The sequence below is a fragment of the Kryptolebias marmoratus genome, linkage group LG10 (assembly GCF_001649575.2).
Source record: "Kryptolebias marmoratus isolate JLee-2015 linkage group LG10, ASM164957v2, whole genome shotgun sequence".
Lineage (NCBI taxonomy): Eukaryota > Metazoa > Chordata > Actinopteri > Cyprinodontiformes > Rivulidae > Kryptolebias > Kryptolebias marmoratus.
The window spans coordinates 14,050,575-14,122,663 of NC_051439.1; the positions used below are offsets into that span (position 1 = coordinate 14,050,575).

At 40.8% G+C, this 72,089-nt stretch overlaps 1 protein-coding gene across 5 annotated transcripts; it reads left to right on the top strand.

Annotated features, from left to right (window-relative positions):
- Positions 1 to 4,531: 4,531 nt before the first annotated feature.
- esrrb (estrogen-related receptor beta) lies at positions 4,532 to 59,450 on the top strand. Of its 5 annotated transcripts, none has more exons than XM_025004619.2 (8): positions 4,532 to 4,701; positions 4,787 to 4,892; positions 34,627 to 35,036; positions 39,895 to 40,020; positions 46,653 to 46,763; positions 47,195 to 47,356; positions 55,368 to 55,637; positions 58,369 to 59,450. In XM_025004619.2, the coding sequence occupies exons 3-8, from the start codon at positions 34,640 to 34,642 to the stop codon at positions 58,611 to 58,613; spliced, it is 1,311 nt and encodes a 436-aa protein (XP_024860387.1). In that variant the 5' UTR covers positions 4,532 to 4,701; positions 4,787 to 4,892; positions 34,627 to 34,639; the 3' UTR covers positions 58,614 to 59,450. The 5 variants fall into 5 exon arrangements, with proteins under 5 accessions (XP_024860387.1, XP_017265617.1, XP_017265581.1 ...); XM_017410092.3 differs by lacking the exons at positions 4,532 to 4,701; positions 4,787 to 4,892 and adding exons at positions 22,175 to 22,635; positions 25,908 to 25,976; XM_017410101.3 differs by lacking the exons at positions 4,532 to 4,701; positions 4,787 to 4,892 and adding exons at positions 22,175 to 22,635; positions 25,908 to 25,976 and having other exon boundaries at positions 39,895 to 40,011.
- Positions 59,451 to 72,089: the final 12,639 nt, after the last annotated feature.

A 72,089-nucleotide genomic window follows, 5' to 3' on the forward strand; every position in this document is an offset into this window, starting at 1 on the left:
AGTTTCTCTCCATAGTCTCAATATTCATATCATAATGATGTTTTTTCTCAAAGTTTCTTTTTTCTTGTAGGAGTTGGTATTTTGGATATATCTCCAGAGTTAGCTGACCCACTCCTTGAACCCCAGGGAGCAAATTAACGGCATTGAGCTCTCTGCTTCCCGGTAACCTTTCCCCATCTTCCTGACTGACATTTGTGTTCTCCTTTGCCTTGGGCCTGGGCGTATGGCAGCCTGTGAGGGAATGCACAGAGACGCAGCGTATGTTAAACAACTGCCTGCATGTGTTAATGCTGGGTTGTGTCTGTGTGTAAAGAGAGAACGTGTAAATTTCTACGCTTGTGTTTGTGGGAATCCAGGCCAGCTGCTTCGTGATTTGGCTTCCTGAAACTGCTACAGTGGAGAAGCTGCACCCTCAGAAAAGGATGAAATTTACAGCTCTGACCAGGATATAACCACAAACACATTTATGATTAAAAGAGCTAATATATTGTTCTAGTTTCAGAAATCACTACCTTGTTATGAGTACACAGTTAAAATGGATAGAGATAATCATTTATCAAGAATTACTTCTATTCAATCATGTTTAGAGAATTATAACCAAACATCTACACCAGATACTGTAAATCTGGGAGACAGAGATGATTAATGGAAGAGAAAAATCAAACAATATGTTCTAAAGCATGAATCTGTTCTGGGTTTAAAGTGTATTTATAAAAATCTCTTTGATTTTTTTTTTTTTATATGGGACCCCATGATACACTAATGTCTAATTCTTTGTGTAAAATAAAGGAATGAACATTTAAAATACATAAATTGAAGCTTTCAAGTAACTGGATCTTTACTCATGGGGTCCAGGCAGGAAGTCTGAACAAGCTCCATGGGACCACCCTCCTGTAAGCCCACCACCTGCAGGAAGTAGCCCAGGCACCAGTACATTGTGTATTGAGAGATAGACGGAGATGCAGGCCTTGGTGGTCGACTCCTGGTTGCTTAAATTGACTTTAGGGACATGAAATATCACTTCACTTGTGGGAAAAAGAGCCCAAGCTTGTGCTAGAGGTTGAGAAACAGCAAACAGATATGGATGGGCTCACCTCAACCCACAGCATGGGCTCTAAAACTAGTTTCCTGGAAAGGAATTGGACTCTTTAACAATTCGAAGTTGTCCTGGATGAGAGGCAGAGACCAGGGGTGGATTTACTTCTAAGCCTTCAGTTCTGTCTAATAAACATTTGAGTTTAGTTTTCTACAATGGACAAGAGGGCGATCTCCCTTCAACTTTAGGTGGAAGAAAGGGTTCTGTGAACGCCCATGCTGGGAGCCCATGGGTGGAGTTCTGGTAGGTGCTCCATCTAGAAACTCAGTTGTCTTACTAGAAGGCTTCAACATGATGACAGAGTGACCTAAAGGGGTGTGATCTGGAGGAACAGCCAGCTTGATGAGAGTGGTGTTTTGTTGTTGGACTTTTGTTTGATTCATAGTTTGTCCAGAACAAAGACCATGTTTGAGCATAAGGCTGTTCATTAGTACACGCGGCACTTTTATCTGTTTTCTAATCATGTCATGGAATCAACAACCATAAGTCACAAATGGAATGGAGTGATAGGAAAGTAAAGGACCCTGATTCCCTTAAACCTTTTAAGAAAAAAACAAAACAAAACACTGACACCATATCTTCTGACAAAGTTTGCCCTTTCAAGCAAGGTGGGGTGATTTTTTAAAAACAGCAAGCATGCAATATTAACAATAACAACAATAATAATAATAATATCATGTTTTTAACCCAAGTCCTTGAATCATCACTGCTGTTAAAGAACGATAAAGCTGCACTTAAACCAGTGTAGCTGAAGTTTTGAGGAGGAAAGGGGACACGCTGGATTTGAGTTCCCAGACCAGTGTAAGTGGTGTGGGAAAAGAGGGATGGAAATACAGTCGGGTATATGAACCTTACAGTGGAGCTGTCATGCTGCTAATGGAGGAAGTGGAGCAGAGGGTCAGGAGTCCTCAGCACCTGTGTGGAAGATTAATGACCACAGAGCCACGGGAGGAAACGACAGACAGAATAAGAGAAACGCTGAAACAGGCCTGAGTTATCTGACTACCTTAAAGATTAAAGTTACTTGACCTTTGCTGAGTTTTTTCAATTTTAACTATACCATGGACAAACACTTGAAAATTATCAAAATATTTCTTTGTCTCGTTCTCTTCAGAAGATATCAGACTAAACTGCAACATGACCTGGGATCATCGCGCTACATTTTAAGTCTATTATGGAGCAGTGAGATTCGTATTCAGCTCAAGCTTTTGTCCCTTTAGGCCATGAAAGGTGCTCTAAGGCATTGATGACAGCAGAGACCTTTATGATTACCTCAGTAGCATGTAGCGCCACAGAAAAGAGATATCATCATTATCTCGACACAAAGGCGGCCCTCACATTGTTAAAACAATTTGCCGCCTGCTAATGTAAGCTGTCAGAGCGCCGCACAGGACTAGTTCCTAGAGTTAAGTTGTAGGCCTTTTTTCTCCCCCTTCCCTCGCCGCTCGCCTGGGGAATCACGACGGGTACGAAGCTCATTTCCTCATCAAACACAGGATGAGTGATTTGGAATATTTATGAGGCCCCCAATTTAAGTTAAACATTTAACAAAAAAGCATCCGATTAAAATGAGACAGCAGAAAGGGTTAAAATCCCTGTGGGCAGCCAAGGCAAAAAATTAAACATGGAATGCCGAGCTGAATTAAAGTAGCAGGTCTAAGACCGATTTCAGCTCAGAGGCATTAAGTATGGAGGCAGTTGTGATATGGTATATGTTGAAACAAGGTTTTTGTCGTAAGTGACAAGAATTTTAATTAGGAATAATGAGATAATGCTTTGATAAAGTGACTGAAAGATCATTTTTAATCATTTGCATGCTAATGTAAAAACTGCATATGTTTGAGAATGAAATAAATCTGCATTTATTTATTTATTTTTTATTAAATAAAATAAGTGTCTGAGAAGAAAACTTAGATATGTTACAGTGGTAATCCAATACCTCTCACCAAATCAGATCGTTACTATATGGATAAAAAAACAACAACATAAAAATGGTTGTTTAATACAGATAAATTATGACAGAGCCAAATGAAATCAATGAATACCGATATCACAGTCAGGATATCAGAGCTAGCAGCACTGCTTTGGTCAGAGGGCACATGTAACACGATGCCGTATTGATGTTATTGATAATCTATGGCTTCCTTTCATTCTTTCCCTCCTCTCGCCTGGTCTCTGTAAAGGAGCAGATCAGTCAGCGGCTGAGAAGGAGGGGGTCAACCAGCTCCTGGTCTTCTGCTCAGTGACTCTACATACTTCCTGTTTAATCACCGGTCCCTTGGGGATATTCCACCTTACATTTATCAAGCCCAGAAAAAAGTTCAGGAGTTCTTTATTCCTGTGAGATGAAGGACTTAAGTCAGGTGTATATATTTTTGTGTATCAGCAATATCTGCCTCTTAGAATAACCTTCATATATAATTCTGAATAAATATGCACAAATAGAGATTTCTGTATGCATGTTATTTAGAAAAAAAAAAACATTTACAGACAGATTTTTTAGCTTCTGGTGAATTCTACACAATATTTCTTTAAATTGCAGCTACATTTTCTACTCTGTCTCTAATCTAAATATTATATATGTATACACTAAAAACTACGTTTTTATTTTAATCTTCATCATTTTCACCTAAAATTCTGTGTATATGTGTAGGAACGGTGCAAACAGCAGAATATGTTTGCTAGCTGTGAAATATTCTCATTAATGTAGGTAGGCCTGTTGTAGCTGAATGTTTTTTTAATGTGTGGTTTAATATTAGAAAAAGATTTTTTCAAACCCAAATCATGATTTTTTTCTAAACCTAATCAAACTATTCTGATGTCTAAAGGTATCCAAACAGTTTCTTCCCACAAACAAAACTATCATAAACACAAACTTCACTCCTCTGGCTGAAAGTTCAGCACCAGCACCTTCAGCCTCTCAATTTATGACTTTTTGTACAAATAAGGACATTAGAGAAAAATCATCAAGCTTAGAACAAAACAAATAACTGGGTATTTATTTTTATTATCAGGTTTTTTTTTGTTTTTCTGAAGAAAAGACAAACAAAAAAAAAATCTATATTTAGTCTGTTTTTGTCACAAATTAATCCTGTCTGACTTTAATCTGTATTTTTTAGGTCTTACATTATATTCACTAGTTTTAGTTTATTGTCAGGATCTGGGGGTTTGGGGGGTTTTTGTTTTGAGTTTATGGTTTCTTTAATTCTGTTATTTGGTTCCTTGTCTTAGTTCAGTTCTTGTTCTGTGTGTCTTTGTTTCGTGTCATCATTCACTTCTCCTCAGTCAGTCTCTTGTTTGCCATGCCCATCTTCACCTGATCCTAGTTGTAATCATCTCACCTGTGCCCACTTCACCTAATTACCCTCTGTTTTAAAACCCGGTCATCTCACTGCTGGTTCATTGTTGCTTCATGCGCTGTCTGGTTGTCCCTCTTGTCTTGTGTCTCAGGTTTGGATTTTGTTATGTTTAGTTTTGCTGCCACGTCAGCGGTTTGTTTCTTTATTTTACAAAAAAATAGTTTTCTTTTAAGTTCTGAAGCTGAATCTACACTCTGGGTTTGCGTCCTTCTCCACCCATCAGGACATTTATGCTGTGAAACACCTGTTAGTCTTCCAGCTCCTCTGCACAGTTTGATAACTCCTGTTCATACTTTACATCCAATAAGTTTTCTTAAATGTTCTTCTGCAGAGGACAAGTGCTGCTTATTGACATCATCATCGGCAGCCCTGAGGGAAGTGACTGATGCTTCAACCACAGAGACACCGCCTCAGGTCATCATATGCTGCTCTCAGAGGTTCCCAACAAAATCTGCATCTCTGAGTCCATCTGTTTGTCCGTTCATCCAAATTTTACTCTTTACAAATCAATAACTGTTTCTCTCAGGCCCAGATAAGAGTCAGTGAAAAAATTACATTTTTATAACTTACTAAAATTAAAGGCCATGCATTCCTTGAAGGACTGCGTATCGTCCGTCGCCTTTCATGAGTTTTAGGCCAAAAATCATTTTATTATAAGAAATAAAAAAAGTTATAGCTGTTATCACCAAACCTTGTACAATCACATGCGATCTTGTGAGATGTGTTAGCGCTCAGAGTATGTTGTTAACAACTCTCAGTTACTACCACAACAATCTTGAGCTAAATACCTATAAAATATAGAGGTATAGCCATTTTTATGCTGACTAATGTTAACTAACAGTGATCATCTTGACTTGGAGTGATTCCAAATGTTAATTTGTTTTAGATGTACTTCCAGTGATTACATTTGGAAAGTTTCATTAGGATCCATTTATTTGTTTGTGAGATATTTTGCTAAAACAGCAGACGAACACGCTCACAGACGTGGCCAAAAACATTATCGCCTTTTGCCTTAGGCGGCGGGCAATATAAAAAGTGTGCTAGCACTCAGTGACAATAATTGTGTGACATTTGGCATGAAAACTTAAGTGCAGTGTCTGGTTTATTATAATGTTCTTTGCTTGATGCAAATGGTTTTCCAGTGTTATCTTGTAGCCTGGTATGAGGGTCTTCCAAATGCAGCCCCCCCATTGAGGTGGAGTGATCTCATTTTCTCAGCAGAGAGACAAACCGCTAGCCTCCCTCTGATCCACCTGGCAGGAGGGGAGTTTGGACTGAGACAAGGCGGCCAGCCCAGTGACCTCTGGGTAGAATCTCTAGCTGTGCTGGGCAAGCAGTCAGTGTGGGCCAACGATGGGGCACGAACGACTGAGGCAGAAAGGGCTGCGATTAGCTGACATGGCTGCTGGGTTTTGCAAGCTGTCCTATTCTCAGGCGTGGGTGGGCAAAGGGGCTAAAACAGGAATGAATCTATTGATCCTGCTGCTGTTATGAGAATGACACACACAAGCTATTTTTACAAGAGGGGGAACACTGCTGGTGAAAGCAATCTGTTCATGACGTAGTTAAGCTCCCAAACTGTAGAAGGACTCAGTGGGCAGGACGAGTAGGCAGAGGTGATTCAAAAAGAAGAGTTTGACTTGAAGTCTTTGAGATTAGACAAACTATTTACTTGTCAATTTTCAGTACAGGTAGTATGTTGTTGTCAACAAAAACAACAATAATGTTTGGGGCCCGCCATAGAAAAGGATAAGAAGCAATGCTTTTCAGTGGCAGCACCTATATCCACTTCCAAATGGGTTTCTAAAATAAATATTCTTCCATCAACTACAATGCGGTGCAAAAGGAAGAATGCACCCAAAAAAAACCTACATCAAAATGAACAGCTTGGCCACGAGATGTGTGCTCTTACTTTTACTGGCATTTGAGGTTACCATGGTGACATAATTAGCCAAAAACAACCCCCAAATCAACTCCATGGCACTGCATGGAGAATGCTTTGAATCCAATTAAAACATTAGGCTCTTTGAAATGTCCTGTGAACCACTGGTTAGAAATTATTGAAACTCTTACAAAGTAATCACTGGAGATTCCTCTACGACTATTTAGTTATTTGAGTCCACCCAATTTAAAATAGCTGCCACAGTTTACTTGGCAAACATAAATATGCCAATAACTCAGTTATTTTTAGGGCTCCAGCTATACTCCCAATGCTAATAGTTTACTAAGTTCTACGTCAAAAATTAAAAATGGCTGCCACAGCTAATACAAAATGGCTATACCTCAGTCAGTTTTAGAGATATTGAGCTTCAGTTGGTGTGGTAGTAAATAATAGTGACCTCCAACACAATGTTAACAGCGAAATGCACCAAGTGGCATGAATTTTTCTAGTTCTGATTAATGTTCTAATGAAGTGTCAGATTGGGGTCCCAATCAAGGATTGATCAGGATTGGCGCAAGGCTAATTAGCAGCCTGAAAGCAACTATTTTCATTACATTGTGCAGCACATTTATTTTTCTTGTGACACCACTGTAAGTTCTCTGTATAACTGAATCAATGAGACACGGTTCAAATGACAAAGACAAGCATGCAGCAGGATGTGTATTTGAACCTATTCTTAATAATATGTTCAGTCAATGTCAGAAGAAGAAAAAGGGAAAACCCACTGCAAAAAGTTGCCTGAATTCCATGAACAGAGTGGGTGAAATTAGGGAATAAAACAGCTAAGTCAGTGCTACTCAGGCTCCACTCTGTCATTGTGCTGCCATGGATGAGGGCTGACAGTGATGAATATTGGCCAAAAGTTGGTATTCCACATGATGATTTTCGCTAATGAGAATTGATGAATGTGGGATGGAGGGACTTAGGATTGGGTGATGAGAGGAGGGACCACTCATTAGAAGCCAGTCATGCTAAGTTGAGCGGCTTTAAGGTGGGCAGGACTGTTGGCCTGAGCTATGCCACTCCAGCAGTTTTTAAATAAACATCAGCTGATATCATTGATCAATACTGCCTTACACAGAAGAGTGTCAAATGAGATGTATCCATGATAGGAAAAAAAAAATTTCCCCAGAGCAGAAACAGCATTTATGTAGTAATACTTACAAATAACAGTGCATTTATTGGTTACCTTTCAGTTTCACATGTTTTCATAGCAATTTCTGTATCCATATGACTAATGCTGTCATGACACCTGGGTGTGGGTCTCTGAAGCCCTGGCTGTAGCCATGTCAGTCTGAGAAGGAGAGCAGGGACGCTGGTATAGCAGATGGTAGCATGGGCTTTGAAAAACTATGGCCTTGAACAAGCCGGAGGCAGCCCCAAAGGCCAGCGCTCAGCTTGAGCTCCACATGTGGCCAGCCAGAAAGGACACGCAAGTAGATTATGGTTAATAGTAAACCAGACCGTTTATTATCACGTGCGTACTTTATGGAGCACGACGCTCCTGTGTGCATAAGGGGTTGTGGCTAAGAACAAGTTTAACTTTTAGATGCAGATAAAAATGCTAAATAATCACGTTGAGCCATTTGCAGGCTGTAACACTCTTTGATAAACACTGAGCAATACCTCAGGTGAGTTAATTGTTGTTGGGTTGATGGGAAAACGCATTAGTGGAAATGTTATTCTTTCAGTCATATGACTGACCAAAGAATTTGGAACTGCTCTGTTCAGCATTTTCCATCCCCCATGTTAATGTTGTCCAGGGCCGTTCAACATATCACTCCACTATGGTTAAGTACAGATGGAGAGATAGTCTTAATATCCACAAACTCTTTTCACAATAGCTGGCAGGTAACTGCATGATGAAAGATAAACAAGCTAACAGGATTAGCCTCAGAGATCATGTGAACAGAGGCACAGAGGACACCAAACACACAATGAATGGTCACTAAAACACAGTTAATTGATATAACATTTATTGTTGATCAGCTTTTACCAACCTGTCAAAATGAAGATGCATTATAAGATGTCGGTCTGAGTTGCAGATTGACTCATTCCATGAGTACATCTTGAAGTGATTTGTACAGATGCTGCTTTTGTTGTGTTTTGTTGTCTTTACCCACTTTGTCATTGGCAAATGCAAAGCAGGGATATCACAGGGCACATAACAAGATTTCCTCGTCTGCATTGAGTTTTTTTCCTCTAAAGTGAATTAGGATATCTCCTTTCATCACAAAGTAAAATAATGTATTCAATATGTGCATTCAAAACCCTTTAACCACTTTGTTCTGTACTGATAATTGGATTTTAACAGCAGGTTCCTTCAAACATTTAGCCATCACCATCTCCAATATTAGATTTTTCAAAAACTTGTATTCATGAACCCCCTCTCTTTTATCCCTTCTTGTTGAAATGACTGGTTTTTAATCAGCCAATGCACAAAAATGTCTGAATACTCTGGAGCCAATAAACTTGTCTGCCTCTACAGACACATCCTACTGAATGCATAGCCCATTAAAGAGATGGAAGATTATGGCCTAAATGAAGCCATTAGTTACGCAAGCTAATGATCATCTTATTCGTGTGTATAAATCTGATCCACTTTCCTTGCTCAAAGCAAATATTTCTTCCCTCAAATGATTTTGAGGGGATTGAGTAGAAACAACAGCAGCATCAACAACAAAAACAACAGCAGGACCTATAATGAAAGAAGTGGAGGCACAGGCACTCAGACGATTGCATCCATTACCCCTCTCCAAGTATTTGGACCCCTTCATAGGGATTACCCCTGGTTCCAGAGAGGTTGATTATTAGACGCTCGCAAAGGTTTCGTTTGAATCGCCCTAGTTAAACGAGAAATTGCAGGCTGAGGAGAGAGGCTAATAACAGTTATTAACCCCGTGCGGGCGTCGGTGTAAAAGAGCGCCACAATAATGAGGTGCACCACCAAGGTTTGAGGCGCAGCGCAGCTAGCACACCCCCGAGGAGAAGCTAACTTATTAAAATAATGAATTAGCCGACCAGATTACTGCAGCCTGCGGCAAAGGCAATTATCCCCCTCCAAATCCCTGGACAGAGCTCCCTAGCGCCACCATAAAACAAGTGCTCAGAAAGCAGGAGACCTCCGCTCCACACAAATGAATAGCCTGTTAATTAGGATCTCTCCCGCTGCGGGTAGCCTTCCCGCTGCCATAACAGAAAGCACTTACATGACAGGGAGAGGAGGAGGAGGGGGGAAAGTAATAGGAAGATACTGAATGTGTGTGATTGAAAAAGATGAAATATGTAAAGAGAGAAAGAGTGAGATTGCAAATAGCTTCAGTAAGAAATGCCTAAAATGACAGCGCAAAAGGTGGACAGAGTAATGCCATAAAAAGTGGCTTTGGAAACAATTGGTGGCTCAACTTTAAACCTTTGTGTGAGGTCTCTCTGGAAGCAAACATGGAGCAAATATTCAATCCCTGAACAGTCCGTGCTAAACATCTGAAAGATTTACCGAAGACCACAGCCGCAATGTCTCAGTAACTGTCAACAAATTCCAAATAGTTCCATCATTTATAAACAGTAGAGTTTTTAATGGGTTTAACCATTTCTTGATGTAGGGGTCATCAATCCTGGCAAGAAATAATAATAAAAAAAATACTAAGACAAGGACGGAAGTGATGTAGTGTAGTGGCTTCTTTTTTAGGCCAACTTAAAAAAGAACCCCCTGTACTTTGTGACATATATATACAGCCCCTAATGGTTATAAATACTTAAGCATCACACGGTTGGCATGTTGAACCAAATCTGGCCTCCGTCTGCTGTAACCTTCCAACTCCACATCAGTAGAAATCCCAAAGTTTTGAAGGCTGGACTCACCTTGTCCTGCATAACCACTTTCAGGAAGATGAGTGTTAAAGTGGAAAGTGTGCCACACTGTAGGTCCAGTCATTAAATCTGCAATGTGAGTGTCATTTAACATAAAAATTACGCCAGAAATTCATACACAGAGACAAAAGTTGTTTTTTCCCTCCACTTCGGGTAATGGTTAGCGTACCAATGTGTTTATGTTTTTAAGTTTATCATTCAGGGGTCATATTCATGTTTTAGGAGAACAATAAGATTTTTTTGTCAAAGTAAGTAATTTAAAAGTTATTAGATTTTGTTTTGTATTAAACAAATGTCTAATGTTAGTTTAATATCTCCAATAGTGTAAGTTTTAGTTGGAAATAATATAAAGCCACTAAGTTCATAGATACAGTATATTTGCAGACAACACATTACAGTCAACAGAAAAATGAAACATGTATTTACAGATATTAAAGCAAACACTTTAGTTTGGGATTTGCTCTCAAGAGAAAGATATGATTGTAACACAGACATGCTGGCCACGAAAGAAGACATTATGCTCGTGTACTGTATGACTATGCCTGCAAGGCTTGACATGAATGCAATTTCATGTAATTTGAATGCCTTTCATGAGGCAAGGACTCTTTTGAACTGTCTTAAAAAGCTCATCCACCACGGTAGCAGCCAGTGGCCCTGGGTACAGAGGAGTCATGTCGACAGGCCCAATTAATGATGGGGCGTCTGAGAGTGAATGAATGAGGAGCTTTGAGAGGATTCCTCCACCTTAAATCCCCCTGTGCTGCTGCTCCCAGACTGCCTGTGAAGAACAATCAAACGGCAGCAACCCCCTCCTATTTATCACTTTAAGACATTAGCCAGACATGGGCCTGAATATTAACCAGCTCCTCTTCCAGGAGAGTTCCACACCAAAGGCTGCGTGTGGCAACATACATTTTTAATCACAGGGGAAAACGAGGCCTGTCTTTCGCTCTCATCTATTACTGTGTGCTTAACTCTGGCTTTTTTTTTTTCTCTGGACATTTCAAATCAGGAAACAATCTACGATTGTAGTTTCTCTTTTCTTGTAGATTATGAGTTATGTTTTATTCTCTGTAACATTAGAAGAAATCATAATATTAGATAAATCCCAGTGACTCTTACTTTATTTGAAACGCAGAATCTAACTGGCAGTGACCATCTTGACAGAGTTCATTCCCTTGGATTGACTGTGTGTCTTCATGTCCAGGACAACTGGGCTGCAGAGGCAGTGGAGCGTGAACCAGGCTACTGGAGCTTAATTGGAGTCATGTTCTCCAGAGCCCAGAGCTGCTTCTATCCCCACAATGGCCTCCGCGGTACTGGGCCTGTGGAGGGAGCAGGACGGGTAGGGCACGGGTACCAGGCGTGCAGGGAGATGATCTGTTCACCCCTTCCTCTCCCTCTGGGTCCCCCTGCTGTGACACATGGCACCCCGGTAACAAGGTCGCTCCACTGTTATGGAACCACAGGGGGAGCTGGCCTTATTATCAGGAGGAAAGACAATCTTAAGAATCAAAAGGAGAATATGATCTCCCATCACATATTAGTCACACGAGATGACAAGGTTTCTTATATCCAGAAGCTTTCCTTCCAAGTTTGTCAAGGGTACGTTTTTAGTTAATAAAGTCAGTCACGATAAAAACTTCACTATAAATCATCTTATAAAATTTTCTGTTTTGTTTATGCCTTAACAAAATAGGAAAACCTACACAACAGCATGCATTTTGTCACAATACCCATAAAAAAAATCTAACTTTTAATGTCCATTCACTTGAGAGAATAAAACAAAGACGTATTAACTTAATAATGTAGTGTCCATTTTAAAGGTTATACTGCATAATGCAAAAATATTTCCAAGTGTTGCACTAAAGTTATTTACATTTTTGAAGAGTGCAGCGTTATATGCCGTGTCAGTATTTTGTTTTTATTGCGCTGTTATTGTACTGACACAGAACTGAAGAGAGAGGGAACAAGACAATATCAGCATCATCATGCATCACGATGCAAGAAGCTTCCATTTGTTTTAGTGCTCTGTGCATGAGCGCACTTGGAAACATAACATTTAAAATGCTTCAGTTTTTTTCTTTTCTCCTGCATTTTGTGTAAAACACTTAAACCACTGTGCAGCCAACCTCCAAAACTTTTTTTATTTTTACCCTGACCATACAGAACTGCTTTAAATGAATTTGGTGACATCGAATCCTAAAGATATACCGTAGGTTGTTTTGATTTCAAACAGATGGAGCTGCATACTTATAAGTGACTATCTGGGTTTCTTTTTTATAGAGATAGGGATCTGAAAATAAGGAGAAAGCAAATAAAAAACTAGGTAGAAATAAGAGCATGCTCATGATAAGGTTGGACATGACAGACCATTTGATTTGAGAGTATAAAAAGCTATTATGTATGACTAATATAAAATAAGTAATAAATCTTAGTGCCCTATGGTAGAGTGCATCCAGTGCATATAGGCACTACTAAGATTCAAGAATCTCCACAGAATCCCCATAATATAAATGAAAAAGGTTTTCCAACAATATAATTCCCCTGCCCATTTTCCTTTGTTTTGGTAGCCAATGTTTCATCATTGTTTAGTGAGGATATTAAAGATATTGGTTAAATAAGGTGCAGCATGCATGGACTGGCACAATAAAGCGAGCGTTTATCAATCTCAATCTCACACAGAGTGCATGGAAAGAAAACTGCGGAAGGTCATTTTCTGCCCAATGAAAGTTTTCCTTTAGAAATTTACCTCCCATTAAGAATCAAATTAAGCTCTGGACCATTGCTTTAAAGAATGCTCAACCCTTCAGAGTACTGCCGCTAAGACACTTCTCATTTCAAAGTTCTTTATATGGAGCGAGCACTGGGAGAGAGGAAGTGTGGATACAGTTTTCTTTTTTTTTTTTTTGCGTGAGTGCATATGTGCGCACACAAAACGTATTCGTTAAAGCAGTTATGGTAACATAAAGAACGAGAAGAAGGGAATGGTCACAGCTCTGCAGTCTCACTAAGTTTACAGAGCTTAAAACAATCCTGCAGACAACCAGGCAAAAATCGGACTTAGAGAAACAGATCGTCCTTCATTCATGTTGTTATGGTACCACCTTACAGTTTGATCCTGATGATATATTCAGGATGGCTATGCTGTTTTGGTTGATGTGTATTTTCTGTCTCACTGTTAGCTGTGATCAGTGTCTCTTCCTGAGTTGTATGTCTGTTGGTACTGGTACAGTGAAGGCTGTTTTTATGAACAGTTTTAAGGCTGGCTTCTCTCTGTGGGAAAGATTTATTTGCCTAAAGCATAATGCACATTTGACCTGGTCCTATGCTTGACTGAACCTTTTTGCTTCTGCTCACAGGACTAAGTTGTTATTTTGTTTTTTTGTTTTTTCTTTATTGCCTTTGTTTTCTTAATTATATTACAGTCAAGTAAACTGTTTGTTGTTAGGGTTGAGATTTTACAATTTCCTTACTTTTGTGTTTTTCATACATGTTTTTCTTGAGGTGGATCACAAGTCACCAAGTTTTCTTTTTTCCTTTTTCATGACGATAACATCTGCTGGATGAACATTAGCTCTGAAGTTTAACGTGGGGAAACCTTTGTACTAGCTCCAGCATTGTGTGTGTGTGTGTGGGGGTGGGGGGNAAGGGCATTGATAGGAAAGCAGATAACGCTGATCAATATGGAGTGCAGTTTTCTCCGCAGGCCTTCTTTCATATCTCCCTCTTGTTTGTGTTTTGAAGGGGTCGGGGGTAGGGTCTGCTAAAAGTGGTGGCGTGGGCGGGCTTCTGCCCCTTTATCAATCAGGATTTTAATTACACACGTCTAGGGCGACAGCTAGATTAGAAACCAATCGACGCTATCGGCCACAAAATCTAATTACTGTTTATTGACAGATAAGGGCAGGCCCCCTTCACTTTTTCAAATAAGATAAACCTCCCCCCTCGTACACAATGAACAGCAGCTCATACTGTCCATGAAAGATGCTATGATGAGTAAAACCCTCTGAAAATTCCTCTGCTCTTGGTTGTTACACAATACAAGGGCTTTATAAGGACTCCCTGTCACCCACCGCCGAAGGCAAAAGCGCAGTATTGTTTTTGTTAGTCATCCCCAACTCCGAGCACTTACTGACTGCTCAACATATGTTTTTAAAACTTTACTATTAACTATTTGAGTAAACTCTGTCTGTCTGTTAGCAAAATACCTCCTGAACCACAGGACCGATTTTAATGAAACTCTCAGAAAGTATTCACTGGGTGTACATCTACAACTGATTAACTTTTTGAGTCAGTCCGATTCTAGATGGCCTCCAAAGCCAACTAAGCTTTGGAAACACAGAAATCGCTCTATATTGCACTCACATTGCATATTGCATTATCCAGTAATGTCCACTTTAGTGGTCTATGCACAGTTATAATGTAAAACCCTATACATATACAAGAAAATGGCTTTTAAATAGCAATGCAGTAATCACTATGCATGAAAGGGTTAAAAATGTTTAATTTGGATAGAAGCAGAAGCGTTTTCTGTGCGGTTTGTTTGCAAATATTTTTCCCTCAATATCATTCAGATCTGTGTTTTTTAACTTTTATAAAACTCCCTATTTTGAAAGTTAGTAACAAAAAAAGAGATGTTCTAACATTGGCTACAAGATAACCTTTAACCCTGCAGAGTGAGTCCAGCCTCACTTCCTTGAACATCCTCCTCACTCTGAGCTCCAAACTGTCCCTCCACAACTTCATCCATATCAGACTTTGTCCAGCCTCGGTCTGCATGCGATGCGTTTCGCCTTTAAGCCGAGAACCTGCCTCAGGTAAATATGGAGTAAATGATTGGATTATTGTTCTTTCATTCGGCTGTGTAGTAATGGGTGGATTATAAACATTGCAGAGTATAGATTTCCTGTCAGATCCTATGAATCAGACATCCTTATCTCATTTCCAGACTGCCGCTCCACCCCAGCACAAACCATCTCCCAGCCTGGGAGTCTGAGAGAGCACAAGGGAGGTGGGGGGGGGGACCTAAAATACATCCATGCACACACAAATAAACACACTGACAAAGAGACAGAAACAGAAACACACACACATACAGGTTAGGCTGGGAGTGACAGAGACAGAGAGACTGTTGTCACCCAGTACAGCACAGGCACTCCAAAGTACATTTGAAGATTTTAAATCACACTTAGGTCCCCTGTCCATATTTGTTAAGCAAGTAAATCTAAGAGCTACAGTGTGCTGAATTCAAAAAGAGAGGAGAGCCATCAATGTAGAGAGCATGAGAGCGAGGGAGGACAGGGAGAAAGATGTCTCCTAAATGAAATTTAGGCAAGGGTGGGACAGGGGGGTGGCTGACAGCAGGTGGAGGGAGAGGGGCTCTGATTGGGTTTGAATTGAGAAGAAAAATGTTTGGGTTTGAACAATGTTGTGTTTTTGACCAGGGCTGGAGATGGATGCCTGGACATCACGTCAGTTGTTGTGTTTTGATACGTTTCACGTTTTTCTCCCTGTGCCTGCCTTCCTGCCTCTTCTCTGAGTGTCTTTTCAGTGGATTACCAACACTGTAATTGGGTTAGGGGAGCTGCGTGGAGCAGCAACTGCTGCACAAACATGCTTTTTGTTGGACTCCATCAGAGCGACCCGCACCACCGCAGCAACACAACAAAAAACAACAATCCAAAAGTGGTTTTCCAAGAATGGTGTATACACAGAGCTCTGTATGTAAATGTTGGCTCTGAATCTAAATCTAAAATTAAAAATACTGTAAAGCTTTAATTCTTTCTAGATTGAATCTGCTGATGGTTTAATGGCATTTCTTAAAATAACACACAAAAAACATCCCTCAAAATTCAGTTCAAATATGCCTAAGTGTGGATTTTTTGTGTTGTGAAAAATAATTGGGGAATGCTCTCTTTATTTGGAAGATTTTTTTTAAAGAAAATCCTCAACTTCAGCTACATTAAGGGACTTGGTTTCTGCACATTTATGACAGATTGACCATAAACAAGTAAAGTGAAGGAAGAAGCGAGCAACACTGAAGAACTGGACCCTAATTAATCCCAAATTCTGACAAACTGTTTTAGCAATAATTGTTCATCTCTAAAAGCGAGTGGACTTTTGTGACCAGATGCTCAGGTACTGTTGTAGTACAGTCTCTTTTCCTTCTTTTCATGTTTTAGTCTTTTTTTTAAATAAACATGGTCCTAAATAATCATCTTATAATCCCAAACTTTAATTTGTTTAGTCACAAACAAAACCCTTGGATAGTTTTATTTAGCTTTTGGCTAAATATTTCTTGCGTTTAGAGAATTTAACCGATAAGCGTTACACTGACCTTCAAGCTAAAGTTTTTGCCTTGCATCCAATCCAGCGGTCTGCTCGTTCAGCCGTCAAAGTTACAGCGAGAAAAAAACAGAAGAATCCACCATCAGTGCTTCTGGTTAAACTTGCACAAGGAAAAAACTTAAAAGATAAAACCTAAAATATTGTTTAAAAAAAAGACTAATAATACTAACTAATATCTTGAGTTAAAAAAGCAAACAAAAAAATCTTTAAAATACTTCATTTATCAATAAAAACTATTAAAAAGGTTGAAAAGCCTGATGTAAACATCACTCTGTAAAGGGCATGACAGGGTAAAATCTTCTCTTCAAACTCAGGGCTGCAATTTCTAGTTAAACATACAACTTAGAACAAGTAAAAATGTTTATATCGGTAAGTAAAGAGGGCAATCTGGAGATGAATATCCAGTTAAAATGATAAAACATTCTAATATGTGAGAAGCTGATAATTGATAAATTTAAGTTCAGCCTTAAAACCAAAACAGTTGCTGATTAATAAACAATAAATAATGTTTAAGTCGGAGAACAGCTTCATAAAGTCATTGTCACTTACTGTCTGTTTATCAGTGATACTGCAGAGACTTTCCAACTCCTGACTCCAACTTCTACCAGTAAATTTCTTACTATAGTCACTAATAATTCCTTGTGTGAATTCTTAAATTATTGCTCTGTCTGCGCGGACTGGTTGTGTGTTGCTGAGAGACACTCACTTTCTGGTTAATATGTGTGGAACTGAACAGGATAGCTGTGGTGCGGAGGCTCTGCCATTACATTTATAGATTTTTCTCTTTGATGGGATAATTTGGTCTTTATATCTCTCACAAATGAAGTGATCCTCGGTGCTCCGTGCACAGCTCAGCGTGCAGGGTCTCATTTTCAAATACAGTTAATTGCATTCGAAAGGAATCAATGATACTTTGGTGGTGACAATATCATTCTTTTAATGTCACTTAATTTCCTCGGTGAAATAATTACATCAATAGCCTGGAACCCATTTCTATCTTTCAGCATGAATTAATCTATTAAGGGCAATAATTACGCGTTTGTAATGGATAGGTTTTTGTATTCGAAGGAAAATGCAGTCAGGTCTCCATTGTCAGCCTGGATGTTGGCACTGTCCTGGCTGTCACTCAGGTTATGAATTACAGCATGGCGCTGGTGAGGGGAATAAATAAAAAAGTAAAATTAAATAAAGGTACCTCTGCTGCAGCTCCTCGGTGGCCCTGTTGTGCAATAGCCCTCCCTCTAGTGGAGATGATTAAGAGTTGTTTGCTGCTGTCAGCCAGCTCTGCTCCACAGCCAGCCAATGAAGAGAGGAGGAGAGAGCGAGGGAAAAGTTTTATAATCACAATAAAATCTCTTTTCATTAAAGGCCTAGCATTCGTTGAAGAATCACCTGCCGCCTTTCATGCCAGAGTTTCAGACTAAGATGATCGTACGATGAAAAGGGTCAGAGCAGAGTTATGAGCGTTGTGGTCAAACCTTGAAAATAACATTATATTCAATACTGCAATATCTCACGTAGTCTAGCATTATCTGTTAGTGCTTTGAGTATGTGTTAGGAATGACTATCAGCTACTACCACACCAAGTTTTAGCTCAATCCCTGTAAAATTAGCTGAGTTACAGCCATTTTTGTGTTTTCTAAGGTTAATTGCCTGTGGCTGCCATCTTCAATTGGTTTGACTCCAAAAGGTAATTAACTTCAGGTGTACATCAAAAGATTTATTTCTGAAGGTTTCATTAAAATCTGCCCAGTGGTTCATGAGATATTTTGCTAACAGACAGACTTGACTCCATCAGTTAATGCCAAGGATTTAAGCAGAAAAAATGTCGACACAATGTGATGCTCAAAGTACATGTTGGGGAGGATGCTCTGCTTGTACCACAACCAATCTGAGCTTAATATCTGCGAAATTAGCTGAGGTACAGCCATTTTCTTTTATTTTGTTTTCTAAGGTCAGTTGGTTGTGGCGGCCATCTTGAATTGGGTTGACTCCTAACAATAACCAGTTGTAGATGTATATTCATTTATTACTTACTGAAATTTTCATGAAACTCCATTCAGTAGACAGAGAGTTGATTCCTATAATTAATAGCAAAGTTTTAAAGGCATATCTCGCGTGATCAATTAGCGCTCAGAGCACAAGTTGGGAGTCAGCATCAACCACACCAAATTTTAGCTCGACATCTTTAAAACTGACTGAGTTGTAGCCATTTTTGTGTTTGGCAGTATTGTTTTCCTGTGGCGGCTCCACTGAATCTGTTTGACTCCAGGAGCGAATCAGCTGTAGCTGTTCATCTAATGGTTGCTGTCTGAAAGTCTCATAGAAATCCGCTCAGTGGCTGGTGAGATATTTTGCTAACAGACAGCCGAACACACGGACGCGAGGCAGATCCGGATTCCAAACTGCGCCCGTGTAAATATTTCAATCAGAAACCAAATCAAACCTGTCACTTGATCCAGTGACTGGGATCTCTGCAAGCAGACGCGACGCTTCTTATTGTCCTCTTATTTATTCATCAGCAGTGGAAACTGAAACTGCTGCTGCTGCTGCTGCTGTCACCTGCAGCTTTCCCAGGTGAAAGCCCACCCACCACAGCAGGTGACTTACAGCTCAAACACTCAGAGGCTCCGGACACGGGACGCAGAACGAGCTAATAAAACACGTGCAGGTATTTCTGTTCACGTACAATACAAGAAATGTCGGAGTGACAAGACACTCCGAAGTTTTCCGTGTCTCTCCGAGGGTGGTTTGTGGAGCCACAAACACGGGGGTAGGTGAGGGGGGTGTTTGGTTTACCGCAAGGCGCGCACCGGAGGAGGAGTTGACAGCGCGGCCGCGGTGTGCGACGCTTTTAAGCGGCGCGCGCAGCCACGCGCCGCCACTGTCACCACTTTCACCAGCACCTGGAGGGTGAGCTCCGCGCGCAGCCCGCTGTGTTTCCGGCCTTGGGGGGAGGGCGGGAGTGGGAGGAGGAGGAGGAGGGGGACGATGATGGGACATGACTTGTCCGAGTAAGGTACACGTTCGTCAACATCCGACGCACAATGTGGTTCTCCCCCCGTTTTCCGTCGCCGTGGTCCTCTCTGAACAGTTTGCGCGCGCGGTTTGGCACTAATTAAGACGTGCACGTGCCCCACTATTCCTCTGGAAACAGCGCCTGAATTATGGAGTCGGTTTCACCGTTTCAAGGTGAACTTAAAACTGACTGTTAAGGCCTGGCTGTTAATTTCAAGAGTAAATTCATAACAAAATTGTTAATATAATAATAATAACAAAAAAATATTCAGTTTTAAGGCTAAAATGAGATTTAAACTTTGCGTAAAACAAACTTGAAATTGAGAAGCGAATTTAGGACGCATTTTATTTAAGAGTTCAAGTTTCTCTTGTGCACTTTTGTCATCTGAAGTCTTTATGTGTATTTATTTCTCAAACTCATTCTTTATAAAAATATCTGCTTAAAACGAGTCCAATGACAAAATTAGATGCAGATTTTTAGTCATTTAAAGTTTTTTTTATTAAATTAACAACATTCAAACGTACATTTTTTTTACATGATTAGTGCCAAAAGCTGCTTTTTATCCAAAGTGCATTTATAACATGTTTTTAATTTCACCACTACATGTGGTGCACACAGGCAAACACAGACAAAATTAAAGTTTACGTGTTAAATAAATCCTAACAAAAACACCAACCGTTAAAGGCAACAAAATCACTTCGATATGCTTTTTATTGTCACATGATTAAGCGTTTCCCTGCTACAGGTTTGTTATTTATGTGTATCTGATGCTGTTCTGTCAACTCATCTGCCAGGCAGTGATTTTTATTTAGTTTTTTCCATAATAGAGTCGATAAAAAAACAGCAGCAGCAAAGCTTTCATAGCTCACCCAACTTGACAAAAGTCTGTCTGGAGTCTTTTTTTAGAAGTGAAACATTCAGAAATGGGAGGAAATCAATAGAACATCAGCTTGACTTTCTATTCTGTGAAGCATTTGGTGATACTCTGGGTTGTAATCATTTTTTTAAATAGTTATAAACAGGGCAGGGAGACTTTCTTTATAAACACGTGAAACACTGAGACCTATGAGCTGCGTTTGAGAAGGGTTTTAGTCGTCTTTAATGAATGAAACAGATATGTCATCAGTCTTGATAAGAGTTTCATTTATTTAGCCGCTGGTTTTGTTACAAACAGGGACCAGATGCTGCGTGATCTGTGCCAGCGTCCGGGCACCACTGCTGCGCATCAGTGGGCCTGCGATGATCAATAGGGACTGCGTGATGTTTTTGCATCGATTATAGAAACGTGAGCCGATGAATGGAACTTGATTCCTCTCCGGGGGTTCTGCTGTTCCTGTTCAGCAGAGAAAACCGAAGAGCAGCAGAGTGATGCAACACATCTTTTCTCTTTTTTCTTTTTTTTTTTTTTTTGCTCGACTCATCTGGTAGATCTCGACTCTTCCTCGCTCTCTCGCGTCTTTTTTTGCCGGAGAGGCCGAGAGGACCGTCGTCGAGGCACCTTGTGGGTTTCTGAGAAGTGGGCGAGCTGCCGTTTCTTCATGCTTGACTCGGCCAACTGTCAAGATGCCATGGTAAGCTCTGTTCTTATAATGTGGGGATACAGTAACACAGAGACCCTCGCTGACTGTGAAATGCTATCTGCATTCTCTGCATTCTTACGGGGCTCGATCAACATTGAAACACAGGCGGTTCTAAAGCTGGGGTTAGAGAAGACAGAACTGGATTTTCCGCTGCTTTAGAAGCCGAGGGGCTTCCAGAGGATGAGTTATAGCTTGAGATCATCACTCACAGGTGGTGATGGGTTCACAATGGTCCCTCACATGAAACACCCGCAAGTGGAGCTGAACGACACAGTTCAATAAGTGCATTTACCGTCCGTTGTGCCTGAAAGTTGTTGGATATTTTGCTGGAGCTTTCTGTTGTGTGGCTTCAGCTGGTGTCAGATTTGCTGTTATTGTCTTAGATGAACTTTTCAATGCATGACTGTGACAGGAACTTTGTTTATAGTGAACATATATGTGATGATTTTAAAGTTTTCTGTGGGTAAAAATATCGCTTTTTCGTTGCTGTTTTGTGTCACTGCATATTATTATTAAAACTTAAAAAAAGTTAAGTGAATCAGTACAAAAAGCTTGTTTTTTTATAAATTAGAAAAAATGTAGCAAAACAAAATGTTTAAACACATTGTTTTAGTAGTGAATGACAGCATACATCTGTCTTGCAAATGTTAAGTTTGCCTTTTCTTATAAATATCCCAATTTGTGTTTATGCATCCCTGTATTAAACTGAGATGGGAACTTGTGGCGTTTTCCTCGCCGCATCTGTGTTGTTCGTGTGAGAAGGTGTTTTGTCTCCATGTGTGTGAGCCAGGCGTAGCGGAGAGTGCGAGTGAGCGCTCGGATCCCTCCTCCCCGGTGCTCCGCCGGCCCCTCTGTCGCTTTAAGTCCTGCCCCTCGGAGCCAGCCAACAGCAGCTGTTCCATATTCATCAAGCCCTTGAGTCTTAAAGAGCCCTATCCCGAGCGTGGAAAGAGTCATTCCTCTCGCTCGCACTCTCATGCTCCCTCCATCTTCGCGCTCATCCCGGCTGCCGCCTGCGCTCCTCTGTCTCTCACCCCCTTTTACCTCTCTGTCTATCTGTCCCTCCCCCCCTCACCCTCCTTCCCTCTCTCTCTCTGTAACACACATTCACTTACACACACTCTCTCTTTCTCTCTCTCTCTCTCTCTCTCTCTCTCTCTCTCTCTCACACACACACACATACACATGCACACACACTCAATTCATCAGAGTCCGACATACCTGTGCAGGCTGGGGGGGAGCGGTGCTGGAGGGGCTTTTCGGCAGCGTTGTCTCTGAGGGTGCTGTGCCATCATTTGGGGAAGAAGCGGGTCTCAGTTGTTTTCTCTTTCCTCTTCCTCTCATTCCTGGAATGCTAAAACTGGACTGATGGACATTTCCGAACTTTGTCTTCCAGACCCTCTCAGCTATCATAACCAGTAGGTGCACCTTGTTTCTCTTTCCTCCTTTCCCTTTTTCTTTTTAACCCAGCTGTTTGTCCTGGAGTTTAGCTCTTTCACTTTTTCTTGATTTCCCTTTTTAAAGCTCTTGCCATGTTTCTTGAACCTAACAAGTCTAGGTGCTGAACTTTTCCCCGTTAACTCAGATTTCCTTTCTTTTCTTGCCTTGGCTTTTTCTCTCTCCCCCCCCCCGCTCCTCACTCCAACTCACTTCATGTACACTTTCTTTTTGGTTTGAGGAGTTGTAAGCCTTTAAGTCGACTTTTACCGAGCAGGTGCAGGCGCGCAGAAGTTATTCTGTAAGCACATCATGTATGCTGCTATTTATGAGCCTCATCCAGAGCATGCCTGATTGATTTACCTTGCACCTCTGCAAAGCAAAGTGTGTATCCCCCCCTCCAACCCCCCGTCCAGCTGGGTTAAAAGCTTGTTCGCTGATTGTTGTTGGAGCCGACCGCCCAAGCAGAATGAGAATAATATTGGGAGGAGATAAGATTAACGGGAATCCGTGGAATTGGAGGGGATGAATTACATGCTCTAATATACATTTGTAAGTAGACAAAGAGGACTGAAAGGACCCTGTAATCTCAGTGAGCCGTCAGGTCTGTCCCAGTCAGCGGCACGCCAGGCAAGCTGCCGGCTGAACAGCTTCTGGCTGCTGGGACACTCTGAGCTCTGAGAAAACTTTACATTTACTCCTGACTTACACTGAAATCAAAATCATTCACCTTTTTATTTGTGAGGGGGAAAAATCCTATACTGGAAACAGGTTTTTTTTTGTAAAGTATTTATAGTTTTAACAACGACGAAGTAAAGTTATTGCATGAAATGTTTTCATTTTATGTTAACATTTGTTCTGTTTTATTCTTATTCGTGTTACGAGACTTTTCAAAAACTTAGTGTTTTAAACAATTTGTATTTTAGGAAATTATTTAAAAATAAATCTAAATTACAGGCTGCATTTTGATCATAAATGTTTGTTCTTTTAAACAATATTTTCTTGTCAAAATACCTTATTTAAGCTTTTTAGGTTTCTTAATTATAAGTATTTTAGAAAGCTGATTGCTGATAGTGTAGTCTTTTATTTTTTTGGCTTTACTCCTTTGTCATTTTTTTCTTTTATAGATTACAGCTAATTCCAAAAGTCCTTATAAATGAGGTCAGTATTAAGGGCTTTTATGCAGCTGCATTAATTTTCCCCTAAAAAACAATTATATGTGTTCACTTTTTTCTTTTAAACACTTAAGGACTAAATCAAAGACATTTCCACAGCATGTCAGGTGTATTAAACCTAAATGTATTTTCCTTTTTGTTGTTTATATATTATTATATTATTGCAAATCCCTTCTTTTAAAACTACATGAAAGCATTATTTTACACCACTCAATAATTTATAATCATTTTAATATATGAGATCAAAGTTTGATTCCTTCTCAAACTTGCCTCTTACATAAAGTTTCACAGATTTATTTTATTTATTGCACTAAGTGAACGTAAAATAATAAATCTTCTTAATTTTACTTATGTTTCACTTTTTTTCTTTTGAATTCAGAAACCTGTTTATTACTTTGTGCTTAGTTTTAGGGTGAATAAATTATAATTCAGTATTCTTTTTTTAAAAATTATGACTTTTTCAGACAATTAATTATTCTCTTAAACAGTATTCATTTGCAAATTACATTGTTATTAAAGATTTAATTGTGCTGCTCTATTTTGTTTGTATGAAATGTTACAAATTATTAAATAATATTTAATAACTCTAAACAAGAACGTACATTTTAAGGTAAAGTGCGGTTATAGTTTTACCTCAGTTAATTAATTAGATGAAATAAAAGTCTTTCTCGATAAAAATGTTTAAGTAAGAATTAACTCTTTCAGAGCTGAGTTGAAATGTACAAATAAAACATTTACTTTAGCTTGTGAAAGCTTTAAAAAATGTGTTCATTGTAGTATTTATTTTTCTTACTTAAATCAAAAAGATGTCACACCTTTATCGTGCAAAAATAATTACCACATCAACTGTTTAGTAGTTGCAGTTGGCCGTTAATTTTGGGTAACACCGTGTTTCTTTTCTGCTGATCGTTCACTGAAATGTGCAAATTCTCTCTGCTTTCAGGAAATGATTTGTTCTCTTTGTAATTAGTACAAAATTATGATGGAATTTCTTTAGTGTGCGTTTAATTGACTCGAGGATGTCTCCACTGATTATTTCAAATGATAAACTTGCTGTTCTTGTTTATTTCGGTTTACAATAGAACTTAAACTCTGAGCTTATGGAAGTTTTTACCAAGTATTCAAACAGAAGTTTCTCTCCTTTTTTTATTCTCCACTTCCAGGTCCCTCATTACATTTCCTTGTTTATATTTTCGTTTCTACTACTTGAAGTCAAAATGTGACTGGATTAAAGCCGTGAGATGCTAAGTGTGTTTGAGTGTGAAGGGTCGTTGTGATCCTGTATTGTAGCGGCTGACCAGAAGTCAGTTACGGCTGCCGGTTGTGAGATCTTAACTACTTGCTCGAAAAACACACGAGATCTGAGCAGCAGTGAACTGAGATTTGATTTTTCTTGTATCTAAATGTTCCATCAACACCCACGCTTTCGTTAAACCCCGCCAGAGCCACTGCAACAAACTAACAAGGCGATCCAATTTCCCTTTGCAAAATAAGAGCTTTTTAATGTATTTTTTCGAGAGGCGGAAAGAAGTTAGCACACGGTGATGAATTAGATTTCAATTTATTTGACTCCATTCCCAGCTTGCTGCATTAGAGCCTGCAAACACCCATCTCTAGCAGTCCGTCCACTTGATTCTTATTAGGTTTCAGAAAACAAGGCGAGGGAATTGCATTAGTGTATCTTAAGTTAAAAGCTCTTTGCTCTTTGACCAAGTGTTTCGTTGTTATTGGGTTAATCAGATTTTTGCTGTCTTCATGGAGATGCTATCACAGGCTAGAGGCAGTGGTGAGTAACCAAAGCAGCCGCGCACAGACACTATCCAGATGGGATCAGCTTACGGTAATTTGGTTTCAGAATACATTACCAGAAGAGCCTCCTGGACGAGGATGGCCACCCCACTGTGAGCCAGGAGCTGGTGGCCTCTGCAGCTCAGCCAGTCCACCTGTCGCACTCCCACCCTCCTTATCGCTTAAAAGTTTTTGGGAGGGTTTTTTTAGACGTGTCATGTGAAGAGAACCTGTTCTGCTTGAGCCGAGATTGTTGTCCAATTCTAAATGCTTCTTCCTTGTATCAACAGGGCTTTGTTGTCCAATTCATTAGAGAGATTCCTGAGTCCAATGGCCACGCTGGAGCCCTCTCATTTCTGGTATTTAGTATCATTACTCTTACTGTAAATATGTCACTCAGCGCAGACTGAGCTGTGGGAGAATGTTGTCTCTCTCCAGGACAAAATAGGCATGCAGAGTTGATTGGCAGACAGAGGTTTTTCACTGTCCTTTAGCTTCAGAGATATTCAGTTTCATAGATGTTAGGCTTGTGTGCCATTTGGCTTACAAAACTCTGCTGCATCAAGCTTCTTAGCCCTTTGTTCATTTACTGGTTAAAACAGAAAAAAAAAAAAAAATCTAGTTGTTCTTGTCATATTGATTATTAGTTTTACATGTGATCGGTAGACTTTATTTTCCCCAGTCAACAGAATCTCCCAGTATTTGTGTTCAGTTTAGGAATATCTCAGTGTTGACATAACATGCCATCTCTTGAGATGTTATTATGTTTGCCCTTTACACCTCTTGATGATTATCTGCCATGCTTCTTTGCCTCCTTCACAACATCCACCTGCATGGAAACCACCAGCCATCACTCCACGTGCCCCTCCGGAGTTCTCGTCCATGGTAACCTTGGACATCTCCACCGCAGTGTGAGAATCTGTTTAAAAATAACCGGGTCCATTAGTCTAGAAGGATAATGCTAGCCTATGTGGGCTCTCATGCCCTTGTGGCAGCAGAGTGCTATCACTGACACGTTGCGTCAGCACTTCTTCCTGTTGCGCCGACGCTGAAGGGCTCCTCTTCGGTCCCTCACACATGCAAGTGTGCAGGTATTCAAACATTCATGCAGGAGGAGAGAAGTGGAGGAAAATAATGTATTAACAGTGGTGTTTGAGTATTACATAAGTAAAGTTTGATGGGTGTCTTCTCTAAAGGCGCCAAGTTTTGGGACAATTTCCAGATGCAGTAATTTCCACTTGGTTAGAAAATGTGATGTAAGGCGGGTAACTATATGGGTGTTTATCAGTGAAGGCTATTGGTATTGAGCGCTCAGTTGTTTGAAGGTTATGTTTCAGAGAGGTAATTGAAATGCAAAATAACATTAGGATCGATGGTTAGCTTTGTTTATTTATGAAATCAATATTGAAACCGTTCGTCAGAGAAGCAGCTCTGATTCTCGCTGACAGCTCCAGCGAGTCTTCTGTGCATAGCCTGAGCGAGCCTTGTAAATATTACAGCTTTTAGAGCTGTAATAGTTGTAATAATGTAATTGTCTTTTTTTTTGTGGTTATCACAAAAGTAGAATTCAACTGTTTCAGGTTCACATGTTTAAACGAAGAGTGTGTGGCTAAAACAAAATCTCTCAGGCAGGGCTTGGTCAGATGTTAACTTAAATGAAATTGTATGATGTTGTTCATATAATTGCCTGTGCTGGGCATGTTTGCTGTCTGTTGGGCATGTGATGGTTCATATCCCATGTTTGGGCAGGAGATGAACCTAAAATTATACATTAATTCACTGAGAGGCAGTCATTTTAACCTTTTTTTTTTTTTTCTTTTTCTGTTGTGCTTTAGACTGAAAGATGTTACACAACTGAAATATTTGTAGAGGAGCAACTGATTTGTTGTACGTCATAAAAAGTGAACTTTTCAGTCAGATTATTGTTTTATCATACTGGTATTACCATAATTGAATCTACCGGTAATAATTCACTGATTTCCCAGTGTAAGAGTGTGTGTTTGCTCCACCGTAAACTTCTGCGTGTGTGCTTCCCTCTTGGCGGCAAAACATGTTCACATTAAAATGTCTTCCTATGAAATCACCCCTACAGCACTAAGTGGAATCAAATGGTCACGTTGAGTGACTGGCTGTTGAACCTGCGACACGAGATGTTGTGAACTTCGCATTACATGTTTAGATTACGCTCACCGCCTCCTCCCAAAGGAGACGCATTAATTCAGGAAATATCCCCAAAGTTTAATTATTCCTGAATGGTGTGGTGGTGGACACTGGCGTATAAATCAGTTAGGCCCACCCGCCTTTTTATTACCGGCACTATTTATAGAGAATATGTGGCAGCTGGTAGAGATGAGCCTGTAAAAAGCTAGAGGCTATTGCTGTGACTCTGTCGACTGCTGCGGCGTGTGACAGTCATAACAATAGAGTTTTTTAGTAAGATTAATTCATTGTGGAGTTGCTTGGTATGTGTGCTTCAAGCAGCCTTTTAAAGTGTGAGAAATGAAGTTGCGATTTCAACTGGATGAAATGTTAAATCGTCATTTTAATCATTCCTGGGAGCCATGATTACACAGTGACTGTGAGCTTTTGCAAACATTGACACATCTGATTGTGTTTAAATCACCGCCTGATAAACCTGCAGATTTTGGCCCGTTAATTTTGCACGGTTTATTTGTGTGTGTGTGTGTGCTTGTGTTTGTGTTTGCCTTTTTTATGTTTATATCTTCTTCTATGGAAGAGGATAATTTATGGGGGGAGGACGGATCGGGTCTTTGTTTTAGGCAGGTAGAGTTTCTCCCCTAAACAAGGACGGCCTATCAGAAGAAGATTAATGAAGTAATTTCATGCATGGCTCTATGCCTCCTACCCCCTGTATGCACAGTGACTGTGTCTAAACCTGTGATTTACATCCGACTGTGTTAAATAGCCTTAACCTGCTGTAATAATATTTCTCTGTTTGTGACACACACTCCCACACACACGGAAACACACACACACAACACAGTCAATAATAACCCCGCCTTTCTGATAAAAATATTAACTCCTTTCTCAGATCTGTTTTCACAGTTTACATGAAAAACTAAATATGTCACTGACCCAACTTAACTTTCTGAAAGTCATGTTTTATAATCCTATATTGTTGCGCTGTATGATATTAAAAAAACATACATTTGTGATATTATGGGTGAATTTTCCAGGGATGATATCAGGTGTGATAAACCCCCATTTTTTTCACTCCTCTCTTTCTTTTCTGTCATTACGACACTTACAACACTTTCTGTGTTCTTTTAGCACCTCGGCCACTATCATCTAAACTGGCTGTGAGCATCAAGGGCAGCGAGAGTCCATCGGACTGGCCAAATATATTATTTGCAGTCAGAGCATACATGCATGGCATTTGGAATATAATAGCCCACGATTTATAGCAGTCCTTTGCGATACTGATATTGTGCCCATTGCAATAAAAATACATTTTCAGTATATTGTGCAGCCTTACTATATTTTCATATTTAACAGAGTACTTTTTGGAGAGTGTATGAAAGGTGTGCTATTTAATATTACACTGTTTCTATCGGGGTTACAGTTTTTGTTTTATTGATTCACACTGTTGACGTTTGGCGGCGAGTCACTCATGATCATGGCAGTATGATGATAAATCCCGATCAAAGATATTTATCATTTGATCTGTTTAAATAAAGAGTAATTTATGCAAAACGACAAAAAGAACGTAACGTGTTCTTTTGTTTTTCAGGTAAATTTTTTAAATTTCTGACAAAGTGATCTCTCGAAGGCTGAGGAACTTAGAGTTAAAAGTTCTCCAGAGAAGGAAGAATACACCAACAAAGTGTTTCAGTGTTTCAGGAGGATGTATTGAGATATTTATGGCAGTGCATCAGTAACACACAACTCCAGCTTGCGCCTGACGTCGTTAATCACTCTGGTTTTCATGTGACAAGCTTTGGAGGAAACTGTTTTTATTAGTCGTTTTTGTCAGTTGACTATAATTACTTTTTCTAGATTTCGAGGGCCATTGTAAATTTATGTTGTTAAATTATACCATGACTGTGCTGCATAATGGATATAATGAAAACTAATCTTTTTTAATGAAGAGGCAAAATTAGAAATTTGATCCCAAATGCACAGCATAGCAGGCTGGAATAATCCCTGAACTTCTTTTTTACATACCGTATGATGAACTGTCTAATTCTGCAGAGAGCTTGTCCTCTGGGGTCTGCATAGAAGATTGTTAACTCCTTGCTCTCCGTGCTTAGACAACGGACAGCTCTTCCAATAATCCCCACTGACAGTAGCTCTGTCATTAGCCACTTACTTCCTTCAACATCCTGAAATCAGCCCCTCTGAAGAACTAGATCTGCCCAGTGCGGCCCAGACAGTTTACGTCAGACGAACAGCAGTGCCTGTTTCACCAGAGGCCTTCTCTTTCCTCCCAGCAGCATCTCTTGAACAGGAAGGAGCGGGACAGGGATCAATAGATGTGATCTGCTTCTTGGCCAACTCTGTCTCGTGGTGCTGCCGGAGCATGGGGTTCATGTTGTCATAGTGGAGTGAGCTCATAGCTTTATAAAGACTACAATGACAGCGCTGTAAAGCAGCTAAATATAATCCTCTGCTGCAGCCTCAAAAAAAAACTTTACCCAGCTCGCAGAGCGGCATGGTCTTCTGAAGTGGTAACCCTGCACTAAGTCCCTAACCTGCCCTCTTATTGATCCAAGGACCCTCGTGTCCCACTGGAACGCTAAACACTGCTTTCTATTCTTTTATGTTTCCTCATACATCCCTCTCTTTCTGTTTTTCTGTCCCCTCGTCTTTTTTTTATTGTTGTTGTTTGCCTCTGTAGTTGTGCACATCATAAATCTTTGTCAGCTTCTCCTAAGGTGTCTGGCATATCTGTTAATAGAGAGGCCCCTCCCCTCTCTCTTCAGGCCCACCCCCCTCCTCTCAGTCATCTCTCTGCCGGAGCAGGACTAATGAATGAGAAACTCCAAAATTAGAGGCCTCTTTGTCATAGATTAGAATTGGTCCCTCTGGAGTGCCGGGTTTGCCTCTAACCTAACCACAGACGTCAACCAACCCTCCTCCACCATATTTCCATTTTTCATTTTCTGTCTTCAGCACAAACACACACTCAGACATGAGGTGATACACAACACACACACACGTCCCAAGAGTCTTCTGGCCTCTTATTCCCCTGATGGTTATTAACCTGGAACCAGTTACACAGAAAAAGGCTTTTTTCATATTTAGTGAAGTGTGTTTTGGAATCTCCACCAGGTTTACAACAACCTTTTCCCAGAGCTTCAGTCCTTTTTTTCTTAAATTTACACATTCCCATGCGAGAACACACACCGAGCGCCCCAGGTGGCATACAAGCTTCTGAATGTATTTCTGTGCAGATTTTGGTCTCCAATGTCCCCCAAGACATGAGTCCCTTGGCTGTGCGTGTCAGAGCGCTAAAAAGCAGCAGTGGCCCCTGGAGGAGAGGTCAGCATGGCAGCTGCTGGTGGGGAGGCTGAGCAGGGCTGAGAGAAGGTCTGTCAGGAGCTAATTGAGTTCGTCCTACCAGCGCTGACTCTGGGGCCAGTGGCTTATCAGGCCACATCGCCCGAGGGCCTCAAGACAGATTTGCCCCTACTGGGGCATCTGATATCACCATCGCCCTGCCTTCAGATGTCAACCCCCCACCATCACCCTTTTCCGCGTCACTTACACAGTCTGATCAGGTGGCAGGGATATGACATCTAGGATGAGGTGAGCAAATATTATAAAATTATGATTTTATTTTTGGTTGACACTATGACTAAGGCATTAGGAATTTACTCAGTTTTGGAAAACCATTTTTTGTTGTTGTTGTTTTTAACATAAGAACAAGTTTGCTGGAGTCACACTGTGTAGGATTTCTTTACACAGCTAAAGTGGGAGGGTAGCTCTAGCAGGAATACTTACAAATTGACTCAATTAGATCCTGACTGTGCCTACACCACTGTGACCTGATCAGAATTTCGTTTGCAGGTGAGAAAAAGTGTTGAGACGAGAAGAATAAGAGCTCCACAGTTCTCTTCATGAAAGTCGAGAAACAGTGAGTGCGAGACGAGCTGCCAGATCGTTAGGCCAGCTAATCCTGGTCACAGCAGCACCAGTGGAATGATATTAGGGATCTGAAATGCTGTTAGGAGGGCCAGGTGGAATCAGATTAAAACCAAACTGCGCAGTGTGCGTTTGCGAGCCCATAACCTACTACTCAGCATGAATTTTGATCGGTACAAAGGGAACAAAAGGAGGAGGAACAGAGAGAGAGGGGGAAAAAGAAAGGGGGAGATACTGTGTCTTAGAAGAGAGCTGTTCCTTTGGGCAGCCAGGCAGCAGAATTTGAAAAAGCTCTTACCTCGAGGAAGGAAGAAAGAACTATAGATTTTACAGCATCAAGTCTCAGATAGTTCAGCAAACCCTTTCCTGTCTGCTCTGTCTGTGTAACACACAAGCTAATTACTACCTGCCCTGCATACTGAATTATTTATTGGGACTATTGCTGCTGTCAAATAATTTAATGCTCATAATTCATTTTACCCGTACAGTTGTATTTATAGATTTAAATTGGACCTGTCCTACTAGAGATTACGAATATTTATAGAAATATTTTAGGCTATTTGATTAATACGCCAGGTTTAGGTGGTTAGTATTCCCACCGTATCATTAATCAATATAAGCAGGCTTGTTAAAAACATAAGCATAGTGGTGGTGCTAATGTGTCATAACAGAATGAGTTAAGGGGATTCTTGCCTGCACATTTATTATAAATGACCACATTGAGCTGGAGGGGAAACAGTTAAGACACTTATGCAATTATGCTAAGTGTCACCCTGAGGATGGCCTTTGAACTGAGGTTAAACTTACACTGAATTTGTGAAATAAAAGCTAAATGGAGCCATCTTGTGCTCCTTCGTTTTAATATATCGCCTTTAATAAGCCAAGTGCAGGTGGCCTATTGTGCAGGTGCACATATCCATCTGAAACATGGAGCATAAAGCAGATGAACACAGAGATGTGCGTTAATTTATACAGATGCAATCTGAATTCATTATAGGAGTGACTTTTACATATCTTAGAAAGAAGAGGAATCACTTTCTCTGTTACTGCAAGGACATTAAAGAATAAATGAAGTGTTAAATGTATTTTTTAAATTGGGAGTAACTAAAGAAAATGCAATGGGATCACATTTTCTCCAGCAGAAATGTGGTTGTGTATTCATTTTATACAGTGAAGATTGAAAGGAGAATTCCTGGACTGCTCATGCACAAGGGCTTATCCCACAAGGTCAACAGTTTTAACTGGGGACATTTTTTATTATTTATTTTAGCAGTTAACCTTTTTGTGAATTTCCAGAAGTGGTAGGCACCCAGAGCTGCGATGAATATACATGACAGTGGGGAGGGAAACCCAGGAATGAGATTTAATTTGACACGCTGACCCCCATCTCCACAGGCCCTGAAAGCCAGGGTGAGAAAATAAGGTTGACCCACTGACCCCTGGGTCTGAACCCCTCCGTCACCCATCCTCACAATTAAATCAGCCGGAGAGAGCAAGAAGATGTCCAGTCAACCAATAGGGGCCACTGCAGTTTCGTGCTGCCATTTCCTGTTTTGTTCTGAGGGGCTCTGAGACAGACAGCTTATGTAGTTAGAGCCCAGTGGAAACATTAACCTCTCCCAGTTCTGATGGTAAACTGGCTTTTCAAATATGTAAACATTAGCATTAGTTGGCAATATGCTAATGGAACTAAAGCACAACTTGGGTTGTCTAGCTGCCACTCCCTCAGAACCCCGGTATTTACATTTGCGTAAGCCATGCAAGGCTCAATTTTGCTAATGCAGGCAAGTGCAAGCAACCTTTTACCCTTTCTGTGGTGCCTAATGCAAACGGGTGTGTGTATACGTTAGTGTGTGACCTCGCCTTAACCCTAAGAGGTTACTGTGTCTACACAGCATCCCCAATACACTGAGTAATTCATTTCCTCTCCTTGTTCACCTCTTCAGTTCACTCTATCTGCACAATGAAACGGCGTTGGGTCCAGTCACCGCCGCCCCCACCCACTGTTCACTCAGTGCAATTTCAAGTTAAAGGTTATAGAGCAGGACTGAAATACATTTATATGGGCAAGGAAGGCTTCAGAGTGCATTTCGTGGCCGCATTCAAAAGGCTGCACTTTAGTCTGCACACGTTACAGCATTAGATTACATGTACTCCAAAATACAGTTATTAGACAGACAGTGAAAAAGTCAATATCTTGCCATCATGTTTCCTTTTGGTTGACTGCTGACTGAAGGAGACAAGCCAAGGTCCGCTGTGCTCTTTAAACTATTGAGATGCCCCCGTCTTGATTTGCTCTGTGTGTGTGTGTGTGTGTGCTTTTGTGTTAGGTTATTTCAGAGAGCTCGCTTTCTGTGCCCCTGTCTCCTATTCTTTTCCATTTTCCTCTCTTTCTGTCTGTGTGTTTGTATTGAACAGCGAGTGTGTGCAACTGTGTGTGTATTTGTTCTCTGAAGGACTTTAACAGCTGCCATAGTGTGTGGTTAATGAAGCACTTAGGATTCTGGTTTACTGGTTGATGTAAATTTTAGAACACGGTGATTAGAGCTGCACGGTATCCTGAAGATTTATTGTCATCACTTTATCAATGTATCAGTTTGTGTCATATCGATATTGCAAATGACTTCAATTTATCGCAGATCCAAACTGCACCCAAACCTTTTTCTCTATAAGCAAATTTTTATGAAACACGTCATTTTTGTTGCAAAACATTTGAAAATATTTTGAGCGTGTAAATGTTTTATAAAGAGTTTGTTAAAACATATATTCCAGTGGATTAGTAGTATTAACTCTAGAATTTTGTACACAGGTAGATAAGATTTATTACCTTCTGAAAATTTTTGCTAATCATCTTCACCTTCTTCTCCTTTTCTCATCACCCCTCCCCCCCAACTCGTTGCCCAGGCTGCTGAATAGAATGGCTGCTGATGAACGGCATCTACCCTCCAGCTGTGGGTCCTACATCAAGACAGAACCATCCAGTCCCTCCTCGGTCATCGACACGGTCAGCCACCACAGCCCCAGTGGCAACTCAGATGCCAGCGGCGGCTATGTCAACGCCATGAACAACCACTCGAACGGCCTGGACTCTCCACCCATGTTCACCCCCGGCGGGCTCGGTGCCGGCTCCTGCCGCAAGCGCTACGACGACTGCTCCAGCACCATCATGGAGGACTCATCCATTAAGTGCGAATACATGTTGAACTCCCTCCCCAAGAGGCTGTGCCTGGTCTGTGGAGATATAGCCTCGGGGTATCACTATGGGGTAGCTTCTTGTGAGGCCTGCAAAGCCTTTTTTAAAAGGACAATACAAGGTATTTTTTCTCCTCTCACCTACCCCCATCAAACACTCAGTACAAGTTGTTTCATCCCATGCTGCTGCATCACCACATACACCAACACCCTTCAAACATGAAACCTCTGGTCTCTCAGAAACACTGAAATCACTCTGAATCAGTCATGACAATTCATCAGATGTACATATATGTTTTTACCTCTGAGACCTGCAGTGTCCAAAAAACAACATAAAAATCATGCAAACTTTTATTTTTCAAACAGTTTTTTTTTACAGGGACAGAATATTTTCAACATGAGGGGAAAAAAATCAACATAAGATTATGATTATTATGTGGACGTTGTCATGTAGAGGGACGATTTGTCAGGAAGTGGGAGCTGTTTGCCCAGATGCAATTGCAGAGGGGGTTCAAAAACACTCTTTATTATGCTTGTCCTGTATATGCATGCATGTGTGTGCCTTGGAACTGATGTGGCTATTTGCAAGGCACAATGTATCGTAGCTCCTCATTATGGAGGCAATGAAAGACCCCCCACTGTGAAACTGTGCGCTCTGCTCCAGGTTAATCAGGAGGAGGAAGATATTGTTGAGAGTGTGGAAAAAAAAAATCTGCACAACAGGCACAGCTGCTTAGGACTAATCTCTGCTGGTTTAGAGATGCAATATGTGCACTGGAGAAAATAAATAAAATAGTTTTGAATCTAATTAAATGAGATGTTTGAAAAGAAAAATATGAATTTGTAGTTTAAGCACAGAGACTATTACATCTTTCATCAATTTTACTCAGTATTTTTTTTATCAGTAAATGATTGCAGGAATTACAGAGCAGGCTGCCTGTCTTGATACTTGGTGTTGATTTTGGACCTTACAGCCCTATCAGCTTTAGACAGTCTATGTACCTTTTGCAGGCAAACAAAAGCATTAGGCCAAATCCTCCTGTTTACCCATGCTGCCATCAGCAATCCTATCTATTGACAAAAGATGAACATTTTCTCTCAAGTAACATAACTGAGCTTTTGTCCCCTCAGTAAAAATACACTGACAGCAACACAATTGAACACTGGGAAAGAAAGAGACATCTTAAGTGGAGCAATGGCCCAAACAATTAAGAGCAAGGTACATGGAGGAAAAAAATTGAAAGCTCCTCTATTTTTCCCCCCGTTCACTTTGCATTGTCGATTCGAAATCCCTCTCTTTCTCTTCTTGGAGGGCTGCCTGTAATGGAGCTAATCTTCCGTCGTTTGTCCGAGCCACAGGAGTTTTGTCAATAACAATCAGCGTTTGGAAAGTGTAATTAAGGCCGAGGCTTTTCATTAGGAGGAAGGGAGGGGGCCGTCTCCAGGGATGGGCATGCCAATTAGAAACTCAGGCACGCGTCGCCGGGTAATTTCAGGGAAAGGAGGGGAAAAAAACCCAGGACTTCTTTAGATTGGAGAGGGACCCTGCTGCTCTTTCAGAAGAGAGGAGGAGAGGCTTAATGGCATAATAATCAGACAGGGGTCCCGAGCAGTGGAGGCAGGAGGACGGAGAGACTTTTTGGGGGAGGTGAAAGCCTTTCTGAAATGATAAAAGAAACACATGCAGGATTGCTCGAGGAAAACGCGAGCAGTAAATCGCACATCGTAGTGAGAGCCCTTGAAAGAATGAGAGGGTGCTGTTGATGAGAACTGATTAATTAAAGGAATAACGAGGCAGTCAAGGGTGGAGTGTGAGACGGCCCACTCTAATGAGAAGAAAACAAAGGAGCTGTCTTTCCCAGGCCTTTATCACATTTCTTCGATAACACTCAGGGCAAACATGATAAGTTAATGTTAAGCATGTACATGACAGTTTCTTCATCACCTTGTGCTCACCTTGTGATTCAACAACTTATTCTTTGTAGCAGATTTGTATGTTAAGATTTTAGTTTTTCCCATTTACAGTGCTTTCTCTTTGAATCTTTGAATCGCATCCACTTTTCTTTTAGACTCGGTTCTTTAGCTGATGGTGGAAGCCCCTTTCTTTTCAACAAATTCATCTCCTGTCACCTATTCATACAGTGAAAAGCCACTTGAACTTAAACATGGGGATAGTTGCATTAGTCAAGGCCAGGCCCAAATTAATGTCAACCTTTATCTCTATCCATCCCAGAAATACCCTTGTTCTCATCGCTCCCTTATCATCATCCATTCCAACATCTCACGTGCCCCACCAATCAAAAACATAAATGCTTTATTGAACTATGTTTTCTTCCCATTTTGAACCCAAGTGTAAAATTGCTTGAAAACCAACTGAACTCGGTGGCCCTCTTTTATGTGAAGTAATAGACCTTGACAGTAAGCCTGTAAAAGTCAGTTTAGATTTTGATGAGAAATACTTGCCATTTTACTGTAATTTACTTACAAGACCTGACTTTCCCCTCTGTGCCCTGGCATGGGTCCTGAAAAGCCATAAAATAGATTGAGACAGATACTTATCAAGAGAGAAAAAAGGAGGGAAATCTTTTTCTTCTCCCTTCACCTTGTAATGTTTCGGGTAACCATACCGTAGCCTCTCTGAAGACAGATAAACCTGAACACGACTTTTGGGTTGAAACGGTTCCAGTCAGTGTGCTTTATTTGTGAAGGTGAAACTTTCCTTGCTGTTCCTGTCACAGTAATTCTGGACATGTTTCTGGACATCATTTAGTATATATGCACTCATGGACTCCAACACTACTCAGGATGTTTTATGCTGCAGAAGAAAAGGAATAAAAACTAAACTGCATTCATACATTATAGCATTAATGTCTGCGTAAATATGGAAATATGAATAGCTGTTTAATTGTACCTTTGACATTTGTTTAATAGTTACCAGGATCACAATCTGCTGAGTTTTGGAGTCATCGCATGTTTTCAAACTCAGTGTGGTTTTCATATTTTGATCATAAAATTGACCCATATTTGCCTAAATCGCTGTTTGTTTTCTATTTCTTTTATTAGGTTAAATATAAATAGAGGTTCAGATGAGTAAGAGTGTGTTGTGATTTTAGGAGGTTGTGATGCAGGACCTCAGCGAGACAGTGTGTGTATACTGATACCAAAACACTCCCTGCTCTAAAAATAAACCGAACGCAGACACGAAGAATTGGTTAATCCACCCATTGCTCTGTAGTGAGCTTTGAGAAGCTTGATCCAACAGAACGTCCGATGAAGCTTGGTGGAACAGGTGGATACAGCAGTGTGGGAATCTTTTCTTTTTTTTTTTTTTCCTGGAAAGTGCAGCATCAAAGTGCCTTGGTTCACGAGCAGGTGTGGTTTCTAAAGGTGGAAGGAAAAGTAGGAAAAAAATAACCCTGACAGCAAAGCAACCTCACACTGTCGGGTCAGCGTATGTAAAAAAAAAATAAAAATGCTGCATTGCATGTACATATGTAGGGCACTCAAATGAATAAACAAACCCTCATTTAGTTTACATTTATTTAGTATTTTACATGACAATTGATGAGTGGTTAGTGTATCTGGACAAACAAAAAAAAAAAGACTGAAGCATTAAGTCCCTGCAGGACTGCACTGATTGCCTCCTTCCACCTTGTGGGAAATGAATTGGATTATTATGGTCTGCTCTGCTATGACAACAGAAAAAACAGACAGAGGAAAGGCAATCAGAGCTCATCAGCTGCCTCTTTCACACCTTTATTTACCCCAATCCCGAAGAGATGACGAGAATTAGCATAATGATTTCTAACCCAGATAAAAGGAGGAATTTCTAATTATTTATAACATCTTGGGACCCTCCTCTTGATCTGTCCAATAATGTTAACATAATTGCATAAGTTGTTAAAGGGTGTAGAAGGGCTGGTGGAGGAACACCAGTGGAATAATACACAACTAAATGTGGAGTGAGGGTCAGAGCTGTGAAGAAAACAAGATGTTGGGATGCAATCCTGATATATTTGTGAGTGATATTCACCACTACAAACAGAGGGGATGCTAGATACAAAGAGCACATTTTGCTATTAGAGTGAATTTCTGTTGCCTTCATGTACTTTAGTGGATGCACTTTTCAAATGATAATGATAAGGGCAGATTTGACCACGGTGCTGAAAAAAACACAAGAAGTTGAGACAAATATCAATGTCAAAAGCTTGGAAGCTAAAAGCCCAGTCAAGATGAGGACGGTTCAAATTCCTGGGCTTGAAGCAACTATTACACGGAAACCCTGCATTGAAACCTCCTGAATACAGTTATATGCAGGGAGTCGGGCAGAGACGAGACTCACATATCCTGCCTGCTCTATTCCTAATGCCAGAGCAGAGCAGGCTCTTTCATTGTGTAGCAATGAAACTCTTTTTCAAGACGCTGTGGTTGAATAATGCATAAGGCCTCTTTGCCTGTACACTATGTAAATAGTCAACAGTAGCAACAGTGGTAACAACAGGTTTGGGTCTGCAGGAGTATTATGTAAAGTGGTCCGTGGCGGCGTGTCTGGCTCTTTAGCCTGCTATTGAAGCAATGGCAGGCCTCTATGAGCGCAGGGGGACATGGCCAGCGCCGGGGCCTGGAGGGGACACGCACAGAATTAATGAGGCCAATTTAGTGTTGGACCACAGTGGCATATACTGAACAGTCCTGAAGGACCAGTGTAGCTTTACCCTAACCCCCCATCATTGCACTTTAACCCCACCTCTCCTCATGCTGTGGCTGGAAGATACTCACTGGAGGACATTTCATCCACTTGCATCTTTTTAATTGGCAAAAAAGTATTTATTATTAACTATTTTATTACTGCAGACACATTGGTCATACTTACATCACTAGCAACACCTGAAAGTCTAAAATATAGTTTCTTGATAGGAAAATGTTCACTCTTTTAAATCAGGTTTTTGGTGCTAATCGGTTCCTTCTTGTACTCCTCAGGTAACATAGAATACAGCTGTCCAGCCACAAATGAATGTGAGATCACAAAACGGAGACGCAAATCTTGTCAGGCTTGTCGCTTCATGAAATGCCTCAAAGTGGGGATGCTCAAAGAAGGTAAGAAGAGTAAGAACATTTTTTTTATTATTCTTCCACCCACGTAAACAACAATTCAACATCACATACTTTCTCTGAGGATAATTAGGTCCCAGATTGTTGCAGACATCAGTTCCACGGTGTTTTTCTTGTGCCTACAACTTGCTCTAAGATACTCCCCGTACCTACACAGCAGTAAATAATGTGCAGTTGAGCTGGGGACAGAAATATGCTGAATAGGTTGATCCAGCTGTCTGAGCAATAGAAATGTAACAGTATTCCAGCTGGAGAGGCTCACGCCGGGTCCCTCAGCACACACTCGCCACAGTCTCAGCTCTCCCTGACATATTGATCCACTAAATGTTTTCCAAAGCGATCTTCCTGTGGATGGTTTTTTAAAGTCATGCCAGCAGGGAATTCAGTGACAATTAAACATGCTTCAAATGGATTTGTCTGGCCAGGGTTTCTCTCTCACTAAATATTGCCACCAACAGAACCCCCAAGCGACGCTGAGTTTTTGATGCCTTTAGGGGTAGCATCTCTCTGCTTTTCTTTTAACCTACTGTGTTATGCAACCTCAGCTTTCTTAAATGTTTGGTAGAAAAAAGGCCAGGTGAAAATTTCATCAAACATATTAGGCTTTCATATAAAATAGCAGTGGTTTAGGAATCAACAATAAAATTATCTCAGAATTAAATCATTCACGTAAGAACTAGAACATTTCAGTCAACACATCAGAAATACCAGTAACTCAGCACAAACCAAAAAAGAAAACAGACACAGCATGTAGATTTTTATTACTTGAAAGCATGTTTAAGTTATAATTTGTTTTAGTATCCAAATTGGTAAAGCCATATTTTGCTGTAGAGTTTCATAGACGAGACTTAGCCTTTTTCTCTCTGTCAAAGAGACTGGCATGCTCACGTTACATCGATCCATCCCCTCTTAATGTACAGAAACACGAGCGGAAAGAAGTCTCTTTGGGTATGCTGCTTTCTCCTGAGCACTTTTTTTTCCCAACAATATTTAACACAATCCCAGACTCCTTTGGCAAGATTTATTTTTAAGGCACTTTAAAAAAAAAAACAGCTTCAAAATATAAACCTCTTTTCTGCTACAGAACTTTATAAAGATGAAATTGAAGTTATGAATTGCTCTGGATGAATATATGAGCTAATTCCTAATATATGTGAGGCTGATTTTGTTGAGTTAAAGTCACAACAAACTAGACTTGAGCCATGACAGCTTCTACTTGATTGTATAAAGATGTTCAACATGAATATAATTGTAAATACATAAAAGCACATTTGAAAAGTATGTTGATGTAGTTAAATTAATTCCTACTATATATATATATATATATATATATATATGCACAATAAGAGCATAATTAAGTTGAACATTGTGAACAAGATCAAGAAAGAGTAAAACAGACAAGAATATTATTGTAATATTTTAGTCATATCACCCAGCCTGATGACTTGTGTTTTTTAGGTGCTAATGATTGTTGTGTGGCTCAGACAGGGGTCATAAAGCAGAATTTCCTCTCAAATACTCAAATACAAATTTTTAGAAACTTCCTCTTTTAGATTATCTGTCTAACTCTGAGTCACCCCTTTCTTCCTCCCATTATTCTCCCGTTGGAGCTCAGGATTTATAGATGCACATATATGCAGTCACCACCTGAATCCAGAGTTGTAGCCTGTATGGATCCCCACACAGTAACAGAATCCTCTGGACTGCATGCAGCCAGATAAAGCCTCAGTGCCAGAAAGACAGAGTAATCGCATTACTATCTGATGAAAAATTTATGCCAATATATCATCCTGGAGAATAAGAGACTACCAAAAAAAAAAAAATGTGGTCGTGGCTATAAATGAATGACCAGTGTCAGGTCAAAGTTAAGAGTGTGAAAATATGCACACTTCAGCTAAGCTTTGAGTTCTAATGCACTCTTCTGTGAATTCAGCAAATTACCAAAATGAGAAGAACTCCTCTTTTAAATAGTGGTTATTGTCACAATGCAAAAGCTAGTGCCTTTGTTCGATTTAAGTCTTACGCAACTGTTATTATAGATCCTAAATTACTGATAGGAACAGTGATTAATGGCATTTGTCATGATTTATAGTGACTTGCAGCCTTGCACTTTAAAATATCACTAAGTCTAAATGGAAAGAAAAACACATGGTCTGTGTCCACTGTAAGCTCCACGAAGCCATCGGCTCAACACCACGCTCAGCCTCATGATGTGGAGATGGCCACCGTTCATGTGACTGAGGATGCCACTTACTTTCATTACGGAAGAAAGGTCACAATGTGTCTCAATGGAAAATCACCTAATTATAACTTTACTGCTTTAACAAAGTACAGCTCTACCCCTTTCAAAGAAACAGATATAAATCAATCACGGCCTGACAGCACCAGTTTAATGAAATTAAGCCTTTATATTTCCCCCGTATCACAGTTTCACTTTTATACCTATAAGTGGGAAGAGGCGATATGAGCAAAATGTTCTGCTAAAGATAAGCAATCAGATTACAGGAATTACAGGGGACCTGGCTAAACCCAGTGTTTAGTCGCTCCACTTTCCTTTGACTGTATAAAAGAGGAAGTGATCAATAAAAGAATCAAATGTCAGGGGCAACAGGTTTTTCCTCTGATCAATGGAGGCGGATCAGAGCTTAGAGCAAGAGAGAAGACAAGATAGTATTGAGAGATTACACTGACATCATTTGGTGGCAGTTGCTTTCTTTATTTCCTTTCCGTGCCTCGCTCACAAACAGATTCCTCCACATGCATATTTGTATAAACTGAACAAAGTGCAGGAATGAGTCTACAGTTATTTTACTCCACTAATGAAGCACTGGAGAGGTGCTTCAGACCTCTTGATAAAGCTGATGCAGGTACCGTGAGTTAACTTTAGGAGTACAATGCAAAACATAATTAATATCTACTTTAAAATTGTCTGCACTGATATACAGTACATGCTAATAAAGTAAACATTATTTTTACACAGGACCCACATTATCCTAACCTGTAAAGTCCCTAGAATATTATTTATCACACTGGATCAAAGTTGTACAGCATTAAAACAAAAACAATCTGCAACCAAGACATAGTAATGGCATTAAAGAGAGCAAAAAGAGGCCTTTTCTGTGGCAAACCGCCCTTAAATTATTTTTACAATACAGTCATTTACGATCTGAAGTAGATTTAAGTGCCATTTAGCCTTTCTAATTATCAGAACATGTGAGGATGTTAGGTCAGCAGGGATACTGTAGCTAACCTGTAAACGGAGTATCTGTCAGGGGTGTCAGTATGGCAGCCTCCGGGGTCAGCAGATGAGGAGGGGGCAATGTGTGACAATTTTTCTGCTACCCTCGTTCATCACCATTTGTGATTAAAAATGCTGCGACACACTTGCAAGCATGTGAAGCTGGCAACGGGGCCCCTTTGAAATAGTGCTGACGGCAGTTTAGTCGGGCGGCTTCCTTGAAAGGCAAGCTTCACCATGCCTTGCCATGTGGCCTTCTGATTTTCCCATCTAAAATAGGGTCGGCCTAAGCCCCCCTTGGCATTGCCAACCATCCCAGACATCCTGACACTTTCCCCATGGAGAGACACCCCGAACAGGTGAGCGACTCAAAATAAGGGCCCCTACCATGGCTGACCACACAAAGTGAGTGAAGACAGGCCCTTTTGTAGGAGTGTGCTTCGAAGGGGATTATTATTGTTTTTGGAGAGAAAGAAGAGCCCCAGGTCAGCTGGCCCCAGCCCCCACCTCGAGGCCTGTGTTAATCCGTGTGCAAATGCCAGCCGCCTTGGCCAAAAGCCCCTTCCACAAGCGCCCTTCTTTGAAGAGGTGATACCCGAGCTCGCCCGCTGCTACCCTCTCTCCACTGTATAGTGGGCTATAAAACAGAAAGACGACTTAGGATGAGGTGATACACAACTGTCTGTCCACATTTTAAACACACCTACTGTTTACTCTGGAGGGAGGACAACAAACCTAGTGGAGTCAGACCACTTAAAGTGCTGGGTGCCACCGAAGAGACCCCACATAGGGCCCTATAAAGTCCAGCCTACAGTGCACGTCAACACAAGTGAATGAATCTTGTGTAGTTGCACTTAATCGCTCCCTCTTCCTCTCTGCTTCTGTCTGGCCCTGTTGGACAGTAAAATGAGACAGGTTAGTGCCAAGCTTTAATTCCTGTCAGCATCTGTTAATTACGGCCAGGACTGTTCTAATTAAAAGAGGCACCGATCTACCTTCCATCGCTGGCTGACACAGCCACATGACTCAACTGGCAAAGAGGAACACGGAGAGTTGAAGCCACCTGGCAAAAGCCGGTCTCAGCGGGAGAGCCGGAAGAAACTGTAGAAAGTGGTGACATTGTATCTGACAGTGAGAGGAATTTTCCATACCGAAAGTGACAACTGTTTGAGCCAAAAGAAACAAAATATTTTGAAAATACTCCAAAAACTTGTATTAAACAACACCACCAAATCTGTTTCTCTTTATGCTGGACTTCAAAATGACATTATCATCGTGTACTTAAGCTTGCATTTGTGCATGTGTGTGAAGAACAGGTAGTTCCCTGGTTCCTGCTGGGAAGGATGAGACTCTGTTGGGAATTTGGGGTAATTAGGTTAGTAGGTTGTCAGTGTCAGGAAATTGAAAGACAATCCTAATCAGATTTGTGTTTCCAGGGAATCAAATAATTTATATAAGTAGACGAAATCTACAGTTGAATGATGATACGTTTTCCTGCAACCCCCTCCCTCCATTGAAGGGGCTCTGATCATGTAGGGGTGAAAATCTAGAGTTTTGCATAAATCTTACGCTGAATTCCTCTTTGCTAAATGAAGCCCACTGCTTTCGTCTTACATCATCTGATTTTCTTTTCACTCCCATTCACCGAGCGACCTCCAATCGTCGTGCATGGGACACATCCAAATTCATCCTCTCCAAGAGCACTTGCTGATGGGCAAATTGTATTAGGCTCATTTGCAGTGGCCACACAATACCCAGGTTTGACACTGTCCTTCCTGTTATAAAGTGATGAAATCATCAAGGAAGTGCTCTGGCTGCGGGTGTTCTTCACTCAGAGGACATACGAAGCTGACAAATTAACTCCTCCTCCACCTCAAGCATTTTATCGAACCTTTTCTCATCCAGCCTTTTAATATTAAATTTGTTTGGGGGTTACATTATGTATACAGATAGAAGGGATGCTCCCTCTTGACAGGATTAAGATTTAGGTCTCACGGCAGCGGTGACACACAAATATAACGGTGCGGGTTTTAAACGTTTGCATACAATTGCATTAAATAACCAAATACCTGTTTAGTGGTATCAAAAGAATAGAAGAGCATAGATGAAATATGCTAACAATGTTGAAAATTAATACAATGGAAAAAAGACATCCAAATAGAAACATTCTTATCAAATAATGAGATAATAAATAACTTATGTTACGATGAAGCTGGCTTGACATTTACAGTATCAGTGTGCAACCTGGCCCCCTAGGTGTGGCTGGGGGTGATAAGGCCTCCGTGCTCCTCCAGTGAAAGAGGGGTGAAATAGGGGTCTTTTATGGGAAAGCAATACCTAGTTATCTATCTGCAGTATGACAGGAGAAGCTTTGTGCATTATGTGTGTGGCTATGTCTTTGCTTGTGGACTGGTGTAGTTTTTGTTTGTGGATATTGAGGAGAGCACACCTGAGTCTATAAGCAACGAGGCAGGTAGCTGGCAGCTAATTAGTATGCAGTCTGCCTCACCCCAAAAGCTAAATAATTAGAGGGCCAGTCTGTGAGATCATTGACCCTGCATTAAATATTCATATGTTTAGACCTGCTCTGGGCTCAGCTGTGTCACAGTAGACCAGCCAGGCATGGACCACATATGGGAAGGCAGCAACCCCTCTGACACATCCACACACACACACACACACGTGCACACACACACACCAACACATGCTTACACACATATGCCACAGTGCACTTCTTTTATTTTGCTTGTGTGCATAAAAGGAGCCAACATTACTGATTTTGGATTTTGTGTTATAAATAGGACACTTCACCTAATTTTTTTTTAGGTTTGTTAAGATAGTTCAGATCTCTTAAAGTGGGGTTCTGTGGGAATATTGTGAAGAATTAATATCTTACTTGTTGTAGATTGCTTTTTGCACAACCTCAGATTGAAGAAATAGTTTAATTCTGACCAGATTTTTCAGGATAGTCCAAGTAGAACCAAAACCGAACTAGATTTGTTGTCATATTTAAACTGCTCTAATCTCAAACATTTTATAGTTGTATTTTATAAACCTTTATAAAGCAGTCAATTTTGTATTACATAGTTACTCTGGCTGCTGCTATTTGCTCTAGCAAATAATCATACTGTTTTTTGTAAGTAACCAAGTTATGGAAAATTGACAGTGATTTAAAGAATTAAATTGTTTTAGGATAGAAGCAATCCACTTTGTTGAAGTCAGAATGAAACTGTTTCTGTCTACAACATGTAAAATCATAATTGTTCCTCATCATTCTACAGCACCCAGCTTTAAAAGATCTGACCTATCCCTTTGCTTTTCCTTAAATTTCATCTGGAAAAAAATCCACACTTTTCATCTAATGTTCTTTCTGTCTCCTCTACCTCAGGGGTTCGGCTGGACCGTGTGCGAGGGGGCAGGCAGAAGTACAAGCGGAGGCTGGACACAGAAAACAACCCGTATCTGGGTTTGACGCTCCCCCCTCCTACCAAAAAGCCTCGTAAGTACTGCTCCGTCACTAGCCCCTCTGTCGCCCCTCCTCTGCCAGGCCAACGTGCAGGTAAAGCTGAGGCACAGTCAGGCCGGACTCATGTTCCCCTGTTACTCTCGGGTTTGGACAGGAGAGTTTGTTAGTGGGAAATATAGGCCATGTGTTGTTCTGGTCAGACCTGAATTATGTTAAGTCTCTGAGCAGATGAACAATATTAAACAACTACAGACTACTGGAGGACACAAATATCACATTTTCATAGTTCCATTTCAGTCATGAAAAAAAATTGTCTGTGTTTTAGTTGTAAAGAAATGTATTAAAAAATATGAAATAATTCTTTAAGGTTTATCATATTATCATGTTTATCAGTGATCCTGTCAGCTCTGCAACCTCTGACCTCTTTTCTTTTGCACCCCCACTCCTTTTCTTTCAATCCTCAGTCACAAAGATAGTGTCTCACCTGTTGGTGGCGGAGCCAGAAAAGATCTATGCCATGCCTGACCCCACCATGCCAGAGAGTGACATCAAGGCTCTTACGACGCTGTGTGACCTGGCTGACCGAGAGCTGGTGGTCATCATCGGTTGGGCTAAACACATCCCAGGTAGAAACGCACATTTCTCCCTGCTATATCTTAATTTAAAGAGCTGCTCTCTCATTTTATTTTTTTTTTTTTATGCAAAACAAACATTCACACTTAGAAAATTAAAAGAAGCATAGACTTTGTATCTAAAAAAAAAAAAAAATCAATGTAGTGTTTCAAAGATTACTGCATTGACAGGGAACCAGACTAGTTCCAATGTACTGTAAGCTGTAATCACCTGGGAGATTTAAAACAAAATTTGGGACTTGCCCAATCAAATAAGACATCATATCACACACACACACACACACACACACACACATATACACGTATGCACACATGAATGCGCACAAGAGCAGGAACACACAACCATCCATTGAATTATTGATGAGCATAATCATGTTTCTTCCTTGCCCCATAGACGTTGTGATAGACGAGGTGTTAGGTTATAAGAGGCTGTTGAATTAAGGACACACCGCTGAGAATACACCGCCTCACGTCAGCAGAGATTTTGCTTCCTTCGAGAGTTTTCCTCTGATTTTGACAGAGAACATGTTGTTTAGCTGCTCTTTTTTTTTGCAACCCAGGCAGATTCTGCTTGATCTTGACGCTTGACCCCTATAACTCTAAAGCATTACGATGCTGTTGGCATAAAGAAGTAACAAAATAAATGAATGTGTCCCTCAGCGGCAACTCCATAACCTCCTCCTCTCATCAGCATAACTTGAACAGGCACCCAGCTGTCAGCGTGCGAGATATGTGCAACATCACTACAATATTGGTCTGTACACCCTCACTGAAACACACAAATACAGAGCAGCTACACATATGTCAGTTAATTCACTCATTCGAGTTGAATTTTATGGATAAAGATTTTAAATGAAAACAGCTGAAAATGAAGCTGACCTTTTTTATAGTGCTCAAAAGGTATTAAAGTACCTCTCAGAAGGAAGGGTAATAATCAGGTACAGATCTGATAGTAAGGAGATTAGAGGTGGATATGCTCCCAGCGCCTGGCCTCAGCACCGGTGCCTTACAGATCTAAACTGTTTGGATCACTCCCCACGTGGTCGTGCATGGTCAGCAGCCTGAGAGTTTAACCAAGGAGCTTACTCAGGACTGGATCACAGCTGACCCGATAACACACTCCCATCGTTGTGACCCAAAAATTACTCCAGCACCACAAACAAGCACAAGAATCCCAGGAGAGTAGACTGTGCTAGTGTGGAATCAGCATTTTGCAAGACACTGGTATGAAAATAAAGAGAGGATATACTCATTTGTTTTCTTTCAACTCACATTTGTAGTCTTATTTTATAAGTAATGTCTTCAAAGAGTATTTTTATACGGACTAAACCTTATATAATAAAGTCTTTAAGATTTTATTTTGAAGTGCATCCTCATTTCGACTAAAATGACATTAAGTTTTTATGTCATGTAATGAGATTATACCAACACATATTGCACAGTAGAACGGGTACCTGCAACTTAAAGGCTGCACAGAATAATCTGCATTACCTGTGAGATGATAGCCTTTAAGAAGATTATTCTGATCTGTTTTTGTGTAAACAAAAGCAACTCACACTAATGCATTTGTTTCACATTTTCTCTCTTTTCAATTTTGTCATTGCTACATCAAACATGCTATTTTTATATTAAATGATAATTTAAAATACAAAAGCCCTCCACTCCGGCTAAGTGCTTGGTCTGCGTCTGTCCCTGTGGTGGCGTTTGTATTAGGACAGTGGGTGTCCTCTGGCCATGAAATGGCTGCATAATTGAGTTGTACATGGCTGAACCTGATCAGAGACGGTTCACTGGTTGAGCGAGACTCCATGCACTAACACTCCATGCACCAACGGTACCCCAGGGCAGTCTACCATTCTCAGCTCCTGCTTTATTTTTCCCTCTTCATCCACTACAGGACAAGACAGGAAATGTGGAAAAAACTGCTGATTGTATTCTGATGGATTTTTGTGGCCTTGGGCGATGGAATTAAAAAGATTAACAGTTCATTATGAAGTAGAGCACATTGATTAGGCCACTTACAGATGGGCCTATAACTAGAGTCTAAATGCAACAGTTTAAATGTCACAAAAATTGGCACTTATCTTCTCCCAGATGATTTTTAATTTCTTCTATTCATAGCTAACTTTGCAAAATGTATTTTAAAATTGGTATAATGTGGAAAAGAATGGCCCTGTTGAGTGTTAATGTGAGGGCAAGTGGAGGATAAGCGCTGCATCAGTAGCGTTGATGATACCTTTACCTTGGAGGATCCAGTGTCAGTTTTGTTTTCTTGGTTGTGAAAGATCATTTTACATGCAAGAAGCTCTTCACAGGTGTTAGTTTCTTCAGTAATTTTAGATAAATAATCAAACTGGTCGGGCAGGTGTCACATGTCAGATTTTTTAATACAGGTGTACCATTGCCGGACTGCAGCCTTGCCTCCGTTCTGCCTTCGGTTAATTGATAATCACAGAAGAACTTTTGGACATTAGAGTCGATCCTCCGAATAGCACCAGGAAGCGCACCCTGTCTCGGCTGCTGCAGCTTGAGGGGTGCAGGGTCATTAGGGGCAGTGTTACAGGGATGCTGACAGATGGTTTGTTGCTCCTAAAGTGCTAACAACCTTTGATACACATAGCAGTACGCCGCCCACCCCTTCTGCCCCCCCCTCCATCATGTAAAGCTCAATTCCACTTTGTCCAGGAGATTTAAGGAGGGACTAAGTATACTCAAAGCTTTAGTGCACCAAAAACCCTTTCACCACTTTGACACTGCTGCCTTCTTTAAAACCGTGACTGTATGGCATCCTGCGTCTCTTCCCCCCCACAGTGGGAATGTGATGTGTAAAAAGTGCCACGCATGTCATTTATTCAAGAGCTGCTTGTTGTTTAGGGAGTGTTCAGCCACCATTCAAGCTTCCAGGCCTGATAGTTTTCAGCTGGGAATTCTCTCCTGCTGATTTGCTCTTTAACTACAAAACATTTATTTATTTATTTCACCTCTAGAGTTTGAAGTTTTCCAAAATGTCATTGGATTTTTTAAAAATTAATTCTTCACACAGCTGAGATTTTAACATCTTAACATCATGTTGCTGCGTTTGTTGTGTTAGATTTAGGCCAGAAGAAGCTAATGAATCAAGCTTGTTTGCACTGTTTTATTTATGGCTTGTGTTTTGGGAATATTCATTATCTGTGCTTTATTGAATTCCAGCTCATCAGCCGTGTGTTTGACAGACAACTGGCTGGCGTGTTGCTTGTTAACATAGAGGCAGCGATGTTGAAAAGAGATCGCACCTCTTGTATGTTGTCGTGTTTGTGTCAGCTCAACCCAGCGCCATAATCACCCACCCTCCTCGAGCCCCCTCAGGGTTCCTGTTTTCTCTTTGCCATTAAATTGTAAAATGTACTTACTGTGTTGCCAGCCTGATCCCACTCAAGCTGCGTAATCTCCTTGTAATAGAGTGTGAATACTGCCCAGCGATAAATCAACACCTCATCAGTGCACTTTATTAAATATAGACACCAACAGACAGCTCTTAGTATATTCAATTTACCCTCTGACGTAGGCTTCAACACAGGAGATAAAGATAGATTGAGCAATCAGGTGGATGCTGAGGCCTGAACCCGGGTAGAAGAGTGAGAGGAAGGAGGAAAAACTTGAAGAAGATTGAGATGGGGGTATATCGAAGGGAGACAAGCAGTCAGGAGTGAATAGTGTCAGAAAGAGACATTCACCAGGCTGACTGAAGGCGGGCTGCAGCATTTTTTATCTTGTTGAATAAAACTGATAAAAATTGTAAAATTGTAACATTTGTGTTGAATCTGCGTTTTTCATTTGAGTCAGCTCTGATGTGCCTTTAAATAATCATCCGTGGAGCACCATCCCTCATTAAGCAATGTTACTCGATGGCAGAGAAGATAAATTATGTGTAATTACAGTAATGATTAAAGCTTGATTCATCCTGGTCTTTGGGGCTCAGCAGAGATATGTGAAATCAGTACTGGCCAGTGAGACCCTAGGGAAGGCTGAAGACTTCTCTGCTGGGGTCGGGGGTCATAGGGTGCAGATTAAAACAAGGGGATTACCGTATTTAACGTTTCTCAGCCTCCTAACATTTACAGACCGCTGGTCAAATCAGCCATTCTCCAGCTACTTACAATTGGGATAATAGGCCGGTTATCAGGTCAAATGTAGGCAAATGGGCGACTCTCCTGAAAGCGAGCGCTGGAGCGATTAATTTTCACTCATCAGCCTCTTCTTCACCAAGTCAATTTAGTTTGTATTGACATGAATTTGCTCAATATGAAACAGCGTTTGTGTCATCAAATCGGTGTCCGGGGAAAGCTTGCAGCAAACTGAACTGTTTGTGTTGCGCACGTGGCTGGATATCAGGTCAAATTATTTCTGTTGAGCACAGCAATTTATTACCGCGCTGTTATTGATTAGATTTACCTGATGCTGTCGTGTAAATTCAAGACGAATCACGGTCTGCAGCTTCGACTCACATGCACAGACGAATCCTCGTAGACAAGCCTGTAAACGAGTTATTTATTTACAATGTGTCACACGTCTAAATTAGGCAAATCTATACAAATTAGAGGTGTAACTATTTTCTCTCTACCTCTTTTGCTTTTCAATCAGCCATCTGAACTAAAAAGAAAAGCTTTGATACAGAAAAAGCTCATGGCAGTATGCTCACGAGTCCCAGTTTGAGGTTAGAATAAAAGACGTGCTGAACCTCTGGGGTCCTGTTAGGGGCAGTTTTACTTCAACTGGTGCCCGGAGAGCACTTGACTTGGCTGAGGTGAGATTGCCGCTGGGCAGACGTCTTCAGGGCCCGCTTGTCCTTCTGATAGCTGGCCATGATAGATCAGCCCACGTCCAGCCAGAATTACTCTCCTTCCTCTTTCTATCTCCCAGCTCCTCTTCCCCTCATGCTTTTGGTCTTTCCTTTCTTTTTTATCTCCCTCCTCTCTGGCCCATATCTTCTCCTCTCTTTTATCCCCCATTTCTTTACCTCTCTCCCCTGCCATCTTTTTTTCCTCCTCTCTCCCCCCCTCTTTGTCTGCTCTGTTGTCTGATTGAGGGTGAGTTACGAGGGGGCTGCAGCTGGAGGGGACCGCCGTGCCTCGTAATTACATCTCTTTTTATTACTCGCGCTAATGGCCCTCGGGGAGAGAGAAACAATAATAAATTAATAGAATATGAACTCCAGCTCAACAGAAATCTCCAGCATTTCATTTTGGACCGTCCTGTGCTCTGGCAGATGAAACAGTGCTCTGATTAATCTCTGCAAGGGGTTTGAAACAGCCGTCTGTGGGTTCGGGCTGCCCCCTCCTGCTCACAGCTGAGGGCTTTTGGGAAAATAAAGGGAGAGATGATGGTTTCTGCTTCTGTTCTTGGTCTTTAGTGCTCTTCCTTTTGACGTAGGGTAGAATATTTGTCACCTGTGTTTATTTATTTTCCTTTCATCTAGTTTGATTTGAAATTTAGTAATTTTTATGAGGTTTATTAGAATTGAATCAGGGAATTTTAAGAGAGAATCCCTAAATCTATGATCTCTTTTTGATCAAGCTGCTGAAGTCAAAGTGAATGTTATTATCTTTGCAGAGAATTTCAAACAGCAGCCTCCCGGTGCACTCAGCAGTGGAGTGGAAAAGGCCCTTCAAGTGCACAGACAGGCTTCTCTGATTTGGTCAATATTGTGTCATGTTTGGTCAAACCCCACCAAGGCAGTGGGCTGGAAATGAAGATGTAAATATTGATATTTCATTAGGGGAAATCACCCACTCCGACGGCACTTAACCGGGCCACCTTCAGAGTGCGGGCGGCCGAAGCACCGCGTGACCTGTGGAGTCGGGAAGTCACTTCATTACTCGATTAAATTGAGTGGAAAAAGGCGAGGCAACGACACAAGATCCCATTTGGAGCGATAATTTAGGCTTTGAAGAGAGCGGACGGAGCAGGGAAAAACACTACCTCTCCATCTCACAACACTGGATTAAATTCAAGGACTTTTAGCGTCAAAGGTAATTGCAGGCTGCTGGGATGCAAGTTTGCATATGGCTGAGAGGTGTCGGTTGTATCAGAACAACTCCAAAGCCACTTCAACAAGCCCTGAACAAGGCCTTCACGCGAGCTGTCATACTGGGAGCAGCGCTTTAGTTCCGCTTCAGTCCTCCTTGGCATTAAAAGGCTACACAAAGCCTCGCCTGTGATTGTGATGCCAACCTGATGCGGCAATCAGCACCACGTCTGTGCTTGCATGACAATTTTTCTCTGGCCAGTCCGGATTCTGTCCAACATAATGGCCACGTATGCAGACAAGGAAATAACACAACAAAGCATTTTAAGATTCTGCCTGGATAAGTGTACGAGCCATTATAAAATATGGCTTATTGGCTTCACTGATAATAGTCAAGTGTTTTGAGTGCTTTTGGCTGTATGCTTTGTTGGGTCTAATTTAGGCTCTGACCAGTCTACCTGGGCACCAGCACCTTTCAGTTAGCACTCTTTTCTGCCTACTATTGATTCCCCTTCAAAATGTGAAGGCCCTCAACTTCTGATCACAATCTGTTAATTAATGTATCCTGCAGCTCTTCCCCTGCCGTGGTCATCACCACGATAAGGGAAATTGAACACTCAGGTACCTCTCTCCCTGGCTCCTCTTTTTCCTCTCTGTCTGCCTCTCCCTCTGCCCCATTTCTTTTCCACTTTCTCTCACGCGTCTTGCTTTTTGTCTCTTATTCTTTCTCCAGCTGCATGTGCGTATGAATGTGTGTGTGTGTGTGTGTGTGTGTGTGTGTGTGCTTGCAGTGTCCTAGCAGGAGGAGATAAACATCAGGCTTGTGGCTGCACCTTAGTAAGATCATTTATATTCAAGAGAAAACGTTTGATGTGGGTGCAGTGAGTGCCCTGGTCAATACTGTAATCTATCGCCTTTTAATCACACAATGGCAGCTAGTGTGGCACCAGCAAAGTTGTAAAAAGCAATCATATTAATCAGGGGCGGAGCTGAGGAGTCTAATATGCTGTCGGAATGAGCCGCCTGCAGGAACGCCGTGCAGGAGGAGGGGAGCTGGGAGATGGAGTGGGGACTGCTTGGGGGGGCTTCGTGCAGTTTATTGACAGCTAAAAGGTAAAGGAAAAAGAAGAAGGAATGAGATGGCTATCTGACTGTCTGCTCCTCACTTTTTCTTCCTCTGGCTTTTTGGCTTAACTCTCTTTATTTTGTTTGAATTTCTCTGAGCTCATCTGTGGGAGGATATAGCAGTTTGTTTTATTTAATGTTCTATTCTGAGCATATGTAGAGGTGTTTGAGAGGAAATGACAGCGGTTTGATGTTCCCGTGCCAATTTCAGCTCATCCAGCTGCTGCAGAATGAGATTCTGGATTTAAGCAGGTCTCCAGGCTAGGCTTGAACCATGTGACCCCCAGGCTGTGTGTGTACTTTTATGTGTATGGATTTATGTGCATACATATAGATGTCATGGGCCTGATGTGCACACGTGTTTGTTTTCTCGGTTGACACGTTTGTGTCTGTGTCCCCTCATCACCTCCTTCTGTTTCACAGCGCATGTCATGTCCTCAACCCTTCCAATGAGAATGTGTCTTGGTGCTAATCCCCCTAACACCAATAGAAGAGCGACAGAATACAAGGGGTAACCACATGGCTTTGTGTATCCCAGACCTTTGCACTGATTTACTGTCCTCACTTACAGTAAAGCCCAGTCAAGTGCTCCGACACGAGCTTCAAAGAAGACCTTCCACTGTGCATTTAAAATTAACCGCATGTGCCTCAGTGTGTGCTCTCAGCTACTGTGGCTTGAAAAATGATGTTTGTTTTACTGATCAAAGCCACAATCACATGGTTTTGATTTAATATCCGCCATGAAATGCGTTTTTTTTAATACAACTTTTGTCAAATCATTTTACATGCTCAGTAGCCCATATATTTTCATGCCGTTTTATTTTTTTTTTATCATTGTGTTGCCCTCACACAGTTCTCTGTCCCCTGATCCAGGTTTCTCTACCCTGTCTCTTGGGGACCAGATGAGTCTACTGCAGAGCGCCTGGATGGAAATCCTCATCCTCAGCATCGTGTTCCGCTCACTGCCATACGAAGACGAGCTCGTGTACGCGGAGGACTACATCATGGACGAAGAGCACTCACGGCTGACAGGCCTGCTCGACCTCTACGTCTCCATCCTGCAGCTGGTCCGCAAATACAAGAAGCTCAAAGTGGAGAAGGAGGAGTTTGTGACGCTCAAAGCCATCGCTCTCGCCAACTCAGGTGGGATATGGTCATCACACCGACACAACTAAAAAATAAATGTTGCATTATTCCTATTAAAATATAAAATACCTGGAAAAAAAACACCTTTTCAGTTTAAAAAAACAGTTAAATTAATTATCATTTGATTTACAAAACTTTACAATGATGATAAATCAGGTAGACATATTTTTTTAAATATCACTTGTAAGCAAATTTTTGAATCACACATTTTATTATTAATTTTGTGAAAAAAACCAATCATTTAAACAGTTAATATTTTTTTTCAGCATTTAGTTTTTGTGTTATCAAAGTATGAAATTATTCCAGTGTTAAATAAAATTAAAGAAATGACACAAGAGTGTTAATTAAAATTTATTGTTAGTTTTTTTTTATAACTGTCCTGAAGTGCAGTAAACATTTGACATAAACCACATAAAAAGATTTTTAAAACTTTTTGTCTTTTATTCACTGAGTCACTAACAAAATAATTATCCTCAAGGCAAAAATTCAACTGAAGTAAAATTTTTAGTTCAGGCAGAAAACAAACTATTTTTTTTTTAATGCAGTTTCAGTCATGCCACGTGTTTTCAGGGCTTTTCAGTGTAACCTTTAGTTTTGATAGTGAAATGGAGCAAAAAAGAAAAAATAAGGCCAGCATATGAGAAAAGAAGGATGGAGGACTTTTTTTTAATTGAACACCTTCTGTGTTGTGGTATTTCTCCAGTGCTCCCTCCTCCTCCACCTCCATAACAGTAGCTGCAGGGCACAGCAGCCATGTGAGGTAAATTTAGCATTTCATTAGGAGCGCGGGGCCTGTCAATAAAATGTGTTAAGTCGAATGGAATGAATATCAGGGAGTGATGGGCTTCGTTTGTTCCAATGCGGAGACGGCACGTTGCTATTGACAAGGTGCCTTTTGAGGAGGCAGGACCTGTCCCGCTCTGATCAATGCACGCCTGGGTCACCAGGCCTCTTTCCCTTGTTTTGTCCGGTGCTGAAAAATGAAAATGCTGATGTAGGGTTTTTGCTTTCAGACAGCAGAGCTTTTGGGAGGCAGGTATGGTGGGGGGGGGGAGTGAGCAGAGCCGGCGATTGAGGAGAGGAGGAGGAAGGTGTCCGAAATGTTAGAACAAGGTCTCTGGGACATCGCTCTCCCGGGAGCCCCTCTGTCTGACAGCTGTGAAAATTCATAGCGATTGATTTTGTAATTAGCAGTTTATCAGTTCGATCGACATGGGCTCACTGATGGATTGCGAGGAAATTGTTTCTTCAAAGTTGTTTTTTTTTCTTTTTTAGTCTACCCCTCCTCCACTGAAGGAAGCAGCGAGTGTGCTGCCCTCTTTTCATTCCCATCTGTTGAGATGTCTTCATTGCTCTTTTTATTTTCTCTTCTTTTTTAGTTTTTTCTTTCCACCCCTTTGCAGTAAAACATTCCATTAAAGGGCTGTTTGGATTTGCTCCATCACAAAAATGTGTGTCTGTGTGAAAGTGTGAAAAACAGAACAAAATATTGATTTGATTTTTAAAACTGCTTAGGGTGTGAACGCAGTCTGTGAGTCTGTGTGAAAAGAACAAGAGAACAAGAGATAATTATGTCACGCCACATCCTCATCTGTGACTTTTTTTTTTTTTTTTTGGCTTTTGTTCTGCCACCCTCCCTCCGTCACCCCCCCTACACTTCCCACATTCACATTACAAAACGACCTACTTCATTTTACCACAGCGGATTTGAAAACCGTCAGGGTGAGAAATGTCTCAAGGTCTTGGGAATACAGTTGTTCCAGTCAATGAATTTGGGGCGAAGCCTGAAATCTGTTTTGCCTTTTATTGTCCCGTGTGGTGAAATATGCACTGCCAAGGTGAGACGAGTCAGGCGGCCAATGACATGCTGTCTCCGGAGCGCAGCATGCCAGTTAACCAGTGAGAGAAAGTGCCACCCAGGACTGTCCCTGAGAGCGCCTGGGAGACTAAAGCAGGGCCAGAAAGAAGCAAAGATGAGAGTAGACTGGTACCATGTGCTGTTGGATCAGAAAAAGAAAAAACTGCGTGTAGGGTAATGTTGTAAAATCGAGAAACATCAGAGAAACTGAAAGCTGCTTTAAAATTATTCAAGGGGGAAAAAAGATTTTAGTTGCATTAGAGTCAGTTTTTGTTTTTACAGTGCAGAAAATACACACCTGCCTTGAAGAAGCCGTTTATTTTAATCAGAAGGAAAAAAATTTAATTCACCTCACGTGTTGTTGTGGTGTCCACTTCCTCTAATGAAGCACCTTTTTTTTTGTTTTGTTTTTGGACACCATCCTGTCCTTTGGAACAGTGCAGTGTTTAATGTGTACTCTCACAGCAGAGATTTTGGTGAAATTCATTGCATTGTTTACTAAGACAACACTGATTTTCAGTCCCACTGGTCAAAAGCCGTATGAATACTCCACCCCATCCACCACAGAGTAATTATATAAAAAAAAATAAGGAAGATGTTCCTTCTTTTTCTTTTTTATGATGTATTTTTTATCTTGTCAGGATGTGAGTTATACTGATAATTTTCTTCTGTTCCACACTACTACTGACAGGAGCAAAAAAGATCAATCATGAGATTTAATTTTGTAGTTGAAAAATCCATTTCCCAATGTCTACTGTTATATTACCACTGTATATAAGTGCTAACTATATTTCTTTCAAGTTCTCTCATTTTTTTATTTGGAAAATCCATCATGCTTTTTATTTATTTTTCTTACTTTTGCCCCTGCAGACTCCATGCACATAGAGGACATGGAGGCGGTACAGAAGCTGCAGGACGCTCTCCACGAGGCCCTGCAGGACTACGAGAGCAGCCAGCATCAGGAGGACCCGCGACGGGCTGGCAAACTGCTCATGACGCTGCCCCTGCTGAGGCAGACGGCCACGAAGGCTGTGCAGCACTTTTACAGCATCAAGGTGCAGGGCAAGGTGCCCATGCACAAACTGTTCCTGGAGATGCTGGAGGCCAAGGTCTGATCGGAGGCTGATCGGCCACGGCAACATTAAGGAGGCGGAGAGCGATTTGAACCAAGGTTGGGGGTTCTCAAGAGGGGGAGACACACATTAGGAGTGCAGGACAGAGACTGGCATCTCCCGCTCCTCCTCTTCCTGGAATCCTGGGACACAGAATAATAAATTAAAAAAAACAAGTGGAAAACTTGGTTATTAGTATAAATATTAAAATAATTCAGATTAATTTAAAATATATAAGAAATAATATGTACAGTAATTTCTTTTTTTTTTTTTTGGTAATTGTCAGTGGTCATGCTGTGTATGAAGAAGGACCCTTCTGCTCCTCAGCATCTTCAGAATAAGTACATCTTGATAACAAGATAACAATTTTTGTTTTTCCAGAAAGCGAAAAAGTTCCTAAGAAATTGTTCAAAAGAAAGAAAAGGTGTCAACAACCTTACACAGACTCACTTGTCTCACATTTTGGTTTTTTTTGCTTTGTCTGTTTGTTTGCCTGAACTCAACTAGGACATGTAAATACTTATTATTTGGAAGGTTGAGTGTACAGTTCGAAGTCTGGCAAACCTGGTGGCCATTTTTTTCTTGTTCTCCTCCTGCAAAAAAAAAACAAAGAAAGAAAAGAAAAAAAGAGTTGAAACAAGGAAAGTCGTTACCTAAATGTGAACTCTTTTATCAGTTTAAATGTCCATGGATATACCTCTCCAGAGCAGTGTGATTTTTTGTGTATTTGTCTCAGACTGGAAAACCCGCTGGTCACATGTTTAACCAATCTAGCATAGACAGGTAAAAATAGTCAATTGTCTTATGTAGTAACTCAGCAATAAAGAAAGCTGTTGGAAAGTCAGGCTAATTTCCTATCATTCATGTGCTATTCAATGCTGCTGTTGCTTAAAGACCAACTCAGTCACATCTGTGGGGGGCACACTCATATTTCTCCTCTGCTGCAAAGGTCTGCATTGGTGGTTCTCACGCACTAAACCCCAGATTTGGCTGTGGGTTAAGCCTGTGGAAATTGCCTCTCGACATGCAAATAGATGACCTGATTCAGCCTAGGTGAAAGATAATCAGCAGATTTGGTCTGGAAGTTTCAAAGGATTTATGCCGAGTGGCAGAAGTCTATGAGATTCCGTGTTCAATCAGAGGTCCATATGTCAGCCGGGCTCTATTTTTGGACCCCCTTTAAGCTTGTGGCCGAGCTGTCCCACACACAGGGAGCAAGGTGTCCAGCATCTGCTCTCGCCATTTTAGACACCTCCCATCTTTTAATAGCTGTGCCTGCTTTTATAGGGCTTCAACCAAACGGAGGTAAATGGCAGGTGCAAAACAGAAGTGGTGGCACTTCACAGTGGGTTTATTTTTACACAGCGGGAGACTGTTTTCTGCACAGCCTCACGCCAGGAGTACAATAGACACATGGAACAACACTTCTTGACCTCATGTTGACACACTGGCCGGTGCAGAGTAACACCCTCCCCACCGACCAGGAGGCAGGCAGGCATCGGTGATGAGAACTCAGAGCGCCCAATCATGCACATGTGAACAGCTATGCAAGAAACAAAGTGTCAGCAAGCCTCAAAGGGAAACAGCAACCTGATAGTATGTTTTTACATGGTGTGATCTCTGGTGGGTGAAAGATCTCTCCCCCCTGCTCCCCTTGTTTAGCTACAGGTTCATTATACTAAGCATGCCGTCCACTTTTCTCCGCGTAAAAAAGAGAACACGTTGGAGGGGATTGCTTAAACTGCTGTAGGATTTTATGTGACGTGACAAACTGTGGCTCCGTCACAATAATATAAAACTGTGATGAAAGGACTCTCTGGCCTTGCATAGGTAAGAGTTGCAGCTGTGCTTGGGCTATCAAAAGCAGGCAGCAATCAAACGGCCCGCATGCCTTTCTGTTCATCAACTTGATTGGCCACAAATGGAGGATGACAATCATCTTCTGTTCATCCTGAACTTAAACTAGCCACAGTCCAGTTAACATGCTCCACTGTAGAGGGTAAAACTGTAACTTATTTTGTTGTTGTGCAATACAGCAGGGACCAATTCTGACTGAAGTCATGCAACAGGCATGCGTTTAGCATAACTTCATTTAACATTATTTGGGAGAAATAAGCAAAATTACTTTAATCAAAACAATCAGTTTTGTATATGAGACTATTGTCTTCTCTGATTTGGTCGTGTTTTAGATAAAAATTGCAGTACAAAATTTAAAAAGCAACATTTTTACACATTTTGATGATTGTTTTTCATTTTATCCTCCATTATGGCTCTGTAATAAGTAAATAAACATGTCTTACATTACAAATTGTGTCCATAGCTGTACTGTAAATATATCAGCATCGGGTTGTCAAAATACCATTGGAAAACAAAGTACGCAGCACCCTGCTGACTACTACCTCATTATCATAATGTCAATCTTTGTCTGATTCAACTTTCTGCTCTGTAATATTCTCACATCTTTCACATACCTGAGCCACCACTGTTTTTATATATATTAAAAAAAAGGTTTCTCTCCCTCATTGCTCTTGCCAAAACATTTGTAACTGTAGTTATGGATCTTCTCATCCTGCTCATCCACAACAGACTGTTTGTGAAGGTAAAAGCATGCTTCACGTCGACCATCAATGGGCGCAATCCCCATTTTGGTTTCAGTGTTTGTATGAGCATCAGTGTGTCAGAATTGGTCCCTTGATGACAAATTGCAGATAGGGACAGGTAACTGAGTTCCTGCTCCTGTGCTACGAGTATTTATTGTGTGAAATATATCATTTGGCAATGGTGTACATTGATATCTCTGATTGTTGAATCACCAATATCTGTGTAACTTCTGTTTTGATTTTCAAAAGGGTAAAGGAATCAATGAATTAAATACTCACTGAACTCTGTGATTCTTTTGTGTTTTGATTGAAAATCTGTATAAATCAAATTGACCAACTGCAAGTTAAAACCAAAACTTTTCAAAACAGCACCCCTTTTAGTCTTCTAAACATCTGCATGCTAATGATTCACATATTTTTTTCTTTATTGTGTTCACAGTACCACCAAGATAGTGTTTCTTCTCAGATATTAATTTGGTGTAACAACTCCTAACCTGACCTTGCTTTCTTCCTGGTATAAATACCCATTCTGATATGGCCAAACATCCACCACAGAGTGCAGAGGTGAGATGGGACAAAGAGCAGATTGGGGGATCCCAGAAGACCAGAGATTGGTTGGCTGTGAGTGAGGCAAGCCAGTGAGAGATTCACCCGGGCCACCCAACCATCCAGCAATCAACCACAGGCGCTGCAGGGCCAGGGACTGTTGAAAATGGATCCGTCACAGGAAACAGCCAGACAGACACGCTAACACTGATGGCGGTGGGGGAAATGGGACTGGGGGGTGGTGGCACAACTCCATTATTTCAGGAAGCTGATATTCCAGGGAGTTAAAGTATTCCCTTCTCTATATAATTATGAGAGCCAATTTCCCTTTTTGAAATAATATCTTGCCAACCAATTAATTGTAATAATCCTCCATGTTGAAACAACGGCATCATAAGACAAGAGAAAAGGGAGATGAACCGAGAATGGAGGGACAGGAAAAGATCTAGAGCTCGCTGGTGCCAAGCCCTGTGTTTTTAAAAGCAATGTACTCCTCGTTTCTCATGCAAATCGTGCAGTTGGGCCAGATATAGGCATCAATAAGTTTCTCACAGATACAGTAGCGAGGCAATCATTTACCTCCATTGGCAGGTCAAAACACCTTTCATTAGAGTTACGCGACATCTCATCAAGATGCGGCCCCCACTCGCAGCTGTATGACTGCTGTGTATTGCTTAAGTGTTTTTCATTATTCCCAAAGCAACGTGATGATGGTGAGGGAAAGGATTACACGTCAGGGTGAATGATTGGGTTTGAACAGAGCTGCTGCATACACTTTGTATCAACCCAGGCCTCAAATTACACTTAGGTTGAAAACGGAGCACGTAAATGCCCAGGAGAGCTTGTGGCACAGAAATGAAGAGTGGGCCACCATCTTTCTGCCTCTGCTTCTCTCTCACATGCGTACACTTTTCATCCCTTTCTTTTGTCAAATTTTGCTTTGACCTCCCATGTCTGACTCCCTTTACCCCGCCCTCCCTCCCTCCCACACGCATTGCTCCTTGTTTTTTGAGGCACAAACATTCTTTATAGACATTCGTATTGTTCCACTGATTCTGTTATGTGTATTTATTGCTCCATTTGTGAAATTGGAGGCACTGGCCGACAAGCCTATTACTATTCAATAACAGGAGCGGGGCATTTTCACAACCATAGAGCTATCAATGTCCCAGACAGAAACGTTACGTCACATCAATTTCAAAAGGCAGACAGATTGCTATATTGTTGTTGTGTATTATATTGGAGAAGAAAATTCACCCATCTTGGCAGAGGAAACTGAATGCCAGCAGTCAACAACATGTCTGGTCTTTAACAAAAGGACAATGTAATGGGCTCAGGAGTAGATCTATTTCCTAATAGATCCTGGTTACTGCTGTGCTGTACCTGTCCCACTGGCAGTATCCGAGCCACGCATCCCCACACCTCTGACCCTGCCCAGAACTGATCAATAGGCTGTCAAAGTGCCTAGCAGGCACACAGATCTGGCCATCTGAGATTTCACCCTCTCATTGTTCATCTTCGCTGTTTTAAGTGCATTTATCAGGTTACACTCCTGCACCACTTAATGCATGGATGAGCTGCTGTCCTCAAAAACCTGATGGCCATCAGCACGACCTTTGTCCCAGTTTGTCAAAATACTTTGATTACATTTATTATCAAATCATTGTGCAATCATAAAAAGGAAAGGAAGTACTTTTTTGGGGGTGGGGTGGGGGGTAATCTCAGTATGCTTTAGCTGTCCAACAAAAATCAGGAACAAAAAGTGTAATATGACATCTGTTTCTCTCTGGACCAATTAATTTATTTTTTCAAACGGAGCTGCAAAAGGGATTTTCACTGTTCCAATCACAGCAGAAATTATGCAAACCCATAAAATCTCTTGAGACTAGGTCCCAAAGGATACAGAAAAAAAGGCTCCACACGTGAAGAGGTAGGATGAGACCACACTGACCCACTGAAGCTGCAAAGGAAAACAACCAATATCACTGAGTTTGTGTTCTCCAACACTTAAAGATTGCAGGAACACAAGTGCCATGAGAGAGCAGGTAAACTATAAACAGACACACACACTCTTACACACACACAGATAAGTGCATGTTAAGGGTTTTGTCCCTTCATTTGAGATTTATTTACCCATACTGTATCTTTATCTGTGCTGCTCACTGATAGGAAGCTGCAGGGGAGCAGAAATATTTCCAACTATCTGCCAAATGTATCTTCTTCCACCCAAGGAAAGCATGGTTGTGAAATGTGTGTATGAGGAAGGATGGCTTTTCTTCCAGCTGTTTTATTACCACTGCCATGTATTCACATGTTCTTATGGGCTTTTCCAATTTAACCACTGGTTTGGGAATAATGAAGGGAGATAAGAAGCATTGATAAACATAAATATGTCCATCAACTGGAGAAAAACTTACGCGGGATGGTGTGTGTGCTCACTTCACACGTCCTTAACACAGTTATAGTGATATTACCTTGTGTCAGTCTTGTGTTTTGAATTGTATTACAATATTTGCTTCATCTGAGTGTGCAGGTGGGATTAATACTTTAGACAAGTCGTGAACTATCAACATCTTACCTGTGGTAGATAGCTTTTTGAAAAAAACCTCTGTTTAGAGAAATGGAATTTAATTCTCACTGGATTGTCAAATTAAAGGCTAAAATGTAATGTGGTAGTAGCTGGCAGTCATTTATTACACATACTCAAAGAGCTAACAGATCATGTAAGATATTACAATATTGCATGAGATTGCCCATAATATTTTCCAGATTTGACTAAATTGTCAAGAAAATCTGTAATTTCTCAACATTAGATTATCTTAGTCTTAATCTCTGACATGAAAGGCATGTGGACAATATGCATTTCTTCAATGAATGTTTCATTGAGGGTTCACAATCCACTTTGGTCTTTGTACTGCTTGAATTTGCTCGTCAATCTGGTCAGATATAAACTCTGTTTCTCCAAACTGAGAATGTTCCAAGAGATGTTCCAAGAGATAACCATCCCACAGAACCCAAATTCAAAAGATCTAATTTTATGTTTACTTTTTTCTTGAGCAAAATAAGTCGATGCTGTGTTAACATTTGATTCAAACTGCACATTTATAATAATAAGATGTTATGCTGTGCGCAGAAAACCGATCTGCACTGTTCTTGTTGGAACAACACGGGTTCCGATAATTCTGGGGTACGAGGACCGGGGAGGAAATGTTCCGGCTCGACTCCAGAGGGAAGCCATGGATGAGCCTGACCTTTTCCGCGTGTCAAGCAAAGGTTAGAAATCTCCGATGGCCTTAAAGCAAATGCACTTGTTTGCCATAATGGAGGAGACCCAGGCCCTTTTTTGAGCCAAAGACCGGGTCTGGTCCCAGGAGATTCCCCTCTGATGGAATTCTGTGTCTTTCTACACACAGACGTTCTCACTCATACACACCTGCTGTCTTCACTACTATCTGCTTCACCACATAATTTAATACCAGTAAGTGTCAGGGTTTAGCGTGTCAACCAAACCAAGTGTTTTCCGTAAGCATAAATTACTTTACATGTTAGAAAACGTGCAACATCTTTTACATTGTCCTTACTATCATTTCCACATCATTTCAGAAATGAACAGGGAGTCAAACGCCACGATAAGAGTGCATGTGAAGTGAGAAACAGATACATGATCAGCATGGCAAGACCTCAGCATTGAAATCACCCATCCCTTATCCTCATATGAGCTACACTATAGAAATCTCATAAATATTGGTGGGGCCCATAGACGTGCTGTACACCCTATAACGCATGTGGTCGCTCATAATTCACACATATATATTCATAAATGTGATTTTGTATTTAAAATATGACTCATAAAGCCTGATATATGAAAATTGACAGATCATACGTGATTCTGGAATTAAATATCATAGAGATCACATGTTTTATGTCCTTTTCCTCTCCTTGCTTGAGAAAGGAGCCTTGACCATGCAGGTAATTTACAGTGTTATGGGAGGAGTGCAAAACATGCTGTAAATAAATAAGACTCGACCCATTTCATTTTAGGACAGTGAGGAGGTAAGGAGCCCCCCCCTCCTCCTCCTCCCTCAGTTCCCCTTCCCCTGATGTCCTGTTGAAACAGTGATGTCCCCTCACTAGGTGCATCTGTATATCACCCGGAGAAGAGGGGACTGCAAATGGGGCAGCAAGCGACACTGCGCAGTCCATTTGCTAATTTCAATATGGTGGCCGTCTGCGTGGGTATGGCCTTGGGCAGGGTAGCAACCCCCCCACCCCCCACCCCCCACCATCTTTTAGCTTGTTCCCCTGTTCTCTCGCCCAAGTGTCCCTTTGACCTTGCACTCAATCACAGACCTAATAGAACACATATTGACATTTTAAGAAACTATGCACAAATCACATCTGCTTTGCAAACTGCTGACATATTTCATTTGGAAAAATAAATCAGATGAATGTTATTTGTGTTATTTTTTTTCTTAACCAATTCTTTAAAAGGCAACAGCACTTCCAGGACTTTTTCTAGTCTCTTTGTGTTATTAAAGCTCATATATCTGCAGGCAATTTAGAGCATTTTTTTAGTTTAATTAACACCGTCACTAAGCATGAGTGTTCTCTATCGCATGAACATAATGTAACAAATACAGTAGCTGCCTTTGAATAACTCTGCAGAGCTCTGTACAAGATCAGTGTTCAGCTCTACAGTGTAATATAAAATCAGCAAATTAAGTAACCTTCATTCAAATCCTTTTTTTTAATTATTTCACCTGCTTCTTCAGCCCAATGATTTTCTCATATAAACCTTTCTGAAATGGTAAAAAAATAAAATTCTTCAAAACTTTTTTGTCCCCGTATAAACACGTCACTCCTTGATCATATTGTCTTTTTTATGACCTCACATCTGACTGACTGCATTTTAAAGGTTTACTGGCCCATGAATCGTGATTAAAACATCTTCCATTAAATGTTTTACAGTTGTTGCAGTTTGTGAATATCCACAGCCTCTGTGTCTTCTCTCGCCCTCCCTCTCATTTTATCCGTGTGTGCACGATTTGAGCGAGCGCACATGTGTGTGTGCACAACTGTGTGTTTGAGGGAAAGGTGTTAGAGCAGGAGCAGAGGGAATATCACACAATCCTCTGTGCATTATTGTAATTAGATTTCCCAGGATAGCTCAATTAAGTCATACTGCTCCGGGGACCCAGTGGTTTGTGGTTTGACACTCACTCACAAGGGGTCCGGTGTGTTAAGTAATGCAGAGACACACAACTAAAATGGACACCAAATCAGACAAATAAGACAAATTTGTCTTTCTATTTCAAACAAGCGGCATGTTTGTTTTCCTGTTTGTTTGCTTGGACAGAAGACAAGTAAAGGTAAAGCTTGTGGAGCAGCTCAGCTTTTAGGATGCTGCTGCAGAAGACAGGAAGCACACAGCTCCAAATGTAATTTGATGCATATTGTAATGAGAAGAGCTCCATCTATGGACCACCTGTTGAACTACATTTATGATCCAAACCTTTAAATCCAGCTAAAAAGTTCCTGCAGTGTGCTGGAGACAGCCTGAGGCTGGTAGATGATTTCAAACCTTATTTTTAGTTGCAACTGTATAAATCTGATGGACACTCAGTATTACTGTAGAGGTCAGCTTTAAAGGGCCGTCTCGGCTTTCTGTGATTATTTATTTGTATGAATGGCAACAAACGTGAATATGTTTGGAGGAATTGCATGTCATGTGTGGTGACAAAGGGAGATTCAGCAGTTTTGATGATATGTGGTTACATTACCGCTCTCAAGGCTGGCGCCGAGTTTAAATGCTCCAGTAACATTTCCTTTTATTTATATCCGCAGACCTTGGCTGAAATAAATGAGTTGAGACAAGTGTGAGGGCCCGATGTTACGAACAATTTCTTCCTGACATCGGGAAACGAGTATGCGCAAGACATTCAGCTCTTTCACTGCCACTGGCTGACAGGCCGTCCCAGCTCGGCAGCAGGAGGCCTCTTAAAAAGATTCAATGTCGGCATCAACGTGAAAGTCGTTGTGTCATTATCTTAAATCTTAACTATCCAGCAGGATGAAAGTGTGAGAGACAACCATATCTGTCAGGGGTCGGGAAGAGGTGTTTTATTCTCTGTGTACAGTGAGCACCCCTCTTGCGTGCTGAGATTAGCAGTCCCAATCGAGGAAGTCACTCCGTAAGGGTCATTTTGCTGCCTGTCTTCGATTTACTGCCACTTTTAATATTCTGTCATAGTTAAATTTTTTATTGCTCTCTTTTATGATCATATCCTTATGTCCCATGCTTATGAACTTTTCTATGCAAATCACTTACTTGAATCAAAAATTGAGCCGTGTGCTCCTTGTTTTCAGGCAGCTGAGGCATCAGAAGACACTGAGGCCTCCTATCATCAACGGAAAATCCCTCATTTCTGACAGTGTGTGGGCTCTGCCGAATGGAAGGAGACAGCTGTGCAGGCAAAAAACAAAAGCAAATCACTCGAAAATGTTTGGAATTCATATTTGACGTCAGCAAAATCCAACAAATATTCACAAGTTTCTGAAAGAAAAAGTGTTTGAGTGCACTGTAAGAACAAACAGATCATCCTGAGCCAGATGTAATGATTCTATCTCCTTTTTTTTTCTTTGTAACACAGCACATAAACCCACTGGGGACTAGTTTTTCAGAGCTCAACATTTGTACTTGCTTCACCCCACTGTATTTTCACACTCTTCTTGCTCCCTGACGGCTGCCCTGTTCTTGTTTTCTCTTCCTCTGAGGCTTGACAGGCCAGTGGATATCTCTGCTTCTAAGAGAAAGACAGAAAAAGAGAAGAGAGGAGGATTTACACTCTTATCCTGTGCAAAGATGCAGAAAGCCATGCCTTTCATTATGGAACATCCAACCAGACTCCTGAAAGACTGAGCAGTGGCCAATCAATATGACAACAGTATGATCGCACTTTTTCACAATAGTTTTCTGCCTTTCTTTCACCCCAAGTGCATACTTGCATTGATTTTGATTGGGAAAGGTGCATCGAGGAGAGGTTAGCATGACCAGGGTGATGTGTGGATGTAAAAGGGGCCTCTAAGTGCTCATGAATGGTCCTAATGAACATAGCAAATGGAGACATAAAGAGGAAATGGGTACACTTTTCACTTTAGTCTGACATACCGTTGCTGCCCCCCAAAGCCCTTGAAGGGGCATTTGGAGAGGGTGCGACCATGCTTCAACTACTCCTGCTCCTCCTCGGACTAATTGTTGAGGATATTGACCTTGGTAGGAGTAGAAAATGATGGAGGGAGGGGAAACTGGGTGAAGGGTTGAGGTGGCTCACAGGCAGGCAGGTTGCATTAAAGTGGAACAGACTAAAGCAATTTTGGCCTGTTGGGCTTTTTGAAAAAAACTCACAATTAAAAAGATGAAAATGAGTGAATCTAACCTTATGAATACAGCATCATAACAGATGGAATCAATTACCCCATCTTCTGCCCTCATTTTCGACCCATGTCATTGATTAGGAGCACACACAGCACTGTTGGATCTATAAGAGAGTATGGAGGGGGTCTCACATACTAACCTCCCCATCCCCTATTTCTTGCCCTGACCCTGATCTGTGTTAGACAAGTTCACCATCCCGTTCTTCCTCAAGTCCCAGTCAATGAGTGTCAATACTCCGGATTGTTTGGGCGACAGCGACTGTTGGGGGAGTCGATGCGGGGCTGATAAGCAGCGGGTAGCTGCTTTGTTTTAGTAATGACGGCTTAGAACTGGCGCACACTGGTCCTTCTGTTAACCCACACAACATCACCTCAAACAAAAAACTTTCATCAATATCAAAGGCACAAACACACACTGATAGACATTCTGTTAGCAGCTCCCACATTCACCCCACACCTCTCAGCTTCATGACAACTAGCACATGAAACTATCGAAGATTTCACAGAACAATTTCTCAAATAATTTGAGTCAAGTTTCTTTTAAATATATTTCATTTTAACAATAAATAAACCCTCAGTTACATTTGATGTTTGGGCACTGTCATTTTGCAGACATGTAGAACAAGATATCAGGAAAATGTATAAAAGCTGAGCCAGAAAATTAAAAAATTTACCCCAAATTATCTCACATGCAATGAAGAAACAATACTTAAACTTTCAACATAAATTGTCTTGTATCAGTTTTTCCCCTGTACAGTATTGCTGGAATGTGGTAAATCTATATCTGAAAACAATGTATTACGTGAGTTTTCTTGCTGTCAGATTAGTCAATTGTTTATATTGGAAAATTCACCACTAAAAAAAATTAAAGTTTTATTTACCACAGGTATTAAACCAACAAACTGAACTAAACATAGATTTCTGTATTCCATTTAAATACCACTTTAGCATAAAACAGCAGAACTGTGTCAGTATGAAGCACATTCCTGCATAAATTGTGACAAAGTGCTCACTTTGTTATCTTGAATTATATTTCCTTAGAGTGAAACTCTGTTTTTTAAAAAACTATTTAAAATAACAGGTTAGAACAACTTATTCTAATATCTGTTTATTCTCTCTGCTTTTATCAGGTTTTAATATTTTGCCAATTTAGCTTCTTCAAATGATAATCCAATAAATCTTGAATGAATTTTGGCTTTTGTCCTTCTTAAAGAATTTGACCCTTAAAAACAAAATGCGATATTGTTACCAGCAGTGGTATTACAAACATTTTTTAAATATTTTATTTAATCCAAAGTGATTTGCAGCTCTATATTTGAAGACAGTGTGGTATCTTGTCTGAACTGATATTATTATTTATTTCCATAAATAATAATCTTTAAATAATAAAAATTTTTCCATGGCATTTTTTAAATTTCCACATCTTTTTTCTTGGCTTTTTAAAATTTAAAAAAAAATATATATTTGTACTTAAATATTTTGATACAATTCAAAGCAACATAACTAAAAAATTACATGTCCTCAAAGGTCAAAGGTTAACGAGATGATGTGTTTCAGTTCCCAGCACTCATTATTGTAAATAAATTAGAACACTTTAGGATCTAAAATCCTCCTTTTTATTTTTCCAGCTGATTAATTGCCAGCTTAATGGCATTTTATAATGTTACATTAACACTTTAACAATTTAACACTCTTGCTTCTGCATTGTAATATTCAAAGTTCATTAGAAGTAAATCACATCTTACTACTGATGAAGAAGTATTGTGACTGAAATTGTAATTCTGATTTATATCTAACCAGAAAATACAGCACAATGGAAAATCAGGGATGCAAACTCCAAGCACACACACAGTATAGAACGTGGCCATGCAAACACTTCCATTCAGATGCTGAAATGTTGGAATGCACATAAGAATGGATTTGCTGTAAAAAATAAAAATAAAGTCTGAATTTTCTCGTTTCTCAGGCAGGTATGGTTGTATCTTAACACAGTCTGTAGAAATGACTGACACAGTTCACATTTCATTGTCTGAATACTTCTGTTTAGTTTACAGTCCAGTGTTTCATCTCTACAAAGTTGTACTTGACGGTTTGACTCTGTGCTGTAAAATCATCTTCCCGCACTGTAATTTTCCCCAACTATTAAATGTCATGTTTAACAGACTAATTTACTTCTCTTCACAGTGTTAATTTTACAGTATGTAGACACACTTTACAGATACAACTAAACACTGAAATCTCATAAATCATAACAGTATAAAATAGAATCATTGTGATATATTTATTAAATTAATATGTGTGGTGAAGACAATGAAAGAATCATGTTTCCAATGGACCATTGCCCATGTTAACATTTTACATAAAAAGGCTGTTCCCCTTTTGCTTTGACCACTCGGTGGACTGTACGACTGCAAACAAAAGCCTTTTTACAACAAAGCATGCCTTCTCTCCTATGACAGCCTTTTTATGGCATGACAGTTGCACTATACCTCCGCAATTACTTTTCAATTAGCACGATGAACATTTCCAACACTGCGGCACAATTATTTTATAGCCCAGTGTCTTAGCCCATTAATGGTGCTACCAACAGCTCGGGAAGTGATAAACCATCTGGCCAGGCTCCCGAAGAGATAGAGCACACTTAATGGAGTGAAAAAGTAAAAGCAATTAATGTCACATTAATATAATGATAATAATGCCTTCCCTTACAGCTCTGGCAGGCAGAGCAGGGTGGAATGGGACGGGGCTGTCAGGAGAGCTGCTAAGCTGAGAAAAGGAACTCTACTGGGACTCTGCAAAACCCCCAAACAGGGAGGACAACCTCACTGCTGAATGGAAACATTACTCCAGCCAGGGAGAAAACATCTGAATGGAGTTGGAATTGGATATGGCTGCAAGA

Bases quoted from the DNA above. Each gene is read 5' to 3' on its own strand.
- esrrb (XM_017410092.3), top strand. From the start codon at position 22,586: ATGGACATTTCCGAACTTTGTCTTCCAGACCCTCTCAGCTATCATAAC. The intron at 22,636-25,907 runs GTAGGTGCACCT...TTGTATCAACAG, and splicing joins CCTCTCAGCTATCATAACCA to GGCTTTGTTGTCCAATTCAT. The intron at 35,037-39,894 runs GTATTTTTTCTC...TGTACTCCTCAG, and splicing joins TTTTAAAAGGACAATACAAG to GTAACATAGAATACAGCTGT.